General features: G+C 36.4%; 2 protein-coding genes across 2 annotated transcripts; both read right to left on the bottom strand.

Moving 5' to 3' along the window:
- Nucleotides 1-4,117: 4,117 nt before the first annotated feature.
- CCER1 (coiled-coil glutamate rich protein 1) lies at nucleotides 4,118-5,843 on the bottom strand. Its single transcript, XM_019952272.3, has 2 exons — nucleotides 5,780-5,843; nucleotides 4,118-5,650 (listed from the first exon to the last, which is right to left on the bottom strand). Exon 2 carries the CDS (start codon nucleotides 5,402-5,404, stop codon nucleotides 4,310-4,312), a length of 1,095 nt encoding a protein of 364 aa, XP_019807831.1. The 5' UTR covers nucleotides 5,405-5,650; nucleotides 5,780-5,843; the 3' UTR covers nucleotides 4,118-4,309.
- Nucleotides 5,844-12,053: 6,210 nt separating this feature from the next.
- EPYC (epiphycan) lies at nucleotides 12,054-47,678 on the bottom strand. Its single transcript, XM_019952162.3, has 6 exons — nucleotides 47,514-47,678; nucleotides 25,513-25,684; nucleotides 20,115-20,273; nucleotides 19,084-19,286; nucleotides 17,687-17,782; nucleotides 12,054-12,295 (listed from the first exon to the last, which is right to left on the bottom strand). The coding sequence occupies exons 1-6, from the start codon at nucleotides 47,676-47,678 to the stop codon at nucleotides 12,125-12,127; spliced, it is 966 nt and encodes a 321-aa protein (XP_019807721.1). The 3' UTR covers nucleotides 12,054-12,124.
- Nucleotides 47,679-72,089: the final 24,411 nt, after the last annotated feature.

Below are 72,089 nucleotides of genomic sequence, written 5' to 3'. Positions count from 1 at the left end.
TGAGTGGTAATAAGGTAGGACAGCTATGCCTGAGGAAACAGAGACCCAAGACTACCACCACCGCTCTCAGGCAGCAGTGATAACACACAGGTGCCCAAACTCTTCTCTTCCATCAGCTGACCCTGAGGTCGAGCTATGTTCCATTAACTGGCTGAAAGTTAAATAGATGTAGAAAAATGTTAATACTGAAACAGCTAAGATACAGCCACATTCTGATTTTGCTTTAAATACACAGATAATCAAGGGCAAAATGATTCAGAAGCATTAATATTAAGAGTAATTTTCAATTGTGATTAGTTAGTTTGAACCTGTAAAAATACAAACAATTTAGCCACGTATATCATTTTATTATGCTGTTAAAATCGAAATTAAACTGAAGAAGCTATTTTCTCATCCTACTCACTCCCTTGCCCCAAGACCACCTAACGGGTGATATTCATATCATATTCTTCCCAGACTCTGTGGGTTTGGTATAGCTGGGTTATTTAACCTCTTGTGTTTATTTTCATGGAACTAAATATGTTGAAATAACGCTTGTCCTCGTATGCAGATGTTATAAAATTTTATGAAACCATACTCAGAATTCAGAGTTGATCTCTAAATGTCAAGTGTATTTACCATCCTTAGAAGACTAATATTTTCACAGAAAAAAAAATCCCTTTAAGTTACTGTGGAGACAAAGTAATGAAGATAAATCAAGAAACGCTGTCAGTCACTGGAAAGGAAAATACCAGAATCTCTCACGTAAAAACACCTGACAAGAGACAGCAAACCTAGGCCTTGTAAATATATTTATGATTTATTAAGTTATTTTTCTGACAGTTGACAAAGGAAATAGTACTTTCATTCTTTTTTTTTTTTTTTTTTTTTTCGGTACGCGGGCCTCTCACTGTTGTGGCCTCTCCCGTTGCGGAGCACAGGCTCCGGACGCGCAGGCTCAGCAGCCATGGCTCACAGGCCCAGCCGCTCCGCGGCACGTGGGATCCTCCCGGACCAGGGCACGAACCCGCGTCCCCTGCATCGGCAGGCGGACTCCCAACCACTGCGCCACCAGGGAAGCCCAATATACTTTCATTCTTGAAAGACATGGATAAGTGGCACCTCATTAGCATTGTGTCCACTCAAGGTTGAAATGATTTTGAGAATGAGAATTTTTTAAAAATTGTGAATTTTCTTCAAGCATACTTACCTCTAAAACTAAAGACGGGGTTTATTCTGAGCCATAGTAACACTGATACTCCTGAATCATCATCAGGTGGTGTGGAGCATCTCCAGGGAGCTCCAATCATGCTGAGCAGCAATGCCTAGGACCCTGTCATTACATGGTAGTGGGAGGGTAGGTCTCTGAAAAGTGTAATAGGTGTACTGGGATGTCTAACCCTCCCATCCCCCGACTTGATTTAATCACTTCACATCAGCCTCCAGGGTTAGTAAAGGGACCATCACAGTATCTGGCTAATAAAAAGAAATGAGTTCAGGTAGAGAATCATCAGTGACTAATTGTTTTCTCCTTTCATTAATTTTTTGCTGGTGTCTATTCAGAAGATATGGATAGTGTAGAAACGAGCAGGTAATATGGTTTCTGCCTACTGCTGTCACTTCTCATTGGCCACTCCTTCAGGACACTGTTGTCCTTCTGTCCTCAGTTCCTCAAAGGCACCAAGTTCCTCCCAGCTGTCAGCGGCCTTTAGCCTCAAGGCTCCCTCTGTCCACAGTAAACATCCCCAGCTTCACTCTTGGGTTCCCTTGTCATATATACTTCCATAATAGTGTGTTTCCTTTAGAATTCTTGCAGTGACTAATTTGTCCAACTTCATTTAGTGTCTGTCCTTTCAACTAAACTACAAGCAGCATGAGAGTGGGGATTTTGCTTACTCACCACTGTATCCTTATCACTATTCACTGTGCTTGGCCCCTAGTAGTTCCTTAATTATTTGTTACATAATGGTTCCTGAACGAAACTCTCGAGGCACTCCTCATATTTGCATCCCTTCCAATGACTACTGGGTAATGTCTTGCGTATGTGGAGACAGTTAATGTGTGCTGAATTTTGTAATGTAAAAGTGGAATCTTTTATAAGAATAACTTGAGGATTGTCCTGATATGATTGTGAAGCAATTCAGTCCTAAATGAAAGTGTTTCTTTAATGAGAACTTAGAGATTGAGGATCATGGGTAAAGTATTTTGGGACTATGACTTGTAAGGATTTATTGATCAATATCAGCAGCAGGATTCTTCTGTGCATTAGAAATGCATAATGGGTGGTCAGTTTTATACTACTTTTATAGGTCACTCAAAAATTGCATCTTGTAGAAAATAGTGACTTCTTAAGAGTATAATAAATGTTTGGTTATTCACTGCTGTAGCTTGGAGGGTTTGGTGTGATTTAAAAAATCCCACAATGTTTGTGTTAGTTTTTCTTCTTATGTTCATCCTGTTGGCCACTGAAGTATTGCTGAATAAGAGGTCTGATATTTAAAAAAATAAGAAGTGAGATGCAGAGTAGTTTCATTCAACACTTTTCTTATTTATTTTTTAACAGTTTAAGCTTATCACCCCTGAAAGCTGCAATAAGATCAGCATCCAGGCAAGATATCACCCTACAGTCTTCTCTTCACTAAATACTGAATTCTGGTTCAAACTATACTTAGAAGTATAGTTTGTCAAAAGACGTAATTTTTGAGAAGTGGGGCTCAGATTCTTCATCTAAGAAAATATGCTATGGCTAGAACCTTTATTAAGGTATGAGTATTAAGGGTCCAAGAAGAACGGTATTACTTCCTAAAAATGTTTGAATAAAAGCTGTTATTCCGAGTGATGAATTCTCCGTAGGTAATTGTTTACACATTAGAAACTAGCTCACGCAGCCTTGCACTTAAACATATTTGTTTTACTCTCCTTTATAAGGAAGACAACTGGGAAAGAAATTAAAAAAAAAGATACTCCACCCCCAAAAGGCCAATCATCTTTTTTTTTTTTTTTTTTTTTTTGTGGTATGTGGGCCTGTCACTGTTGTGGCTTCTCCTGTTGCGGAGCACAGGCTCCGGACGCGCAGGCTCAGCGGCCATGGCTCACGGGCCCAGCCGCTCCGCGGCATGTGGGATCTTCCTAGACCAGGGCACGAACCCATGTCCCCCACATTGGCAGGCAGACTCTCAACCACTGCGCAACCAGGGAAGCCTGCAATATCTTTTTTTTTTTTTTTTTGCGGTACGCGGGCCTCTCACTGTCGCGGCCTCTCCCGTTGCGGAGCACAGGCTCCGGACGCGCAGGCGCAGCAGCCATGGCTCACGGGCCCAGCCGCTCCGCGGCATGTGGGATCTTCCTAGACCGGGGCACGAACCCGTGTCCCCTGCATCGGCAGGCGGACTCTCAACCAGTGCGCCACCAGGGAAGCCCAAGGCCAATCGTCTTTAAAAAAAAAAAAAAAAAAATCCATTCTGCAAAAACTATTTTTATTATTTCTGTGAACTTATGACAAGGAATGTATCCAGGAACAAGGCTTCAAAATCTAAGCTATGTTCCACTGTTTGCAGTTTGCTTGGATTTTAACTAGGTGTGCAAGTTGACTTCTGACCATGGGGAATCCTCTACATTCATGGATTTATGGATTGTTGAGGCCATGGCAGATACCCAGTTCCACAGAAGCAACTTCATGCTCTTCTGAGGAAGATCCGTAGCACTGTGGAACAAGGAATATAAATGAGCAATGCCACAAGAGACTGCAAATGGGGTTACCAAGATACAACCCTCAAAAATGAACTCTGAAGGTGGAAAAACTACAAGAAAAAAATATTAAAATAGGCGTTTTAAAAAAGTTTCAGCTATCATGTTAAGAGCACTGATGGACATTCAATAGACACGGCACATGCTTCTTAGGCATGGAATGTATAAATCTGTTATAAAAAGAAACATTTTCAGCACTGCCAGAATTTAAAAACAAAAAATGAAAAACTCAAGCATCTAGAGGGGAAAACACCAAATGAAAAGATTCAAACTGTAGTAATGACTATTTGGCCTTTAACTATTTCCAGTTAAATTATATTTGAAAGCTCTCCCTCCCCCAGTCATAGCCATACACAAGCACACCAATTTTTAAACGTTTTATAATGGCCAAAGAAGGGGTTTACATAGATATATTTGTTAATGGAACTCATTTTTTAATTAGTTTTTAATAAGTTGCTAATTCATTTTAGCCTCACATCAGTTCCATCTCATTCCCCAGTCCCTTTCCTGATGTCTAACAGTTAATGTCCTGTACCATGAGGTCAGCTTCCTGTGGCACTTTGGGAATTATCTGTTTGGGGTTTCAATAAGTACAGTTTATAAAGTTCTCTGTCTCTTCTTCAGCCCCCACTAAGGTTGATAAAGGCATTTCCAGAGACAAACGGTTCTCTTCCTCCCTCTGCTCTTCCTCCTCCAGCCCCTCCCCTTCCTCTTCATGCTCCTCCCCCTCCGCCCCCTCCTCCACGGAGTCAGGTTCTTCGGCCTCCTCTTCATCCTCGCCCTCTGCGTCCTCCTCCTCGCTCTCCAACTCCTTGCAGTCACACTCCTCCTCGCCACACTTCTCCTCCTCCTCCTCATTTCTCTCCTCTTCCTCTACCGGCTGTGGGCTTGGAGACTGGTTTTCCTCATCCGGGTCCGGACTGAAGGCTAGAGAGGGATTCTGCCCAAAGCTATACAAAGTTGCCCGCAGCTCCGCGTCTTCCTCGCCACCGCTGGAGGCCGCATCGTTTCCGAAGGAGCCGGCCGCGGATGCGGTGCCGCCCGCCTGGGCCTGCTGCGCCCGCAGTGCCTCCTGCTGCCGCATATCCTCGTAGATCTGGTTCATGATGAACTGGGTGGTGTTCCGCGGTGCCCGCAGGCCGGGTTCCCGCCACCCGCACAGATTGACCGGCCGCAGCAGCGTGCTCAGATCCTCTGAAGGGCTCCTCTGGAAGGAGCGGCGAGGGTCGCGGCGCAGGCCGCGGCCCCGGCGGCCCCAGTGCTTCTTCCGGGCCGGGGGCCTCGCCCAGCCGGGGTTCCAGGGGCTGCGCCAGCAGGAGCAGCAGCAAAGGCAGAATGGGTGCAGGCCGTACACCCGGATCACTTGCACCCGGCCAGGGGGCTTCCAGAATCCCTCCGGAGGTGGGTGCCAGGGTCCTCCCCAGCGCCCCCAATTAGAATACACGGCCCAAGAGGGACGTCTGGGTGGCTGGAACCAAGGTCCTGAGCCGTGCTGTTGCTTCGGCTGTTTCCTTGGGGGCTCATACTCGGCCTTGGGACCATAGCGATGCCACTGCCTGTAAACCGGAGCGCCCCTGAGCCTTCGATGGCAGGAAGACCAGGTGCTTAATGGGGCAGAGGACGCCCCCCCGTGGCCCAGGTTAAGAGGATCCTCTTTTCTATCGAGGGGCTGGGTCATGATTCAGGGAGCTCTGAGAGGTCTAAACGGAAGCGTCCTAGAAGCTGCCGTCAAGTTTGGCCAGATCTGACGGTCTGAAGAGCCTCATGTCTCTCTCTCTGCGCAGCACCACGTGCCTGCTGTTGGGATCACGCCTTTCTCTCCAAAAGGACCCCTCTTCTCTGCTCGCTCGATCGTTCTTCCACGTAATCTCTGCCCCTTGGCACCCGGGTTGTCTCGTCCAGGTGAGTTTGGGTGGGACTGGGGCTGGGTAAGGATGGGGGGGAGGAAGGTGTTGGTGGGCGACGCGCAGTGAGACCCGCTCCCGGGTCCCACACACCCCCGCCTCACAGGAGGCTCGGGCTGGGGACGGGAGGGGCAGGGGTTGCGCGTTACCTTGCGGCTCCTCCTCAATCCAGGTGCTTCACCGCCGCCGTCCTGGCTAGACTGAGGCGGGGTGGGCAGCGGCAGCCTTTAAATACCGGCCAGGGGCCCTGCGCGCCCACCGCATCCTTGGTTGCCCCGGGAGACAGCCAATTGGGGTTGAGGTCGTTGTCCCTGGGCGTGGAGTTGGGGTTCCGCCCAGAACGAGGTTGCCCGTGAACATTCGCAGGGGGCTTGTGACGCAGTTTTTGAGGGCGGTGGCGAGGGGCGGGAGGCTGGATTTGTGCTGCCTACGTTAGGAAACGCTTGAGGCAGTTTATCTGAACCCTTAAACCACCTTGAGGTGCGAGGTTGTAGAAGATGGACCTTCGGCTGAACGCAGAGGTGGGGGCTGGGGAAGAATTTGTGTATCGAAAAACAATATCCTACACCTTTGGGACGGCCCAGGGGGTAAAGAGAAAGCCCTCGGAGTCAGAAAACTGGGCCCCACTCCTTACCTTGTGGTCTGTGCCCACTCTTCTAAATCCTAGGAGCTCTGTGTCAACGTACCTGAAACAAGACGGCAAACGTTTATTGCGTGTGCTTACTGCGCGCAGGTGGGCTCATGGCACATAATCCTCATGCCTACTCAGGCACATAATCCTCATGCCTATCTTATGCAAGATAACAATCTATGCATTGTTACCACATCTCATAGATTAGGAAACGAAATTAATCTACCTAAGGCTGTGGGACTGATGAATTTCAGGGCTAGTAAACCTGAGCCTGTTTGACCTCAGAGTCCAAATTCTCCATAAGATTACTATACTACACTGCCCAGGCACCTTAAATAGGACTCTGGTGATGAGTACAAGGAATCTGTATGGACAAGCAGTTTACTAATTGTAGCATATGCAAAACATATGTCCGTTGATTAAACATTACCAGGATGTATACCATGGGTTTGTACCTAAAAATGCTAGTATGCCAATTACATTTTTCCCTTTGTTAACCAGACAGTGTGGTACCTTGGGAGCTTTTATAGTATTAAGGTTAAGAATATGGGCTTTGATTTAAATAGACAAGAGCCTACCCTGAATGATACTATATGGTGGATACAAGTCATTATACATTTATCCAAATCTGTAGAATGTACAACATCAAGAGTGACCCCTAATGTAAACTATGGACTTTTGGTGATAATGATGTGTCAATGTAGGTTCATTATTAACAAATGTACCACTCTGGTGGAGGATGTTTATAATGGAGGAGGCTATGTATAAGTAGGGGGAGAGAGTGTATGAGGAATCGCTGTACCTTCTCAGTTTTGCTGTGAATCTAAAACTGCTCTAAAACACAAGGTCTATTTAAAAGTAGAGGTGTTTCCACTTCAACTTACCAATTAACCTCTGGAAGCCTCCAGTTCCTTACCCATACCATGAGTATAGTTATAGTGCCTGTTCCAGAGTTATGTTAAGGATTAAGTAAGGTATTGATTAAAGCACTTAGCACAGGTACCCTGTGAGCACTCAGTAACTGTGAACTATCATCAGTACCATATTTACATGCTTTAGGACTTGTAAAGAAATTGATACAGTATACGTAAAGATAACTAACCCTGTGCCTGATGCAAAAATAGACACCCCCATCCTTGGGTCCTTTTCTTGTCCCACTTTTGAGAAACATCAAGAAAGTGCTACCAGCCTTGATCCTACAGAAAACCACTGAGTATATCTCCTTATCACCTTCCTGTGTTGAGTGGAATTGTGCAAAAATGGAACACTGCCCACTGGGAACCTGAGTCCATACAAGCTTCCATTGAATGATAGAGAAGCAAAATTAGGGGAAGCCCTGATGCTTACAAAGGTCATTTATGCCTTCCTGCTTGAAAATTGAGAACAGTACATGGATTCCTGGTTCAGCCCTCCACCCTTTGCTGTGGGACCTATAGATTCCACAGGCATCATTCAAGTTCATTTGCTCTGTGGTTTGCTGAGGAGACAAGCCTGCTTGACTCAAAGTGCAGAATGCTGACATTTTTAGCCTCCAATGTCTCTTTTTGGATGGAGACTCATACACTTGGCCTCAGCCTCTGATCTGCTTAACTTGAAACGGAATGGTGATAATCCAGATTTATTTTTCTAAGAATATACTTGGTATATGATATTGAGTTTTAATTAAGAGCTTTAGAAATTGAACATGTTGCTTAGTGGAATTCCCATCAGTTTCTTCTTTTTTTTTTAAAAAAGATTAACTCACAGGTAATTAAGGACATCATTTTTTTGAACAGTTGATGTGAACTTTATACCAATAATACTGGCTTTATACACTTTTTTCATGGTGAGATGTATATCTTTCATATTCATCCTCCCTATTAAAAAAATTAATGCAGGATTGTTTTGTGCTACTCTTAAGAGAAGCAGCAAATTACAATTTATGATTATTGTTTTTTTCAATAGATTGACATTATAATACACGTACTGGTAAATCACCCAAGAAAATTAGCACAAGAACATGTTAAAAACCACTGTCAGAAATGCAGCTAAGAAATTTTAAAGACTTTTAAAATTGACCCATACTCTTTAAATGCTGCAAAATGAATTATTTTGATTCAACATTAAAATATAACACACCGTGTTTTTATATATTGTATTCATTTATATTGCTACATAAAAAGTTCCCACAAACTTAGTTACTTAAAACAACATACATTTGTTATCTCAGAGTTTCCAAGGATCCTGGAACAGCTTAGTTGTGCCCTCTGCTCAGGGTCTTACCAGGGCTGTGATCAAAGCATTTGGCCATTTGGGTTCTCATCCTGCTGCTCAATTAGGGAAAATCTGCTCCCAAGATTATTCATATTCTTGGCAGAATTTGTTTTCTTTTGTTTTCTGTGGCTGTATAGCTGAGGGCCATACCCTTTAGCTGTATGTTGGCTGAAGGAAGCCTTCAGGTTTCGAGGTAAACTACAGGTCCTCGAGGACAGCAGTGGTTCTAGCGGCTGCCCATAGTTCCTTTCCATGGGCTTCCTCAACATGGCTGGTCACCCCATCAAGCCAGCCAAGAGCATCTCCTTAGTGCTTCCTAGCACAATGAACACACACGGAGACACACACACACACACACACACACACGTATTATAATCATGGAGCTTGACTTTTGTGACATCACTCACCTTTGCCATATCCTATTGGTCAGAAACAAGGCCCAGGTCCTACCAGCACTCAAGGAGAGAGGATTACACAAAGGCATGAACACCAAGAGGCAGGAAATCATTGGGGATCAACTTAGAGTCTGTTTGCCACACGTTTCAAGTCAATGCAGTAAAATATGTCCTTCGTATTAACTAGTTACAACTTTATTTGGGAGATTTTAATGATATTGTTGCATTTTGAAATTCTGATAAGTGCCATGTGACAGCATGGGTTTTGCTATGTTTTATGTTATTCAGAGCATTATGTTGTTAAGTTGAAAACACTGCAGTCTTGGTGTTGATTTTTGTGCATTTGGGTGACTTGAAAAGAATGAATCCTAACACTTGATGGCAGTAGTAACTCGTTCAAAATTCAGTCAGTGAAAGTCCTTATATGAAAGAAACTACGTGAAGTTAGACCCTTTATAAATATATTTGATCATGAATACCTTATTTAAATTACTCCAGGTTGCCAATATTAATTATTATTTATTCTAGTGTGGTGGCATTGGGTATATTTATTAGAGTTTAGTATTTTTTGACAGGCTTTTGGAACTCAAACCTCAGCTAATTAAACTTGTAAATAAAATTCTTTAGAGAAAAGTTGGATATACCTGATACATTTGGTCAGAGAAATGAAATACAACAAGTATTTCAGATTTATCTTTGTAACCAATGCATTGCTATGTTATACGAAAAATAATGTCAATAGAACTCATTTTATGCACTCTCAAAAACGTGCCTTTTTCCACCGTGAATATAATCATGTAATTTGAAACCATCTAGCAGTTCCAGAGACTAAATACAAGGTATTAAGCCTTTCTGACTTTTTGAAAGTGAGAAAAAAGGAATTTAAAATAACTCATTGCTTTGTCTTCATAATTTGGGAAGTTGTGGGGTTAGTTTGCAAATTGGTGAGGCATGTTGTGAATCAGGGAATACCACTTCAGTATTTTCAAAACATTTATGAATTCTCATATTATTTAAGTAAATTAGGAAGGGAAAGTTAACTTTGTAATGAGATAACTACAAAGACAGTGTTGCTACAGATTTAAAGAGAAGTAAGGATGTGAATTTCACACTCATAATAGTACTATGTGTAGGTATTATTTGCTATCGTCCTTTGAAAATATTACTAACCCTATAATAACTCAGGGTTTTCAGACGATTAACACAACACATTTTAGGCCTGTCATCTGAAAAACCTGTGTATTCAGTAAGAATTAATTAGGAATTTTAAATGGAAATGTTTGCTTATAAATAGTTTTAAAGTACACTGTAATACGGGGCAATAAAATGCAGTGTCCTCCCTTTTGGAAAATAACCTGTAATATTTAGAGAAAAGTAAATGTGTGTAGCAAATTCATAAAGAAAAAAACGTTGTCATTAAAAAAAGGATTGTATTTAATCAGGGATCAGTTTTAGAGTTTTGGAGGCTAGGATGTCCAAGATCAAAGTCTCAGCTGATTTGGTTTCTAATGGGAGCTCTCTCTCTGGCTTGCACATGGCTGACTTCTCATTATGTCCTCACATGGCTTTTCCTTAGTGCATGTGCACATACATAAACACGCACGCACACACAAACACACACACAGAGTAATCTCTTTTTCTTTCTCTTCTTATAAGGGCACAAATCCCATCATGAGGACCCTATCTCATGACCTCATCTAACCCTAATTAAACTTCCAAAGGCCCTGTCTCCAAACACCATCACATTGAGGGTCAGAGTTTCAACATATGAATTCTGGGGGTAAACATTCAGTTCATAACAACTTCTCTGTCCAGCCTGTACACCACTTTCTTGTATTATAAAACAGGGAAAAGTTACATTCATAGTATTTGAGGCGGGACAGTTGAGTGGAATAGGATAGACCTTTGGAGTCAGCCCTTAATCCAGGGCAAATTATTTAAGCTCTGTCTCTGATCTGTGACTTGGAATAGTCATTACTATCTCCAGCTCCTAAGATGTTGTGAATTAATACATGCAGAACACCTCAGTAGATGCCTGGTACGTATTTTGTGTCTGAGAATTGGCTCCTATTATAACAATGTATATCCTTGTAATGGGCTGATATGTGTTGTTCAGAATCAGTAGAGCTGTATGTGCCGATATGACAAACATCACCAAGAAATATTTTTAAGTGAAACAAGGAAGGTGCAGAATAGTGATTATCTTTTGTGCTTAAAAATCCATGTTTACATGTACTGATACATACATATTGGTGGTATATATATACATGTAGCAAATGCATACACTTTTCTGTAAAAAAAGGGAAATTATTTATGTGCAAGTTTTTGTTTCTTATGGAAAACTTAATAAAAGTATGCAAGAAACCATTGACTATTTCTAAGGAGTGGAGCTTAGGGTTTGCTGCTGGAAGGAAACTCACATTTCATTGTATACTCTTTTGTTATCTTTCAGTTTTTAAGCAAGTGCCTGTATTATTATCATACATTTCAGAAAGATCAACTTTTTCTAGAAGGTACTCCTCAACTTCTTCCCTACTGTGATTTTCATATCATTGTTTATGTTTTCCATTTTGTATATTTTATTTTTTTCACAGGCACAGAAATATGCCAGTGTCAGTTTAGGAAAGGTCTGAAATGAGTTGGCAGGTCTTTAAGATGATAAAATATTTTTCAAATACTGAAGCTATGTATATTATTATGCTTATTTGCATGTTGTGATTATAATGAATATTTTTCCACAAAGCCATTATAATTTTCAAATATTTTTATTCTTTTCTTCATTTTCTTTCATGAATTTGAAAAAAGAAACATGTTTTAGTGAAAAAAAAGGAGAGAAAAGTTTAATTAAAAACATTTAAATCTTGGCAATATACCTAAAATGTTAATTTTTAATTTTTATTATATGATTAATTTAAAATTATAGAGGATATGAATCCCTAAAACTTGCAGATTACATGTGACATATAAGAATATCTGTGAAATATTTTCTATCTTTTAGTTTTGCACTTTCTGTACATCTTTTAGTTTATTCCTGATTCATCTCGTGTTTTCTTAGATTCCTAAATTGCTATCATATATTATAACTTTTAGCTGTATTTTATGTAATTATCTTTCAGAACACATTTTGAAAGTATCATGCTGAGTTTTCTTTTGTAAGAGAGCAGTAAGAATTGTTCTGTTGTAGCAGGCATCATAACGCTGACCATTATCTGCAATTAGACAAGATTCCCAATAGGCAAACGAGGTAGGCATATGTAGGCTTGAGGAGTTTTGCTGAGATTGATAGGGTTTCCATCCAATCGAATATCCTCTAGTGCCTTACGAATATAAGTCAAATTTTTAACATTGCAGAAGGTATCTTCACGCATCTCCAGAATGTTGTTATTCTAAAAAAGATTAAAATAAATGATTAGACATGATATAACATATTCTTGGTATTGATTAATAATATAGTCCATTTTGCTTCACCCCTGTTTTTACTCTTTCATTCCTTCTCTCATCCAAAAATGCACGTTATGTGATTATTATACATCAAGCACTTTCTAAGCAGTGGGGATAAATCAATTAACATAATACACAAGTACGGAGCTTGTACTTCAGTAATGGGAATATACAATAAGGAGGTGAAAAAACAAATTTAAAGAAAACAAGTTATTTCAAAAAAGGATGTGAACTCAGAAAAAGGATGGTCACTGTGACAAGTTATCTTAAGAGGCAACAGTGGAGCTGAGCATGGAGTGACAAGGAGACATGGGCATGGAAAGAGCTGAGGCAAGAATATCCCAGGCAGAGAGAACACCAAGTTCCAATTCTGAGTAATTAGTATGGAAAGTTTAAGAATGGGAAAAAAAGTCAACATGGCTGAAGTGAAGTGAGGGAGAGAGTGAGCAAATGTCAGGAAGATATAGGTCTGGGCAGGGCCCAGAACTAGATTTTTTTTTTTTTTCTGTACGCGGGCCTCTCACTGTTGTGGCCTCTCCTGTTGCGGAGCACTGGCTCCGGACGCGCAGGCTCAGTGGCCATGGCTCACGGGCCCAGCCGCTCCGCGGCATGTGGGATCTTACCGGACTGGGGCACGAACCCGTGTCCCCTGCGTCGGCAGGCGGACTCTCAACCACTGCGCCACCAGGGAAGCCCTAGATTTTTTTAAATAGCTTTATTGAGTACATTTCACATACCATAAAATTCGCCCATTTTAAGTGTACAGTTCACTGGTTTTCAATATAGTCACAGACTTGTATAAGGATCACAACAGTTTAATTTCAGGGCATTTTAAACATCCTCCAAAGAAACCCCATAGATATTAGAAATAACTCCCCATTTTCCCCAACCTCTAGCCCCTGACAACTTCTAAACTACTTTCTGTTTCTATGGATTTTCCTATTCTAGACATTTCACAAAGGGAATCAAACAATATATCATCTTTTGTGACTGGGTTTTTCCTCTCAGGATTGTATTTTCAAGATTCGCACATGCTGCAGCATGTATCAGTACTTTTTCTTTTATTGCTCAATAATATTCTTCTCTATGGATATGCCACATTTTTGTTTATCCATTTATCAGATAATGGGAATTTGGATTGTTTCCACTTTTTGGCTCTCATGCATAATGCTTCTATGAACATTTGTGTACAAATTTTGTGTGGACATACGTTTTCAGTTCTTTTGCATATGTACGTAGGAGTTGAATTGCTGGGTGATATGATAACTCTGTGTTTAATATTCTGAGGAAGTATTAAATTGCTTTTTAAAATAGCTGCACTCTTTTACACCTCTACCAGTAATGTATGAGGGTTCCATTTTTCTCTGCATCCTAAGCAAAACTTGTAATTGTCTGTCTCTTATTTTAGCCAACCAAGTGGGTGTAAAGTGGTATCCCATTGTGGTTTAGTTCATTGCTAGCATAGAAATACAATTGATATTTTATGTTGATTTTATAACCTTCCACATTGCTGAACTCATTGATTAGTTCAAATAATTTAATAAATTACTTGTGAGTTTCTACTTAAAATATTTGTAGATCAATTTGGGGGGTATTTCCATCTTAATATTAAGACTTCCAAACATGAATATGGGGATATCTTTCCTTTATTTAGCTCTCTTTCCCCCCAGGTTTATTGAGGTACCTTTGACAAATAAAACTGTAGATATTTAAGGTGCACTGCATTATGTTTTGATTTATGTATACATTGTGAAATGGTTACCACAATCAAGCTAATTAACATTTCCATCACCTTACATAGTTACCTTTTGTGTATGTGTCTGGTGAGAACACTAGAGATCTACTCTCAACAAATTTGAAGTATACGGTATAGTGTTATTAACTACAGTCACCATGCTGTATGTTACACCTCCAGAACTTGTTTATTGTGAATAACTAAAACTTTATACCCTTTGACCAATGTCTCCCTATATCTCCCACCCCCCAGTCCCTGGTAACCACCATTCTCTGAGCTTGACTTTTTTAGATTTTACACATGGGAGAGATCATATAATATTTTTCTTTCTATAGCTGACTTATTTCACTTATTTCTCCAGGTTCATCCATGTTATTGCAAATGGCAGGATTTCCTTCTTTTCTCAGGCTTAATAATATTCCATTGTATACATAGACCACAATTTCTTTATCCATTCATCCATTGACAGACATTTAGGTTGTTTCCATATCTTGGCTATTGTGACAAGTGACACCATGAACATGGACGTGCAGATAACTTCAAGATACTTATTTCATTTCCCTTGGACATATACCCAGAAGTGGGATTGTTGAATCATATGGTAGTTCTGTTTTTAATTTTTTTTTGAAGAAATATCATACTGTTTCCCATATCTGTATCACCTTATATTCCCACCAACAGTGTACAAAGGTTACCTTTTCTCCACATCCTTGCCAACACTTAACTTTGGTCTTTTTGATAATAGCCCTTCTAACAGGTGTGAGGTGACATCTCTTTGTGGTTTTGATTTGCATTTCCCTGATGATTAGTCTTGTTGAGCTCCTTTTCACATACTTATTGGCCATTTGTATGTCTTCTTTAGAGAAATGTCTAATCAACTCCTTTGCCAATATTTTAATTAGCTTATTTGTTTTTTTCCTATTGAGTTGTTTGAGTTCTGTATATATTTTGGATATTAACCCCTTCTCAAATGTATGATTTGCAAATATTTTCTCCCATTCCATAGGTTATCTCTTCTCCCTGTTAATTGTTTCCTTTGCTGTGCAGAAGTCTTTCAACAATATGTCGTAGTTTTCAGTATACAAATTTTGCATTCTTTTATTAATATTATTCTTAGGTAATTTATTATTTTGTGACTATTATAAATAAGTTTGTTTTCTTATTTTACATATTTTCTTATTACAAATAAGCTTGTTTTCTTAATTTTATTTTCAGATTTTTCATTTCTAGTATATACATATACATTAGTATTTATGTATTGATTTTGTAAACTGTCATATTGCTGAACTAATTTATTAGATTTCTATTCTGATCCATGGCTTATTAATGAAGGTGTTGTTTAATATCTACATATTTGTGAATTTCCTGTTTTCTTTGTTGTTGATTTTTATTTTAATTTCATTGTAATCAGAAAAATGCTTTGTATGATTTCAATTCTTTTCAGTTTGTTGAGACCTGTTTTGTGGCTTCGTATATTGTATATCCTGGAGATGTTCCTTGTCACTTGAGAAGAATGTATATCTGCTGTTGTTGGGTTGAATGTTATATAGATGACTGTTAGGGCTAGTTGGTGTATAATGTTGCTCAAGTCTTGTGTTTCTTAGTTGATCTTATGGCTAGTTGTTCTATCCACTATTAAAAGTGGAGTATTGAGGAATCCAATTATTATTGTTGAATTGTCTATTTCCCCGTTTAATTCCGATAGTGTAGTCTTTATAAATTCTGAGACTCTGTTGTTAGGTGCATGTGTTTATAAGCATTACATCTTTCTGATGGATTGACTCTCTATGATTACAAAGTGCTCATGAGGAATAATACAGATTTAGTGCCTATGCACTGTACTATTTTCTTTGCTAGGTAATAGATACACATTGTTAATAATTATCATGCCTCCCCTTTAAGTGATACTTCTCATGTATCAGTAAATGCAGTACCCACTTTATAAACTAAAACTGAGACGCAGGGAGGTTTAGATATTTGTCTAATCATTAAATAGTGTCAAGTAGAATTTCAGCCCAGGGAGTCTGATTTTGCCAGAGTTGTCATTCTTAATTATTATACCATATGTTGAAAAACATTTTTCAAATGAATCAAAAAAGGAGATTTTTATATGAGTATTAAAATGAATATAAAATGAAGATAATTTAAATTAAAAACAGCTTTATACTGGATATTGCTGAGGTGATTGTGAAAGAGAAATATTTTAAAAGGTTCACTTAATGCCTTTTTAAACCTTAGAATAGGGACTGTAAAGCCAATTACTTCAAAAAAAAATCTTATATTGTATATACAAGCGCATTCAGTTTAAATATAACATCAGAGACCTGGTTACTCTGTAGAAGTTAATATCAGCAAAGACAATAATAATAAAATTTAATTCAGAATTGGAAAAAAATTCCAAAATTTCCCTGAGGATGCCCTTGAAAATCCTCTTCCAATCCTAAACAAGTCAAGAAATCCTCATATTTATAGAAATTCACCCCCAGAAAAAGAGAGACCAAGAGAGAGCCATAGAGAAACAGGACGAGCACCAGAAAGGGAATACACATTAAGGAAGTTAACACAGCCAGAAAAACTCTCAAAAGTGACAGACTCAGACAAGACTCATAGACAGATATTCACAAAAAGACACCAAAAAGAAGTATGGAAAGATATAACTAGGAATAAAAGAAAGTTCACAGAGGTAAATAATTACAGGGTCCACAGAGAAAAAAAGAATCAAACTTGCTCTCACATAGCAAAATCACTTCTTGTGATGGTCTATACTTTATTTTTTGCTAAAAGATTGTAATATTACACCATGATATCGTGTCTTTGAGCACATAATGGTTGTGTTCCCTACAGATTTATTCCACAGATGAAATTATTACATTGATTACAGCTGTAGAACAAAAGTTACTCATATCTGAAATAATTTATCTTTCTTTGTTTCAACAACCAAAAACATTTGTTTTAATTGATCGTATTTTTAATATATTTAGAAAATATTAGATCATAACATTTTGAAAATGTGTTTTCACTCATTATTTCAGAGATAAAATGTAGCTTAAAGGGATTTAAAATAATGCAAGCTTTCAAATATGTTTGTTTAGAAAAAACTGCATTTTCTTAATCCAGAGAGATGGAAGTCTGTCATCTCTCAGCAGATAGGAATGTCCTAGGATTGAATTTTCCTCAGTACATGGAACCTAAAATCAAGACCTAAAACTGACATTTTTCCCCCCCTGAAAGCTAGAAATCAAATCAGATTTTTCTTTCCCTCTTTTTCTCTTCCATTTCTAATCTTTACACATTTCTTCAGCAGATGAAGCTCTCATTTTTTTAAAAGAAGCTTTGTATGTCAAAAAGATGCATTATGACTTGGCAAAGAATGAAAATAAAGACTAAACTCATCAGAAATAAATCAGTAGAGATAAGAGTCATGAATGTACAATTACCTTGTACTCAGATTGAGAGAATGAATTAAAGACAGGAGAAAAGAAAAGAAAAATTGTCACAGTGTATCAACATGCCATTATAAACAGCTTTTGCATCCCACCTTCACCTGTTTGCTTCTGTTTTCCATGGAGGTGTTGGGGATAACTTACTAGCAGAAGCCTACCTGGAGGTGAAGGGCCCGTAGATTTTCTGGGAGTGGCAGAGGGATGTGTTCCAAGTTGTTATCGGAGAGGTAGAGATGATGGAGATCATACATATCCTGTAAACATTCCAAATGTAGGGTCTTAATAAAAATTAGTGGTGCTACAGTTGTATTTTTAATTCCCTGTCTGTGAAACTATTTGTGAAATAATACATGCCTGTTCAGGTCTTGTTTTGCAAAATTGAGGCAAATTAGTTTTCTGTGTTACTGGACAATTCAAATGAGTTTTGGAAGAATTGATAGCAAGCAAATATCTCTCTATGCAAATGAAACATGTTTCTCAATCTCTAGGCAGAAGCTTTCTTTGCCCACTCTAACTTTCTCTATTTAAGCAAGGCAGCGACTTCCCACAGAAGACACTCTGCAATAGGATTTTGAGGATTTTGGTGAGACATAGCAAGAATTTCCTTCATGTTACAGGAATGGAGAAATGAAAAGTTCTCCCCAACAAAATCTTGCTCCAGCCCAAGTACCAGGTAAAGGGCAGCCTAGCAAGACAGAATAAGTTTAGACAATAACAGGTCTACTCTAGCCAAACATCACAGGACAAACTGTGACTCACTACCACCCATGCCAACAAAATCTGAGTGGAGAGACTAGATTTTGACCTTTGCCAGGCTCTAATGAGGTGCCCTAACTTCCTTGCCCACCAGGGTGGTGTCACAGGAGAGCTAGTGGAGAGACAGGGTTTCCACCATTGCTCAGTGCTAACGGGTCCATGTAACCCCCTGTAGCCTCCATGGAAGTAATGTGATGTCCCTTCAAACAGTAGTTTAAATTTGTTTGTTCAACATATATTTAGAGGAACAGCTTGAATGGAGTAAGAGTGGGTAAGAAAGCCAATCTGGTTACTATTCTCAGATTCTATGCTGTTATTCCAAGCAAGTCACTCTAACCCCAAACTTGTTTCCTTCACTTAAAAAACAAAATGCATAAGATTAACTGAATCCATTCTCCTTACAAAATAATTTAGAAGGTTTCTACCCTCAAAGGCACCACCCACACTCTGTACAAGTAGTTGTCCTTCCAACCACATAAGATACTCTTGTTAAGTGGCATTTTTGGTAAATACAATTCACCCAGCTTACAGCATTTCCAGGTACAATTTATAGAGTGGTGCTCCAGATAGCCACGCACTTCTTATTCCAGCTCTGCTTTCTGTTCTTGGTGATTGAGCAGCCTCAGAATGTACCAGAACACAGTATTTCCCCAAAGCATGATACATAGTGTTGTAAAGTTTATTTTAGGAGTTAAAACTCTCATCAAATTGAATCCCTTTGTGGAAATAAAAAGGCTAGTCATTGATAGCAAAGGGAATGGGAAGATGAAAGTCTTTCATATTCAAACTCAAAACTCACTTTAAATGCTTCTTGCTTTATTCCTTTCCTTCCAAGTCTATTGTTGCTAATATCAATAAATGTTAAAGTGGTTGGCAATTCTGGGAGCTGCCTTATCTTGTTGTCACGCAGGACAAGCTCTCGGAGTCGAGGTAGCTTTCTGAATGCATCTTCATCAATCTCAGATATTAAATTTGAGGTCAGATCAATCTTCCTTAGATCATCTGGAAAAAAATGAGGGAAGTAGTTAAATATTCTTGAATATGTTTTGCTCACATAAAAATAGGAATATAAACTTTCCCATATACAAGCAAATATAAATATGAATTTAATTAGCAATGGACAACTAATGAAACAATTATTTCTAACAACTTCATAAAAATTTAATTGTTTCCCCCAAATACTATTCATATTTATGCTCTTATAAGAAAGTGTAACTTTAGCAAAGAAACTGACTCATTATATTTAACTGGTCTTTTCCCTATATTCTTCATAAACTTTGTCTGGATTTTCTATTTAAAACATTTTTCTCATTGATGGGAGATTATTGTATTTTCTAATAGTAATAGATGCATTAGCATTAAAATACAAAAGCATTAAAAAGAAACTTTCGAATGATTAAAACACTTAATGAAGACAAATACCAAAATTCTTCAAAGTTGACAACAATTATAAAGTCAGAATTTAGGTTTGCATTCATCAGTCATAAAGCAATTGTGCTTTACTGGAAGTCTATTCAAACAAGCCAGATCCTAGTAAATATATGACCATGACTTTCTACTCTTATTGTTACAACATGATAATGAGATTTAACCTATAAAATAGAATTATTTGTGATTTTTCTTTATTTGAAAATAGTTTGAGAGTATCAACAACTATATAGTTTCATAACAACCATTTTTTCTGATCATAAAACAAACCTTCAAAAGTAAAAATAATTGATTTGAGTCATATTTTGATATTCAAGTTTCATTTTCAGTACCAACATTTCACAGTGCAAACATTTTAGGAAAAGTCTGTAAAGAGAAGGGTATTAGTGCCATCATCCTTACTTAGGCTTGCAAAATCATTTCTGTTGATCTTTTTAATTCTGTTAAAGCGGGAATAGAAATAAGCAGTGTTCTTGGGCAGCGGAGGAATAGCATCAAGTTCATGGTCATCACAGTATACAGTGGTACTTATACAAGTACACAGAAGGCAGGTTGGAAAGTCTAAAAGAGGCAAACAATATATGTAAGCAACAAAAGCAACTTCTAACAAATTATGTGATTACGAATATTTATTAAACAAGATTCGCGTCTCAGACTATTCTGGCATATTTAATATTTTCTCATATAGTTTTCTTTAAATGGAATATTAAAGTCAAATATACCAACTAAGGCTACCCCAATAATTAGTATATTCTTTGTAATGCTTTAAAATTTTATTTTAAATTACTGAGTGAATATTGCATGGTTGTTGCTCTTATATTTACTGGAAATTCTATTTTCAGATGTAAATATTAACATTGTGGTTTTTATAAATTTAAAACATCACATATAATATTTTTATTAGGTCTTTCGTTCAATATTTAAACAACCCACTGAAACAAAATCAAGAAAAAGGGCAATGATCATTAATATTAATTCACTCAATGTGCATTTATTAAATCTTTTCTTTGTAAATGGCACTGTGCTAGCTGATGAAACAGTGGTGAGCCAAAGAGACAGTTCTGTTTTGTAATCTGCTATGTAAGATGAATGTTAATCACAAATAAATAAAATGATGACTGTGGTAAATGTCAAGAAATATCATAGGAGCATAAACTACAGGAATTTGATTCAGTCTGAGAGTCATCGTTTTCTGAGGAGGTGATAATTGAGTTGAAATCTGCAGGAAGAACAAGAATTGATTATGCAGGTGACAGGGAAGAGCATGCAGGCAGAGGAAGCAGCAGGTGCCAAGTCCCTTCACTTTGGAGGAACCAAAAGATGGTCCCTGTAGCTACAGTACAGCGAGCATTGCAATGTTTAAGACATAACACACACGGGCCTTATAGGCTGTGTTACAGATTTTGTTCCTTATCTTAAGGATGGGCAGGGGTATTACATGATCAGATTTGCATGTTAAGATGTCACGCTGATTGAAGGTAAGCTGGAAGACTGATGGAGGGCCAGTAGGCAGAGAGGAGATGAGTTATCTAGATAAAAGATGACGGTTGCTTGGCTAGGGTAATGGTGATAGAAAAGACAACAGATCCAAAAGAGTTGTCAGGCTGGATTATATCTCCATTTATTAATCTATTTGTTTCTATCACCCCCGTACATACACACTCCTACCCGTCCTTTGCACTCTGTTTATTGGTCATGTAGAGGACAGTGAGCTTCAAGGGAGATAGAGAAGAAATGGCCAGAAGAAAAGAAGCACAATAGGATGGACGATGTTACGGAGGCCAAGTGGAGAGTTAGTTTGAAAGAATAGGGAATAGAAAATAATCTAAGCCTCCTGAGATGTCAGTTAAGGACTGAAAAATGTCTCTTGGATTAGTTACTGTGGGGATTATAGGAAACTTCAGTAAACACTGTGGAGTGATGAGGTTGGAAGCTGGATTACAGCCACGAAGGAGGAAGTTAGAGGTGAGGAAATAGTTACAGCACATACAAACCATGCTATTGAGATGTTTGACTGTAAAGAAAAAGGAAAGAAAGATGGTGATAACTATAAGAAGACGTATTTGTGGTGTGTATGATGAGGAAATGGACTAAAGTGAGAGAGATTTGAAGAAAAGAATCCAGAGGAAGAGAGACTGAATATAAAAAGGATACTGAGAGGGCAGCAGGAAATGGGACTCAAAACACAATGGGAAGAATGAAGATTTCAGTTTAATTTAAAATCTGTGGTGTGAAGGACGCATCTGTGAAACCAAGGTTCCTAGCTCAATCCCTGTATGTATCATTTAGTTCATTGAGAGAAAGTTTGTTCTATAATTTGTCAGTTTTCCTAGTTGCTTCTGGTCACTAGTCATACCCTGGAAAAATTATGAATTAATGTAATTCTACCACTGTTACTGGAAAAAGAATGCAAAATTCTGATAATCATAGGTGTAGTAGGGGGAAAAAAACACAATCGGAAGAATTTACATCCCACATGTGGGAGGACAGACAGTTCCTCTGTTGTAATAGGAGTAGATGCATGGTTGTAGATGTAGGTAAATTATATGTCTGCAAACAGAAAGACCAAAGAACTGCTGACCAGAAGACTGCATTTTCTTTGTGAAGGAGGCGGCTAAGCTCTCTGATGAGTTTGAGGGGTTTAGGGAGGAGGAGAAAAAAGTTGTGAGACATGAGATTGATGGGGAAAGTGAACTAGCCATGAGAGATAGAAGAAGAAAGTGATGGAAGACTTTCTTGGGATTGCTCAGTGTCAATTCATCCCCATTTAGCTGAGACTTTGCTAGTTTTAGCACTGGAAGCCCCCGGTCTTGGGATCCCTTCACTCCCAGGCAAATCGGGACATTTGGTTGCCTTTGTTGAAGGAGCCATTCGTGGTTTGAGATCAAGAACTGGTAATGCACCTACTAAGGTCTTATTACTGTTGTTAAATAGAAAAATCACGTATAATAACAACTTCAGGAATGAAAACTATTTTAGGAATGTAAATCTAGGAAAAAATTTTAAGGGAGAGCTATGCATTATTTAGTACTTGCTAATTTTTCTAATCACTGTAAATGAGTATTTGCTACTTATCACAGTTTTTAGAAAGTAAAGCATTTTGTTCTATATATTCATGGTCATGCTAGTTTAATAATCACTTAGGGTAATTATATATAGTCACACCAGTTATTATTTAATTCTAGTTTTTTCCACTCATAACTCAAGCCTACTTTATGTGGCTTCAGAATACTATTTCTAGAAATTGATATTCATAGTAACAAATAATATTTTGACTTTTAATGTTTTAAATATTTCCAAACTATTTGCCTTTGATAAATTTATAAGATTTAAATTTAATTTTAAAGTTTAGAATTTCGAGAGATGCTTCCTCTTTGGAAAGTAAAATGTGAATTAAAATTTTAACTTCATTACTTATTCTCAGACTCCTTTAGAGACAAAAAGTTTTTTTAAGTCATAATTTTTCTTATATTGTTCCAAAACTGACATTATTGAGCCATAAGTTTTACTAAAGCTTTTAAAAAGATTGGACATTCTGCTCTTCTGTTGTTCCTGGCTCATTAGGTAATGATGCCAGATCAGTCAACTTTTGAAAGATCTGAAATTACTTAAAAGTAAGTAATGTTCTAGAGATATTTAATTTCCCTATTTTGAGGACTTTCTGCTGGATATATACATTTCCTTCTCACTGTGTGTGTATCTCCCTGGTTCTGTCTGTAGCGTGTTCTGCTACTTCATAGAAAGTTGACTATGTGGAAAGAATATGGTGTCTTCATTAAAGAAAGGGCTTAGTGGCCTCTGTTTTCATGCCAGCGCCCCTACGTACCACTTCCATGACCTTGGACAACTTTTATAGTATTTTGGAATTTTAGTTTTCCTATTTATGAAGCGAAGATAACAGTAACTAGTACTTAGTATTGTTGTATCTCTTCAAAGAGCTGATGTACATAAAACACTTTAGTGGCTGGCGTATAGGCAGCATTTCACAAAAGACAACATTTTTACACTACTTATTGGTGAACAGTTAAAAACTCACAGAAGCAGAGGGTAGATTGGTGGTTACCAGGGACTGGAAGGAGGGGGAAAGAGACAGCTGTTCAACAGGTATAAAGTTTCAGTTATGTAAGATGAATTAAGTTCTAGACATTTGCTTATAACACAGTTCCTATAGTTAACAATGCTGTATTGCACACTGAAAAGTTTGTTGAGAGTAAACAAAAAAGATATACTCTTCGGGCTTCCCTGGTGACGCAGTGGTTGAGAGTCCACCTGCCGATGCAGGGGACACGGGTTCGTGTCCCGGTTCGGGAACATCCCACATGCCGCGGAGCGGCTGGGCCTGTGAGCCATGGCCGCTGAGCCTGTGTGTCCGGAGCCTGTGCTCCACAACGGGAGAGGCCACAACAGTGAGAGGCCCGCATACCGCAAAAAAAAAACAAAAACAAAAGATGTACTCTTCTATCAAGAATAGAGTATTGAGAATAACTAACATTTATGATGTTTACTGTGGGCCAGGCACTAACTTCATTCAGTTAATCCTTATAACGACTCTATGAGGTAAGATCTATTATTTATTATCCCATTTTTTAGATGAGAAAACAAAGGCAAAAAAATACTGACTGCTTTGCTCAAGACTGTATATCTAGCAAAGTCTCAAAGCTGGGATTTGAATGCTCTTTCCTCTCTTCTGTTCTCAGTGTGTTCTGTACAAACTTTTCTTATATTACCTGTAACATATCACTGTCTCTAAGTTGGTTTACATGTCTGTCTCTATGTACTAGACAGAAATATCTGTGAAAACAGTAGTCATTTTAAGACAAGTCTTGTATCTCCAGAATTTCTAGTACAGAGACTCTTGATACTAACCAAACCTTTGCAATGGGAACTCTGTACCCCCTCACAACACCATTCTCCAAGTGTGTAATAGTGTTCTGGTGTGAGTCCACTTGAACAGCCCCCAAGGTTGACACTGGCAAATTCTAACATGAAATACCAACAAATCATAGAATCAGGCTCAACACCAGGAATTCCTTCTCATGACCTAAATAAAAGGCCATGGTTTACATCAACTTCAGGCCCTACTAGATGGAGTCCGATGTTATGAAATACTTTCTTCTCTTTTCCTTTTCCTGCTGCTTCCCAGGACTGAGTGAAAAGAAGCCTGTTTTCCAATAAGTACACAGACAAGAATCAGAACAGGCTTCAAACCCAGTGTGTGAACCTAATAGCTTTGTGATCTCTGGAAAGTTCCTATGCTCTCTGAGCTAGTTTTCTTGGTAATAATGAAAAAAATAATACTAATACCTTCACAAGGAGGTTGCAATAGTCAAACGAGATAATGTGAAGTGCTGAGCATTATGGCCCCCAGAAAGCATGTGCTCAATCAATGTAAAATAATATTACCATCATCACCATCATCATTATCATCATCGTCGTCCATCATCACTTGATCTCCTTGAACTGCTGGGGCCTGATCTCTCAGACACGGACTCTGATCTTGCTGATAGTGTATCGTTTGTTCTAGAAATGCATTCCACCACAAAGCTTTCTGAGTAATGATGCCAGAAAAATATTTTGACCCCAAATCTTTGGTTATTTGATCATTTCCATCATGCCAAAGCAGAAGTATTAAAACAGCTTTATATTTTAATACCAAATACATGTATATCTCCTGCTTCAAACCTAGCCTATAACAAAGTTTACTCCTTGGGTCATGGGGGCTCCCTGCAGAGTTGGAGCTTGGCAGTTTTGAGGAATGTACAAGTGGACTTCATTACAATCCAGCTTTGATGGACCTGACCTTCATTGGTGTGTGGGCCCAGAACCCCAGGGAATTCAGGCTCCTGTGGAGAAGAGCCGTCAATCAGTCTGGGGGTGGACTCCTCTTCCTCTTCCTCTTCAGCATCCTTTGGCTGTAGTGGCGGGGTGAGGAGCTCTCTGTTCCCCGAAGGTATCGCTGTCGCTATTTCAATCTGAAAAAGAAGCAGAATTTCATCAGGCAACCTTCTCAATCACCCTCTGTGGCAGTTACACAAATTTAAAATGTATCCATCTTTGCCGCAAGAGGTCGCTGGTGTTCTGAAGTTGAACAAGGTGGGACGCCTGCTTGCCTGGGAAGGTCCATGCGGTTCCAGTTACTGTTATTGTTTTTAATTAATTTTGTTTCTCAAATCTTAGTAATAGTTTCCAATGCCTTTTTAATTTTGGTCTTACTGCTCTTTACAACATTAAAAATAACCTCGTTTATTGTTTTCTAAATACCTACCATTGCAAGAATATATTATTGTTGTGAAAGATTCAAATTAATCCAGAAGTGTGCAGAGTAAAGTCCAAAATCCCCTTCATCCTGCAGCCCCAGTTCTACTCTTCTTGTAGACAATAACCAATAAGAAATTGATGTGTATTTTCAAGTCCTTTTAATCCTTGGTTTTCTAGATTGAAATATGCTGTTCCTTTACAATGACTTACACTTCCTTCAATTGCATTTTTAGTGAAAAGTATCCTTTGTACTAAAATAAAATATATGGAGACAAGAAAACTACATGATTTGATTATGGAATGCTATTTCTCATATATTTTCACTATTATTTGAATAACAAATATTACCAATAATATTTGGGTATTAAAATTGACCTTTTTGAGAGCTTTGACAATAGGAGGCACTTTTATAAAATTTGAAAAGCTTCTCAAAGGTTTTTTTCATGGCTACTGTTTTAGATTACACTTGCTTTTCTCTTCTTACTTGCATATTTTATGTAGTGAGTTGTTGCCTCTAAGAACACTGTTTGCATTTAAAACAACCCGTTACTCTCAACTTTCTTTCCTTATCTCAGTCTGTTCCTTTGTATCCCTTAGTAAATCCCTACCTCCCTACCCTACATTCCTGCCGACCTTGTAACTTTGGGCAGGAAATCTGTTCAAGACAATTAGTTATCAACATGTAGGAACCACCCTTTGAGGCCTAGTTTTTTCATGGCATCCCAGAAATTCCAAATTCTCGCTTTATCACCTTGATATGGCGTCCTGATTCTTGCCATCCTTTATTTGGTTTCATTAAAAAAGCAAAACAGGGCTTCCCTAGTGGCGCAGTGGTTGAGAGTCCGCCTGCTGATGCAGGAGACACGGGTTCGTGCCCCAGTCCGGGAAGATCCCACATGCCGCACAGCGGCTGGGCCCGTGAGCCATGGCCGCTGAGCCTGCACGTCCAGAGCCTGTGCTCTGCAACAGGAGAGGCCCGCGTACCGAAAAAAAAAAAAAAAAAAAAGCAAAACACACAAATTGCTTTCTAACTTATTTAATGTCAAAATGATATGCAAGCTATTACTTTCATGTGTAAGATAAGTACATAATTAGGCTAGATATTTTCTGAATATTTTAGATAGATGTTTCCATTAACCATAAAATTTTAAGATAGACTTATGATTTAATGTCACTTTTATACACTTGAATACATTCCTTCACAAATGAAAATTATCCTTTTAAGGAATGCTAAACTTTTTTTGTCAGTTTACTTTTCTGGATGTGTCTCCTTCTATGCTTCTGTAGTTTCTCCATTTCAGCCCTTCCTACATTGTATGGGATTGATTCCATCAGGTTTCCGCCAACCCAAGCCTACTTGATGGTACGCTTTGAGTTATGTCTTTTATCTTTGTACCTCAAGGCTGTAGCATAGTAGGTGATCAACAAGTACTTACTGAAAATAATAAAAAAATTTTGCTTGTCCAAAATAAATCTAATTCACAGCTCTATGCTTAATTTTAGAGATTTTGCTGAGAAAAAATCAACGAATGTATTAATGCGTTGAAAGCAAACCAAAAGCACATTACAGTGTATTTGGTGCATTAGGAAGCCATACATGAAGATATTATAAAACGTGTCCAGAAATCTCTGCTTGAGAAGATTAGGCACACTTCCCTAAACAGAGAAACATACGGTTTCCATCTGCAGGGTCGGAAGGAGGCAGATTCAGAAGGAATGGATTTGCAGAGAGACCAAAAGGAGGCTCTGGGAAGAGCGGAAATTGAGACAGATCTTTCATGGAATGGAGGCAGCCTAAAGGGAGAAACACATTCCAGACACGTTGCCTTGAATCTTTAGCTTTGTAGAAAAATGTTTGCACATACTTTTTACAGATAATTATTTTTCCACCGATTTGACGTGAAGCTGTAAGGTCTCACTTGTCATTCAATATAATGAGGCAAAATAACTTTTGTGTTTATCAAAAGCTGTTTTGTTCATGCTTACTTGCTAATAAAATGTGAATGTTGAATAAATTTTAAGACCAAAGGAAAGGGATTTTTTTTCAGTTCAGCAAAATTACAGAACTGTAACCTCAAAGTACTGTGTCTGGAGAGCCTTTTGTATTGCAGACACCATTTATTCTCACATTGAATAGAAGTGATTTAGGCTTCTGTCGTCTTTTCCTCTTTAACAATTTTCATACCATGATGTGAAGCTGTGAGGCAATGCACGCAGAGAAATGAGGCCAAGGAAACGTGACCACCTGGCTCTCCGTGTGGCAGACTTTTATGCTTATGCTGCAGAAACCTAAATTGGGGAATAAACACAAATGGCCAGAAAATATCCCTGCCCCCCTTTCTCAGGCTACAATTGGAAACACTCAAATGCAAACATATCTGAGCCTCTGATACAAGTATTCATTCTTTTGGAGTTATTCTCCACTCTTTTTCGTTTTGCCGCCTTATTTTACTCAGACTTGCTCCCTACTGAATTGACTTTTTGATCTAATCATTATATTTCCCTAAAGTTTAAAAACACAATACAGGGTCACTCCCACATGTGACCTTGAGCTTAGCTATCACTGCACTTGCTTATCTTCTTGACCCAGTACCAGCAGGGTACATCTTTGAGTTGATTGTGGTCTCATTCTATTCTCTTGTTTACTGTCCTTTAGATGACTGATGCCATGCGGACTGTGTTTAGAAGCACTTTCCGTGTCCACGAGAGAGGTGTATCTCTACCAGGGATGACAAATGCATAGCGCATAGACAGTGACCTGGGTAGAGTGACGTCTCAGCAGACGTCAGGCTGGAGAGATCATAGTGCCAAGAGGAGTCCTCCACCCTGCCTCAGCCTCCACACCCAGCACAGACTTGACTCCACAGAAGCAACCCAGCACCTCAGTGCAATCTCAGGAAAATCAGGGCTGAAATGACCCCGAGGTGTCTTAGATGAAGTTTCTGCTCCTGGAGAAATAAGGAATCTCAGTAGAAAGTGAGTCAGTTACAGTTTTTTGTACCAGATGATGTGTACTCAGACTTTTACTGGCAATATTTATATTGTCTTAGATGAAGTTTCTAAGGTGTCTGGAGACACAGTGTCTTAGATGAAGTTTCTGCTCCTGGAGAAATAAGGAATCTCAATAGAAAGTGAGTGTCTTAGATGAAGTTTCTGCTCCTGGAGAAATAAGGAATCTCAATAGAAAGTGAGTCAGTTACAGTTTTTTGTACCAGATGATGTGTACTCAGACTTTTACTGGCAATATTTATATTGTTATTAATAATACTGCAAAAGATTTGAGACTTTTATTCTCCAATAGTCAGCAAAGTTGCCCATAGAAGAATCTTCCTATAAAAGTGCTCAGCAACATTTTAAGTGACAATAACATAAGGGGGAGAGTGGATAAATTGGGAGATTGGGATTGACATATACACACTATATATAACAGATAACTAATAAGGACCTACTGTATAGCACAGGGAACTCTACTCAATACTCTGTAATGACCTATATGGGAAAAGAATCTAAAAAAGAGTAGATATATGTATATGTATAACTGATTCACTTTGCTGGACACCTGAAACTAACACAACATTGTAAATCAACTATGCTCCAATAAAAATTAACTTAAAAAAACAAAAAACAAATTTCAATCAAATCTCCATTTGTCCCTTAGCAAAAAGCACATATAAGTGATCCATACATCCATATTAACCATATTACTACCGTTAAGCCTCTTATTTATCTTAATTTCAGAGTAAAAATATGAAAAATTAGTATGTTCAGAAACAGCAGGCACACTTCTTCCTAACTGGTTCATTCACCACTGATTCCTTCCGTAGAGACCTCTTGTTGAGCATGCGGCTCACACGTGTTCAGAGCAGTCACAAACCATTTGTGCTGTTAAGCATTGTGTTTGAATTAATAAAAACGAATGTATTTTGTTTTTTGATATTTTAATATTTTTTCATCTCTGCGTTTAATCTGCACTGTTTCCAATGAGGAACTCAATGAAAATGTAATATACGTGTGATGGAAAGAATGCTATGAAAGAATTTGTTACTCAGATTTGATTCCTATCTTTATGAATGAGTGAAAGGATCACTAAATGAATAAGTGAATTTGTAAATGATGGAAGGTTCACCAGTCTTTATAATTGTCTAATCAACCAGACTGAATGTCTGTGCCAAACATTACACTTAAGTGATGATCAACTGTCCATTTTACCCATCATTAATATTTTCTAAACATCTATAAACACCATTGTTTTTTCTCCCTATTACCATCACCATAATCTAAGTTACTTTGTTCTCTTGCTTGAAATACAGTCATAGTCTACTTACAGGAAGTTGGGACCTCCTCTACTATATATTCAACCTTCAGTGAGAATAAACTCTTAAAAATTGATCATGTCCACCCCTGTTTGAAAGCCTTCAGTGGCTTTTTATTGCTCTTGATAACCAACAGAACAATGGCCTTGAAGAAGCACTGCAACGTATTAATTATGAGGAAGGATCCAGACTAGATGAGTTTGAATCTAGCCTTGCTGTTTAGGCAGTTACTTTACCTCCCTGAACTTCAGTTTCTTTATTTGTAAAATCCTGATATAAATATTACAGCGGTGTTAGGATGAAATCGTTAATACACATAAAACACTTAGAATAATGTCAGACACATAGTAAGTGCCATGGAAAGGTTTGCTATTATTATTAAAATAAATTTAAAACTCTTTGATTCACAGAGTCCTGCATGGTTTGCCCTTCAAGTGTCCTCTGCCTTCAACTCCTGCCAATTGTTTTCTTTTGCTACACTGGCCATCTTTTGTTTCTTATACTCTCCATGTTCCTTCTTCTATAGGACATTTGAATGCACTAGTCATCTGCTTGGAACTCCCTCCACTCCCCAGCTTTTTTTCCCTTATTTTATTTTTAACAGCTTTATTGAAAGTATAATTGCTATACAAAGAACTTCACATATTTAATGTGTACAGTGTGATGAGTTTGGATATATGCAAACATCTGTGATGCCGTCATCACAATCAAGATATTAGATAATATCCACCACCTCCCAAAGTTGCCTTGTAATCGCTTATTTGCCCCTCATATCTAGTTCAGGTCTTACTTCCTCAAGGAAACATCTCATGATCTTTGTGACTTAGACAAACATGTTTGATGAGTGGCTCTCAGAGCTTTGTGTACTTCTTTTGGCACATCCACCATTGATTTCATGGTAGGTTTGTGTGGTTTTTTTGGATTGTTGCAATTATTCCTTTTCTAAGATCCTTTGCAACATGACTTTTCAACTCCTGCAATCAAGAAGTAGAGGGTCATTTCTCATCCCTTGAATTTTGAATTTAGACTGGCCTTCTGATTTGCTTCAGTCAACAGAATATATTGTTGTGTCAGTTTTGAGGGTAGTTCTCCAGAAATATTTCATGTTTTCATTTGATCTCTAGGAACCCTGCCCAGTCATCATATGAATGAGCTGGCTCCAGCCTGTTGGAAAATGACAGAGCATATGGAGTACAGGAAAGCCATGTAAGCTGAGGCCCACCTAGTCCATCCATCCCTGAACCAACCCAACAGCTGGTTGGGGATATATGAGTGAGCCCAGTGCAAACTAGAAGCATAGCACAGCCCAAATTGCTGAACTGCAGAATTGTGAGCTAAATAAATGGTTGTTTTAAGCCACCAAATATAATGATGAAAAAACAACAATAAGGTATATAACATTAACCCTCATGGGGAAATAGATATTAGTTAAATAGCCACATATACAGCACAAAAATCTGTACCAATAATTGTGCACATTTAATAGATTTGTAAACTGAGGATGGAAGGAGGGAGGGTTAAATAAACTGCCTGAGGTCACATAGCTTCTATGTAGTAAGGCCAGGATGTGAACTTGATTATCGTTGCCACAGAACTGCACAACGCCCTTAACATTTACTGACTCTGTACTCAGCCAAAAAAAAAAAAAAAAAATCATGCTGAATAATCTAACTTCTTAAATATCTTCATTCTGAGGAAGAGGAGCTCTGGATAGGAACAGTGAGCATTGTCATCGCTGGGAATGACTTCACATTATAAATTCATAAATGGACTTCCTTGTACATATTTTAAGCCTCACGTGATTTTTTTTTTCTTGGTGTCATTTATCAACCTACCATCAGCTCTGATGGTGACTGATCATGTTAGTCAGTTGCTGACCCTGAAGGCTGAACACCCTACCAAGGCCATGTTGCCCGGTGGTAGCACTTGGCAGCCAGTCAGTCCCTGAAATTGACAAGTATAAAAAGAAATCACATAACAGGGCTGTAGGTAGAGTGTAAAATTCCAGCCGCATTTATTATAATTTTCTCTCACTTTTGTGAGAAATAAGTATTACGTAGAATGAAACTCTAGTCTGATTAAGCATGATGGCTAAGACAATTTCATATATTCACCAAATCATCTCGTTTTCCTCCTGGGTATTCAGTTAAAATAAATTTTCCAATTTATTTGACTCTAGCTTGGGTCATTTGGCTAGTTCTAGCCAACTGACGGGCAGAGAAGGTCATGTGCAGCATCTGGTCAAATTCAGTGAAGAATAAGCATACTTTCTTCATATTCTTTCTCTTCCCTTAATCTGTCAACAGAAGATCCACTGTGACAAAGGTGAGGATGGTGACGTTCTAGCATGAAAGATGTTCAAATCCCTGAATAACTACTTGGAAGACAGTAAACTCATTGACCTGCATTGGGTAGTCATGTCAGCAAGATATAAATTTTTATTGTGTTAAGCCATTGGGATTTTGAATTGCTTGTTACAGCTGCTAATGTAACTTGCCCTAATATAGACCTTTTCAATTTTTGTTTTCTTATGTGTTTCCTAATTAAACTGATGGAACAGTTTCTAATATTTTGGGGGTTGAGCTATCTAGCACATATCATTGACATTAGAAAAAATAAATGCACATTTTTTTGTCTCTCTATCCTCCCTGATTTCTCTTTTACAAACAACTGTTCTTTGATCTTGGTTATTTGGTATAGTACTTACTGAAATATTATATCACTTTTTTAGTGAATTCACCACTGTTTCAATTTATTTTTAAATCTCAGTATTTTATTAAGTCAAAATTAATAAATCTATATAATGAATAAATATCTGCAAGTCAAAATCAAAATTAGTTAATGGCTTTTTGTTTAATCAAAATAGCATATAATAATCATAACATTTGATATTGACTTGCTAAGGTATGTATGTATTGACAAAAACATGTAAATGCTTCCTTTTCTTTTAATCTATCCTAACGTATGGTTACTCTTCATAAATAACTCTAAATGGTAATGCTTCTTTGTATTCAGTGCAATGTTTAAGTGAAAAATTTAATGCAAAAGAAACAAAAGCTGATGATTTAAAGTTTCCGTTTAATCATACCCTCCCTAATCTGTGTCTCTTCTGGGACCTCAGCATGTTTTTCTTTGTTCACATGTTTATTTTCTCATTTCCTTTCCTTGTTGTCAGAACATGGCAATATTTCATTTTTACTTGCCAGAAAGATTTTTTACTTCAGTTTTATCCCAGTTTATTCAGGACTCTGTTCACCATCATCCCCTTAGACTCCAGAAACTTAATAGGTTTCCAACATCTTAGTTCTCACAAAATGTATCATCTAGTTCTAATTGAATGTCTCCAAATAATATTGGTAGGGAACTTTGGCAAAGGCTGTAGAAACACTATTTAATAGCAAAGTCAGTTCATGTTCCCTTTCCCCTTACTGCCCTTGTTCCCCAAGTAAGGATGCCAGGACAATTTAGTGTAGGCTGAAATCAGTAATCTCATGAGGATGGGGGTAGGGAGAGACAGTCAATCACAGTAATTGAAAACAAAGAAGTTGGACTGAAAACCAAGATATTTAGAACCTTTCAAATGCTAGCTCTTTTATTTTATGGTGAAGTAATTTAGTATTTTTTTTAAGTTTCAATCTTTCCCATCCTAACACAAAGCAAATTGTTCCTTCTAACACAGACTTTATTGAGGCACAAACTGTAACAAGCTGTGCCTTTTAATATGTAGAACTTCTCTGCATACAACTGCTATTCATTGATGATGATGTTGATGATGTATTTATCAGACGTAATTATAGACATTTTGAATAAGAAAACGTGCATTTTGGAGGATGTCCCAGGGAGGAGCAGCTAGTAGCCAATTGCCTTCAAAATAGATAGTTATTACATTATTTTTTTTCCTCATGTACAGTCTCAGTGGTAAAGGCTTGAAAAATTTTACAAATTTAGAAAGCTTACTTTATCTCTCAGGGGGAAGAATTACTTTAAACAAATTCCAAAGACTGTACTAAACCAGGATGCTAACCTGAACCCTGTTATTGCCACCAATATGTTCTCTGTAGTCTCTGTAGCTTCACTTGGGGGCCTGATTATAATCAGAAGTTTGTAGGAGCAGAACCTGGGTATATCAGCTCTATAATAGCATAATGTAAAGGAAGGGCTGTCTTTCAAGGGTTCGAAATCCTTAGATTTGCTGACTATCGTTAAGTTTCTGCAGTCTAACATGATAGATATCCTCCTGCCAATAGGAGAAGGCTGCTGAATAACAGTTAATTGGCTTTGGCAATATTTCACTCTGTGATCTTCCTTTTTCTTTTTTTTTTTTGCTGTACGTGGGCCTCTCACTGTTGTGGCCTCTCCCGTTGTGGAGCACAGGCTCCGGACGCACAGGCTCAGCGGCCATGGCTCACGGGCCCAGACGCTCCGCGGCATGTGGGATCCTCCCAGACCGGGGCACGAACCTGTGTCCCCTGCATTGGCAGGCCGACTCTCAACCACTGCGCCACCAGGGAAGCCCTGATCTTCCTTTTTAATCTCAGTACAAAAATGTACGGATCCCCTTCAATTTCCATTCTATATATGTTATAGATTCAATATAGTTATTGTGAAGGATTTTTATCTTAAATGTTCTGTATTTGATTTCTTTCATGTTTATGTCTTTGATCAGAGTTTTGATATCATAACTCCAGAGAAAACACACTTAAAAAAGAGTTGATCAATCCTCAATATCTTTTAGATATATTTTATTTGCTTTTCTCCTTATATGAATTAAGAAATGGAGTGTTTAATATATTTGCATATATACCATTTACCTCTTTAAAGCCCGTATTGAATGTTAACAAAGATATTGATATGCTGTCACTGTGATTATCCTTTGGGGCCCGCCAATCTGCATCTTATGTGGAGTACACTGACATCACAAGCCAATAATTGTACAACCTGATGGATGACAACATTGCCAAGTAGTAATTCTTGAATTATTTCAGTGCGTGTGTGTGCGTGTACCTTAACAGTGGAAGCCTCTCTGTTCCTAGCAAACTCAAGACAAGGTTTACCATAACTTGGCCTAGGAGTGTTAGAATGAGAAATTTGTGGAATTAGGGAGGGTCTAATGAAAATTAGGCATTTAAGAAAAAGGCTATGTAGGGCAATAAGAGGTCAGGTCCCATCTGGGGTTAGAAATTAGTATGGTAGGAGAACATGTCCAGGATAGGATTATCCAACTCAGAAATGTGAAGATTTCCAAAGATTTTTTGAACAATGTTATTTACTTTTGGCAGATTTGTAATTTACTGATTTTTTAATGTCTCTGTGGAAGATGCCACAAGACAAAATCTGGAGGACTATGTCAGTAAAACAAAAATCTGGACCAGAGAGAAAAGAGAAAAAGGCTCTCATTTAGCACACAGTACTAGAGAAGTAAAGGGACCAAATTGAAAAGCATATTAAACTGGTTAAAAAAATAGTACCTGACACACTAAAAGAATAGCTGAGGGACATCAAATACCCCACCTGGGTCCTATCCCCAGAGATTCTGATTTTAATAGTCTAGGGTGTGGTCTAGGCATTGAAATGTTTTAAAACTCTAGAGGTGATTCAAACATATGGCCGAGGTCAAGAACCACTACACTAGAGGGGAAATTAATTCCGCAGAATAGGACGTGGGAGACAGAAATGCTAATTAAGTCCTGGAACTTTGAAATGTTGAGTAAGGTCTTGATGAGAATATGGTAGAAGGATTGTTTTTTACTAGCCTCCCAAGGACCACAGGCATCAGAAACATCAACAGCAGTTTCAGTTCAGGAATCTGCTGAGGTTGATTCTCCAGCTGAAAAACAAAACAAAACAAAACAAAAACATGGGGAAGAAGTGGAAACGCTCTGGGAGGCGGATTTCTTGAATTCCACAGCCTGAAGCAATAGTAAAAGCCCCTGCCCTGGGGCACACAGCTTCCAGACTAGAGAAACCCCTGGCTGAGAATCCTTGCTTACAACAGAATCTGTCACTTGACAGAACACATACTCAATGCAACACCAGGTACCAGAATACCAGGGCTTAGCAGGAAAGTGGGAATTCAAAGGCAGTATGCAGAAAAAAAGAGAAGCCTAAAATGGACCTGGTAATTGGGCCTGCCGTCAATCACCTGTGCTAGATAACAGGATGTATAAAAACTGTGCTAAGAAACAGGAATATCTCCAATAATACTCTGAGAGAAGAGCTTGTGTTTGGGGATGTTGTGCTGCTCATACCGTAGGTGCATCAGAATGACATGGAGAGTTTGTTAGATCATTGATCACTGGGCCCCCCTCTCGAGTTTCTGATTCGTTAGGTTTGGAGTGGGACCTGAGAATTAGCATTCCTGACCAGCTCCCAGGAGATGCTGACGCTTTGAGAACAGCTGCTCTAATAATGGTAAAACAGTGCCATAATTTAACTCCTGGTGGGAGATTTCTCCCAATTGTACTTGAGCTCTAACTATGCAGACTAGAGACAATGAACATATGCTGACCAACATCTGGATGAGGTCAAACCAAGATTTCTTCCATGTTCCAACTTCTCAGGTACCATCAACTCTCTTCTTGGTCTCTGGACAGTATGTACTGGTTTGGGGAATATACTCTTGCCTAGAATAACTATTTTAGGGACTCAGGATTATCTGGTTTTTAAAAATTTGATGGGGGTTAAGGTCAATAATGTGATAATATTGTATGTGCAATTAATGCTTCATTCCCTTTAAATATCAAGGCCATGGGAGACTTGGTAATGAACAAATAGTAATTTATGTGCCTCTGAAGAACTACATCTGAATCTAGTAGAGGCTACTCAGGTTGTAGTTACTGAAAGAAGCCGGCTTGACCCAAGCAAAAAGAATTCATCTAGCTGGGATGAAGCAAAAGAAATTGAGAAAGGGGAGTTTGGGACTGCATATTCTTTGGACTTTTAAATCACAAGGCAACTAATTCTGACTTCGTACAGCAATATCTTTGGATTTAAACAAGTTTAGACTTTAATATGTAAGAGACATTAATGTGCAGTTTTTAATTTTTCCTCAAAAACTTTATAGAGGTAGGAGAGCTATATGCTAATCTGTGTCCTGTTTCTGGAATTGTCTTATTGGAGTGTATTTACTTAGCATTTCATTTCATTGCAGAAACTCTCATAAACTCTGATATTAGATAATGTGGCTTGATATAATTTGAGGTAGAACGTAGAACTGAGAGTGAAATTTCAATCTTAGGTGCAGAGAGGCCTTTGAGATAAATTCACTGATGTTCTTGGATCCACTTCAGAGTTTTCTGGGGTCAAAATCTACAGACTTCCAGAGGACATCTAAGAGTGCCAGCTGGCATGAGGGCAGGCCTCATGAAGGTAGCAGTGACTGTCCTAAGAAATGGGCTGCTTTTCTCTCTCGACATGGAAAGCTAAACTGAACCTAATGGGCAAGGCTGATGGCTTGAGAGGCCACCGTGTTGGGGAGTGGGTGTATCCTCTGTGGCCCCTTTACTCACTCCTCCTATGAGAGGAAGAAAGACAAGGGTAATTGGTGAGTGAGAGAAGGAGCTTGGCCTGAGTGGTTCATCTTCTTCTTTAGGGGAGTCGCCTGCCTGTCAGGAGCATAAGTTCTGGTTTGCCCCTCTGTGCATGCACGAAGGTTTACTGTACTCTGAGGCCTGTGGTTGGCCAGCATTGCCTGTGACTGATGACCTAGTCTATTTCTGAGGTTTTGTATTAAGAAGCCCATAGTTGCTTCACACCTAAGTCATATATTACAACCTAGCCTTTATCAGTAATAAAGGGGATATTTTGAATGTTATTTGTCTGAGTCCCATTTGTCCCTCAGTTGATTCTAAAGTTAGGTAGGGCATAGCAGAAGCACATATGAGGTTCCTTAAAACCTAACACTATTGCCCAGAAAACTTCAATATTATAAGTCTCTATATGTATCATAATACAAAATGGTATGCATTTTCAAATATGTACTTGGCCCCTGGCTTCATATTATTTTCTCAACTATTATTTTTTCTTTGCCTCACTCTCCTAATTTATATTTTTATACTATAATGTAATATAACACATAATTAATAATATACAATATAAGATGTGATATGGAGAATATAATATACTCTATATTATATATATATATTATAAACCATTTTATGAGATAATATTGTATGTAGCTTATATTTAATATTTTATCTATATTTATATTTATTATATATATTTATATATCTATTTCTGTATTATAGCTTTTATTCATGTAAGTAGACTTACATACTGTTCAAAAAAGGTGGTAGATAAACATATAAGTAAAATAATGGCAGGTTTGGAGACATAATTTCTCAGCATATGTATATATTTTGTGACTGAACTCATAGAAACCTTATGTCCCAATAACTACTGATCTTGTTTATTCTTATTTTTTCACTTCCTTTATTGTGTTGAAATTGTGTGTTTATAAGATAACTAGACTGAGGGATACTGAGGGACAGGGAAGGACTTGGTCTGATTTACCTGCTTCTGTTCCTGGCTCTCAGCAAGAGATTGGGAAGTGGATGCAAGGTGAACCCATGCCCAGTAGAGTTAGTCTTCATTATAGCGCAAATCCCATCCCTTCCCTGACGGCTTCTCTGATCACCAGTGCATAAGCTTCCGTGGCTGTTGATTCAATGACTGATTCCATGGTAAAAGTAACATTTATTGAATATTTGCTATGTGCCAGGTTCTAAGTTAAACCGTTAAGTTTTTAATTTAATTCTCACAAGTTATCTTATAAATAGGAAGTTGTATGACTGTCCAAGGCCACACAGTTGGTGTGACGGACTTGGGACTCACACATGAGGAGACTGACTCCATAGCCCATGTCACTCAACACTGTGAAAAACTGGCTCTCAAGGATGAATGGGGTGTGCACATGAGCAACACCCAAAGCTAGTGGTTTCTCCCACCATTCTTTGTAGTGTGTGTGGTAATGATTTAAGTGCCCAGGCAAAGCCAGAGTGAGAAGCAAAAGTCCTCATCTGTTTATTTGCTTAGTTTAGGGTCGCCACCCTGCCAGTCTATACCTAACCAATAAGCTCAGTTCCTCAGCACATAATATTTAAATTATAGGCCCATCTCCCTTTTTGTTAGTCTTCGAAATCCAGAATGCTATTTGGATTTTTACTCTAACACTAAGTAAGATATTTGTAAAACAAAACAATTTTAAATTTATCTTTCTCCCAAATTATCCCACCACTTGCTACTCAGTCTTGAAAGTGTTCTATGTTGTTATCATTATATCAGAAATTGGTTTCTGAACATGTTAAAAGGCCCTGGGCCATTCGGCCTGAGTTACTAAAGAATATTCTTGTGGGTTCCACATGCTGGCGTGTAGGTATGCTAAGTGCAGTGAAATTGTGCTCTAAGCATAAGTCTGGTACTCAAACTGATTTAAATGATTCATGTTAATTATCTAAAAGAATGTGACCATGAACATTGGCAGTGAAAGCTGTATCTTATTTTCTACTTTATCTTGAAAATGAATGAGGAAGAAATGTGTTTGGCAAAGATTGCTCAGTCCCCATATTTTTGACAAAGCTGCTTTCAGTTCAGAAGGATCATCTGTCCTGTCTCTCCCTTAAATACTTTGACAGCTAAGAGAGATGCTTAGATAGTGTGTTAATTGCAATCACTTGAAAATTTTTTTCTGATTCCTAATAATCAAATTACTTAATTTCAGAGAAAATAAACCTCAATATTGGACACAGCTAAAAGAAGTATAGATGAAAGAGAAGGAACAGGAAAATAATGGAGGTTTTAGTGCCAGGGTCTCTCTAGTTTGACGTTAAAAGAACCTGGTTTAAATTTTACTCTGAAACTTACTAGTTGAATAACCTTGGGCAACATTCTGATCCTTAGTTGTTTTTAATAATAATGATAATAGTAATAACAAGTCTTATTTCAAGGGACAGTTATGATAATTAACTTATATTTGTGGTCTCATAAATAATGTATAATACAGATACAAACACAAACAAATCACTGGCAAATACTATGAATAATTTTCTTTTCCTGTGAGCCTGCATGATTGTACATTTTGGTTGCTTCATTTTTTTAAGGTTTTCAAATAGCTTACCATAAGAATCAAATGGTTTAATGCTGCTTTTGAAAGAAGCTTATGGAAAGTCAGTCAGACAACAGTATTAAAAGATCATCAGCAAAATTCTTTCCTCTCATCCTCCAGAGCATCTTCAGTGAAAAGGGAGGGTAAAGAGAAAGGTTAACTTTTATTTTTTGCCATATCCTGAAAAGAATATTTACTTCAGGCTGACTGACACTTTAACAAGTTACTTCTTCCAGTAAGAGGTATTTTATATGCCAACCATATATTTGAAACTTTAACTCATATTGTATAAATTGGCCAAAGTGAGACATAATTCCAAATATAAAAATAAAAGTATTGCAAGCCTTTTTCACCAGAGGACATAAATTGTAGAAATATCTGTAATTTAATTACTTTTTGCTCAGAAAATGTAAAGATGACTTTTGAGACAAACTATCCTCTAGCATTAGCAAAGTTCTATACCAATTTATTATACTTAGATAACCTAATTTTAAGATCCTTCTTATATATCATTATCTAAAGTGGATGTTGATTTCTATAAGTAGCCCTAAATTAGTTTGATTCTACTTAAGTAATTTCAGGTGTTACAGACCATCAATATGTATTCTAAAAGAATAATAACATGTGTTGCATAACACCCTGTTATGACAAGAGAAAAGAAATCATTGCTCCATTGTTACTTGATACAACTGCCTTCACTGAGTTCTCTCCCAGTCCTATAACTTCACTAAATTTAATTTTCATCCCTTTGATGAGCTTATAGCTTCTTCATCCATAAATGCTATTTTTGAAGCTGAATGTGTTTATTTCAATGGGAGTTTTCTTTATAGGGTTAATTTTAAACAATCTAGCCACTTGTTCTTTCTGTGAAAGAGAAAAAATGGCCTTCATTTTAAGATCAATGGAGAGTAATAGCAAGAAAAGCATTCCTCATTCAAGAAATTTCCTATTGGCCAATTGTTACTGATGTGGTTTTTTTAAATTAGTTGTTAATGTTATTTACTTATGAATGCATACCTTATCTCATTCCAGAAAGTATATAAGGCAGTTTTTTTTTAACATCTTTATTGGAGTATAATTGCTTTACAATGGTGTGTTAGTTTCTGCTTTACAACAAAATGAATCAGTTATATATATACATATGTTCCCATATCTCTTCCCTCTTGCGTCTCTCTCCCTCCCACCCTCCCTATCCCACCCCTCCAGGCAGTCACAAAGCACCAAGCTGATCTCCCTGTGCTATGCGGCTGCTTCCCACTAGCTATCTACCTTATGTTTGGTAGTGTATATATGTCCATGCCTCTCTCTCGCTTTGTCACAGCTTACCCTTCCCCCTCCCCATATCCTCAAGTCCATTCTCTAGTAGGTCTGGGTCTTTATTCCTGTCTTACCCCTAGGCTCTTCTTTTTTTTTTTTTTCTTAAATTCCATATATATGTGTTAGCATACGGTATTTGTCTCTCTCTTTCTGACTTACTTCACTCTGTATGACAGACTCTAGGTCTATCCACCTCATTACAAATAGTTCAATTTCGTTTCTTTTTATGGCTGAGTAATATTCCATTGTATATATGTGCCACATCTTCTTTATCCATTCATCCGATGATGGACACTTGGGTTGTTTCCATCTCCGGGCTATTGTAAATAGAGCTGCAATGAACATTTTGGTACATGACTCTTTTTGAATTATGGTTTTCTCAGGGTATATGCCCAGTAGTGGGATTGCTAGGTCATATGGTAGTTCTATTTGTAGTTTTTTAAGGAACCTCCATACTGTTCTCCACAGTGGCTGTATCAATTTACATTCCCACCAACAGTTTTTAAAGCATGTATGGTAATACTTCAAAAAAAATCTCCATGAGGAGATTAGGATGATAGGAAAATAAAGGTGTGGGAAATAATATGACACCAGGGAAGAATGAGGCAACAATTAAGAGCCATTTTTCTGAGCAAAATGATCAGCACACTTAGTTACAAGGTGTATGGCCCAGAAAATAAACAAATTCCTTAAAACTTGCAACCTGTTCCTCCACATTCTCATGAAAGAGCATTGTGTGGCGTTGAAAATGCCCTCACGCCACCCTACAGCAAATACAATCAAGTGCTTCATGGGACCACAGGGTATAACATTCCTGGTATTTATTGAAGATGCAGGAACAGTGCAGGCTCACTTAAGTAGAGGTAATTATGTAAGACTAAATAATGTGATATAGGTGAGGAGAAGTCTAATTATCTGATTGGAGCCAAGGAGAATTTCCTGGAGGAATGGAAGTTCATATCTTTCAGCAGAACTTCCATAAATATTAATATAGTCACTGAGTACTTTTCTGGGCAAAATAAATTACTCATGGTCAGGACCAATGTTTTTTTAGACCTAAGAGGAATGGAAAATCAATAACCCAAAAACTATAGCATGAAAATGGAAACAAATACCTGCCTTGGTCAAAAACGCAGTCGCAACTTAAGCCACTCAAAGAATACAGAATTTTGAACTATTTAGTTTTTTGGTGAACGTTTTAAGGAAAATAGGGAAATGTTTCCCTGGATCCTAGACTCCCAAATATATCTATATATGTATATATATGTGTATATATGCATATATTCAGGTTATTACTCATAACTTAGATATATGTTGGCAAATACATATTCACAATTATTCTTTCAAGTATAGACTAAGTAGTTAGTCTAAGCCATTTTTTTCTTACAGTAATTAGATAACAGTCAGTTGTCTATAAACGTTACTTCTAGTTCACATTATTCACCCATAGAAGAATGCTTTTCTTTCTAAGAGTGCAGTATAGAATGCACCTGGCATTCAGCTCAACCAAAACCAGTTCAAGTTAAAAGGACAATTAGAAAGTGGTATAAAATGGAGGGAGGATAATATAATCTTTCATTAGTCTGTTGGAAATTATTTTCTGATATGAGAACATCACTATGATTATACATTATGAATAACTGTAATCTTAGTCAAGTTACTTAACTGCTCTTTGTCTCAATATCCTTCCTCATCTATATTCAATGGGAATAATAATGACACTTCATTATTTTTGGGGGAGGAATAAATGAGATAATACACGTGATATTCCTAGAACACTACTGACACATAAGAAGTGCTCAGGGTTAGCTAGTATTCATCAGTAAGCAAAACGTCTGCATTTTGGTCTTATGGCTTATAACCAGTTCCTATCCATATCATTAAAGTAAAATGAAAGCTCAGTAAAAATTGCAACAACTTTATGTTATGCCAGCAAAGTTATCCACTGGCTAATATAGAACATTATGATGGAATTGTTGGACCTAAGATCTTTTTCTAACATAGTATCCAGTGGATCCTGGATATTCTAGATCATCAGAAATCACATAAGTCATGAGTCTGAAATACTATTGCTGCATATAATTTTCAAAACAGAAATACTTTCAATTACCCTTTTCCAGCCACTGAGGAGATAATGAATATACTACCACCAACAGAAATCAATAAAGCTGTATTGAAATTCTAACCCTGGGAATCAGGGGTGGTTTGGTTCACTGACTAGATAAATTGTTGGACTCATAAATGGAAGCCTTGCAGCCTTATAGTAATTCAAATTTGGCTTTCAGAAAAAAAAGTTTAAATCATTACATTGTAGTAGTTTTCTGTTGCTGCATTGAAAATTGCTATAAACTTCGCAGTTTAAAACTATACCCATTTTTAAACGGATAGTTTCTGTGGATCAGAAGTCCAAGGATGGCTTGACTGGGTTCTCTGCTTAGAGTCTCACAAGGCCAAAATAAAGTGATGGCCAGGGCTGTAACCTCATGTAGTACTTGAAGTACTTGAAGTTTCTTGTATCTTTAGGACTGAGTTTCTTGTATCCTTATATGCTTGCTGACTGTCAGCTTCTTCTCAGCATCTAGAGAATTCCTGCATTCTTGTTATGAACATAGACCCATCTATTGATATCTTTAAAGCCAGAAACAGTTTCCCTTACATTGAATTTCTCTCATGCTTCAAATTTTGTCCCTAACCTCAAGACACTGATTTAAGGGGCTCATGACTTTAGGTCAGGCAGACCAAGATAATCTCCCTTTTTAAATTTCAACTGTGTCATATAACATAACCTATTACAGGAGTGATATCCCAATATATTCATGATGGTAACAATTACAAAGATCATGGACACATCAGGGGATGGGCCACTTAGGGCACATCTTAGAATTCTACCTACCACATATATCAAAGGCCTTAAGTATTAATCATTCCAAGTTTAGACGAAAGGGTCTACTCTATTGGCATAAGATGCCAAGTCTTCGACTTTAAAAGAAAGAAATTGGCATTTAGAAGCAGTTATCCTATAAATTTACAACTTTAGAATATAAAGTTGTCTTTTGTACAGTTGAAATAAATTCTAGGCTAAATTATGCAGAATCATACTCTTGGCATCAAGGACAAAAAACTGAAGAATCTGATCCCATCATTCCCTATGTCTATCATTTACTATGAACCTTTTCATCAACTGGACCTTATATGGGTGTGTTATCAGTGTTCACTCAGAAAGTGTCACATAAGATCAAGAACATGTGCAACCACTGCCTTTAATTTATAAAAACGAGATAAATAAGTTTATTTGACCTTCCAGAATCTGAACTTACAAGACTGCATTCAAGAAATTCATGCCATGTTAACCAAATTCTAGAATCCATTCACATGACTGGAAGTATTGACTTTATTTCATATTTTCCCATAGGGAATTATATGCTAGTTGTTTGTTTGTAAGGAATTTATAGTAATAAGTTGTTGAGATCTGAGTTAAATTTCTGAATTTTTTTCCTTAGGTCATCTTATTTTCTTTATCATATTGATTTTGTTTGTTTTGGGATTTTTTTCCAATAGGTGGTGGGTGAGTACGTTGGTTGATTGATTTTTGCTGTTGGAACAACTTTGTAAATATCTTTAAAAAATTATGTATATTTGATGTTTTCAAATGTGTTATAGTTTTATTATAGCACATGTATATATCTATAGCTATATCTGTATCCATATCTATCATCTACCTAAAACCAGTTTGCTGCTGATGACTTCACCACAAAGGATTGTTAAATCAGGGCTGACTTGTATATTTCAGTCAACTACAAGGGATTATCAGTGGCTTTCTGGAACCCTCAGTTGTTAGGGTTTCTGAGTCTGGCTTAGCCAGTAAGAAAATTAGAAATGTTTGCATGAAGTAAGGGCTAGGGTGTGTAAGGATACAATGCCACATATTCAGTACCTTACAGGAAGGTTGTTATTCCAGAATAAGCAAATACTGAGGAAAGGTTGTATAATAAATCATCTTTTTATATATATATATATATATATATATACACACACACACACACACACACACACACACACACACATATATATACATATATATGTAAATAAAATTAAGCTAATATATAATATATATAATTATATATTATATATATAATTAAGCTAATATGTATATATACATTAGCTTAATTTTCCTTGATGGCAGGAAGAACTTCAGACTCTCATGAGAATGTCTAGGGCCTCCTGGGCAACAGAAAGGATCCTGACAGCAAGGAATAGCTTAAAAGCAGTCTGCAGATAAAATTCACTTCCTTCACAGTTTTGCCTAGGGTAGGCTTGGTCTCAAATGGTAGTCCCTCTATTATGCATTTGGTCTTCTGAAGTGAATAAATAAACCCTTGAATCCAAATTCCCCAGCCCTACTTAAAATAAAGAATTCACTATGGTACTCACCAATCCAATGAAATATTTTTTGGAAGAATGACAAATAAGTTTAAATTAAAATATTTAATTTGGTAGATAACTGCAGATATGCACTGAGTTTTTTTTTTTTAATATTTCTGCAAAATGGAAAAAGGAACAGGGCAGATGAGTTAAGCACTGAAAAACTTTCTTCTTATACTCTACATTGATGCATTAGATTAGAGATACAGAGATCACATATAGCAAGATTGGTATTAATGACTATAAATTCTCAACAGAAAATCCCCTTCACATAATAGAAGCCACACAGTGAAATGAATCAAGCACTGAATGTTGATAAAGACTTAAAAACAGAGTCGTAACTAAATGTTCAGAAGAAAAGTGGCCTGCTGTCAAGCCTGAAACTTTACTAAAAAGTGGGGAAGAGAAAGATAGAGAGAGACAGATGGCAAAAGAGAGAAAAACAGGAAAAGAATAGTGCAGGGGGAGAATATGTAAAAACTACTGTACTGTGAAAATCTAATTCTTGTATTTTAGAAGGCAACATAAACAATAATGAGAATGTTTACTATTTTAATAAAGATGTATCTAAGTCCCATGCAATTTAAATACATGCTTTTGTCTAAATATTTCATTTTCCTAGTTGTCAAAAGTAGTTATTCTAAGAAAATTTACACTTGAATGACTGCCCCAAATATGTTCTGATCTTGTAAAGGTGATGTAATTTCCCTTTCGGTTTATTTGTACTTAATTAGTTTTTGTCAATGTTGTACATTCATTAGACTCCAGCATTTCAAGATCTGCTTGTTTTCTGATTCAGAAAAATTAGTCTGTATCCTTTAGTTATGTAAAAAGCCTACCATTTAATTAGGAACATGTCATATCAGATTTAGGTAACGGTCTGTAACCTTGCCAATGCCTACATTACTGCTGAGGGTAATCAGTCATTTAGGGAAGCGTATTTGCGCTTGGAATACAGTAAAGTTTCAAATCATTGTCCTTTTTCTGCATTCTTCTAGTTTTCTTCTATTACATTTTAATCTCATGTCTTTTTTCTTTACTTCAAACTTCTCAAACTTCCTTATCATTTTATATGTACTATTTGAATTCACCTTTTCCTCATTGATTGCCTCTTCCCCTAATTTTCTCTGTTCTAACTTGATAGAAACTTTTATTTTTCAATTTTATGAGGAAATATAAAGAAAACAAAGTGAAGTATAAAGAAAGCAAAAGAGTTTCCCAATGTTAACCTCCATCACATTGAACATGTTCTGGAGAAAAAGTTAATATGAAATTATTGATGGAACATCTCCACTTATAAGTAAACAAAAATCTATTTAAAGAGAAGAAACCCTAATAATTCCTCATACAATGCTTTAAAAAGTCTCAGGAGTGGGAGGAATCAGTTACCTCAGCTTGACCCATTGGTATGTTTTCATAGTTGTATAGATTATCCAGGTCTTCTAAGGTGGCATCATAGGTTTCTGAGTCATAGTTGATGGATTCTAGAGTTGGGGCGGTCACAGCAGCATCCAAGATGACAAGTCCCAGAACAAGTCTTGCTAATGTTTTCATTTTTCAAACTTTCCTAATCATAAAATATTAAAACACATACATATTTAATTGATAATAACTTATGAATAGTTTTCACTAAATAGGAATGATAAATCACTGTCAATACTGAGAAACTCAAGCTGGTAGCTTTCTTTCCATGGATAATTTATAAACATAGCACATGAAGTTGTGTGGCTTCCGAGGACTATTGATGCCAGATGCTCAAAAGAATTCACAAACCTATCCACATTTTTACAGTAGATAGTGGAATTATGGTGAAATTGATTTTATTTTATAGAGAAACATGGAGAAAATGGTATGCAGAAAGACTGTGGTATACTTATTCACAAAAGCCTTCACATTATCTAAGTTTTACCACTTACTAAGCATTAAGATTCTTTCATCAACTCTGGGATGTAGGGATGATGAGGATGATGATGCTGATCACTATAACTGTCACACCACTTTACAAATGAGGAAACCAAGACAGAGTTGGCTAGTAATACAGCTAGGACTGTTTCTTGTACATTTAAGTCTAGGGCTTTTTCCAGACAAAATAATGAAGGTTTGTTTTTTCTTTCTTTTACTTCTTTGTTGCCTCTGGGTGTCTTTAATGCATACATAATTTAATATTTACACACATAAAATTAATGTTTCATGCAATGTTTTCAAAGCTTGTCTTAACTAAATGGAGCAGACAAGAAAATTATTTTTTTCCTTAGTCCTTTTCCTTTTTAGTCCTTAGTGTTTTATTTCAATCCTTAGTGGCTATCTAAAGTTTAAACTTAGAATCAATAGGAATACATGTCTGAAAGTCACCATTTAGCAAGATTTCCTTAGAGGAGGATTTGCACACACATGGGATTAGAGCAATCTTTTGTTTTGTAATTCTTTAATAAATGCTATTCTTAGTTTCCATGGTAACATCATGCTTTGGGGAGAATCAGTCAAGATCTTATAATTTTAATTATTTTAATTCTGTATGTACTCCTTTGCATACATTTTAGTTTAGAAAAAAACTCTTATGTTTAATTTAAACATTTAAATTAGGCCTATGAAAAGTGTTACCTAGTGATCATTCATTGAGGAAGCAAAGTATTTGTAAAATTTTGATCAAGCATATCTAATTTTAAAGGTTTTGTATTTTGGATACACTTCTTGGGTTTACTTTAAGAACAGTACATGTGGTGTTTGTACCTATGCACACATACAAAAAGGAATTCATGATAAATATTACTTTCAAACTTGAATGCACTGGCAGACAAATTGACCTTCAGTTACTTGAAAGAAAGTCTTTATGAAGCAGGTTTAGGCAGAAGGATGTGAAATTCCTCTGAGAATAGGAAGTAGTACAAGGAGCTCCTTTTTATCCTTTCCTATGCTTTCTTCAAATAAGTTTTTTATTCATACTGGATAAACTAAGCCTCTATTTTACTTGCCTTTGCAGAGGTCTTTGCAGGATCTCAGATTTGGAACAGTTTTATGCAATTATCAACAAAGTCCTACTTAATAAAACAGTGTGATTTGCAAATCCTTCAGAAACCATTCTCCCATATTCAGATGGGAAGCATTAACAGTGGCCACCACTAACCTAAAAAGTATATAGATTTCCTTGTACAGTTCTGGCAACATTGATTGTTCAAAAAACTTATGCACTTGCTTATTCTTTTTCTCACTTCATACTCTATGTTTGATTATATATATCTGCATATTAGAGTTTACTTACATTTGACATATCCCCTAAAGCTATCATCAATAAGGCAGTCTGTGAACCTTAGAAATATGAAGAACACATATCCATGTATAGTTTAAAAAAGCATGTTCCTTCCTTCGAATACTTACATTGGTATTTAATGTAATGTCTTTGTTGAAACTTTAAACATAATGTCCTCTCTATACCATTTAATGACATTTTAATAGCTTATACTTATATAAAAATTTTAAATATATAGCTTAAAAAGACATTGTAAATGGAAAATTGTAATATAATCAGTATATTTTAAACACCTGAAATCTTATCATTTTCTTCTTTTGCATAATATTTCAATCAATAACAATCAATAGTGCCTGTCAATACTGGCAAAGAACGTGTTCCATGTCAGGGCACCTGACTTAAGGAATATATTGGAAACTACTATAATTTTATTGGCATCTAATTTTATTCTCCTGGCTCTTAAGATCAACTATTTTTCTGTATGTTATGAATTCCTAAGCTAATTCAGAATTTTGGATTTTCCAAGAATAATATAAATATAAAAAGAGCAAAAGTAAACCCAGCTGATTGAATCAAAGTTCACCACAAAATATTAAAGCAAGTTGAATTATTTTTTTAAAGGTTATTATAGTAGGGAAGAAAGTGTATAACCTGAGAAGAAAGCAAGTGTAAAAACTTACCTTTGGCTCCTACTTGGTGAAATGGCACACAGTGACTGAGGACGCAGAGCCAGTGGTGTTTGCCCCTGACCAATAGTTGTGAATTCTGGTCTGTGGGAGGTGGAATTTATAATACTCAATTTTCTGTTTGGAAAAGCTAACCTTGGGAAATGCTTCTCAGTCTCTAAAAACTCCAAATTATTTTATAATCACTCAAATTAAGCAGTAGAATTCAAACTACAGAGTATATGAAGCTTTTGAAGTTATGTTAAAGGAGGTATAATTGCAAATATGTCACCTTAAAAATTTTAAATGGTAAAAGTTGGTTTTAACATATCTCATCTATAACCAATTCACCAATTAAGACATTAATGTAAACAGTGATACTGTAGATGGATATTTCAGAAATGTTCTAATAAGAAGTAATTTTCCCAAACCTTGCATATCTTGAATTGTTTTCTTCAATTTTCACTAATGTTAACTGAAGTTTAGTAAATGTTGCAAAAACCTTACCTGTATAATGTTGGGTAAGTAAAAGCAAAAACCAAAACAGAACCAAAAAAATATTTTGATTGCTTGGAAAGCTTCGAGAGCAATCAAACCATGAACCTCTTGCATGAATATTTATGAAAAATTATGCCCAGAAATAATGCATAAATATGATCTGAGTGTTTTGAAAAGAAGGCTCCTTTTCTTCTCTTTTATCTATCAGAGCCAAACAAATCAAATTACATTAAAAAAAATTTTCTCCCAGAGTACAAGATTTGTTTTAGGCTTTTGGTACCTGACATGGTTTGTGAAACTGAGATTTATTATAGGTATGGAGAGAAAATATATTTGTATTAAATCTCCGTTCTTCATTTCCACTCACACTGCAGAAGTTCTAGAGAAAGATAAAACTTGCATTTTGTATTCTGGTATGTGTTATGTAAATCTAGCTCTCACCTGTGCATCAGGAATCTTTCCTCATGACCAGAGGTGAATAGCTTTATGTACTAGACTTCAGAAACAGGTTTGGTCCTGGACAAACTGACGGAGGAGATGGCATGTCTTCAGAACTCTCTTCCCCTTTCTTCTTCCCTCCCATCTTTCCTCCCTCAGACTGCTTTGTCCGTGTCTTCAGGGCACTCTCAGTCATTACTCTCATCATCTATACCTGCTTCCAAATAATTTGTTCTCAGTGTGAGTTATTTTTCTTGGGACCAGCTTTACTTGTAATGGAAGCAGTGATACAAGGTAAAGTATGAAATCTACCAAGACCTCTCAAGCAGTAGAGAGGCCATCTTGGAGGCAGCGATTTCCTCCTGGCAGTCCTGCATGCTGGCAGTCTTACCACATCATGTAGAGGCTGCTTTCCGAAGCATTTCTGGAAAGAGGCCTGAATCTGAATTCCTACACTGGCTCTGTTAAGCAGCAATGTCCACACTGTGTGTTAGATGATTTTATATGTTGTTAATTCTTTTAACACATTCTCAATCAGAGTGATCATCACTCTTTACAGAGGTTAAATTATCCAGTGTCACATGTGACACAAAGAGAAAATCGATTGGGACAAGTTCCCAGATGTTACTGGGCCCATCTAAGGGATATCGGTGAACGTCAAAAGGCAGATATCTCTCAGTTACTTAGATTCGAAAGCTGCTTACCTGTCACTAGTGTTTCAGATCTTTCAAATGCTTTAGAATAAAAATAGATGAATAAAATATCCATGGAAATATCTAATATTTCTTCCTCTTCCTGCATTATTTAGTCTAGTACTCTGCACACATTGTCAGGTGACGGTGAGGTGGGATCTACCTAGTTCCTTGCTTTCTGGAAGGCTCTGGCTGACTTTGTAAGACTATTTCCGGAAATATATAGTCTTATATATACATATATATGTCTTATATATAGAAGTAATACTATATACAGAATTAACATTATATTAAGACAAGTACAAGTCTTAATATAGAATTGAAAGCAGAAATGATCATTTGTCAGTATTCTCTTCTTCCAAATTCTCTTTCCTTATAAAAATGGAGATTGTCATACTGAGTGAAGAAAGTCAGACACAGAAAGACAAATATCATATGATATCGCTTATATGTGGAATCTAAAAAAACAAAAAGGGTACAAATAAACTTATTTACAAAACAGAAGTAGAGTCACAGATGTAGAAAACAAACTTACGGTTAGCAGGGGTTAAGGGGGAAGGGGAGGGATAAATTGAGAGATCGGGACCGACATATACACACTACTATATATAAAATAGATAACTGATAGGAACTTGCTGTATAGCACAGGGAACGCTACTCATTACTCTGCAATGGCCTATATGGGAAAAGAATCTAAAAAAAAAAAAAAGTTTGGATATATGTGTAGGTATAACTGATTCACTTTGTTGTACACCTGAAACTAACACAACTTTGTAAATCAACTGTACTCCAATAAAATTTTTTTTTAAATGGACAATTTAAAAAATAATTTATCTTATTCTTATTTGAACTCTCTCCAATATTTCAAAATCTGTTTTGAACTGTGGGAGCTCAAATTTGTAACCGCCTCATGAGGCTCTAATCTCCATTGAACGGTGAGGGAGGATTAATTACCAGTTCTAGCCTTTCATATCCCTGGTAAATATCTTCTAGTTTCATGATAATTTTCTTAATAGAGCCTGAACTTTGTTATCAGACACCCTTGGGAGATCAGTTATTATGACAAGTTGTATTACCTAGTAACAGAGGCCTTATGCCTTTATCCCTTTAAGTCCCCAAACATTTTACAAATCCTTTTGGCTACAGCTCTCTACAAAATTAATTAAATACCATCCTACTTGCTGAGACAGAATTCGTTTTAAACAGAATGGTCTTCTGTTAATGATTGCATTCTCTCTGTTCTGTAACAGTGGTGAGCAGAGAGGAGCAGTCGCTCTGAGGACAGTCCACTGCTCTCTGTCCTTGTCCCCAGCCCCCAAAGGCCACATCAGTAAGACCTGCAGGACGGTATAGATATCCCACTCCACTGATTATAAGGAATAAAACCATTGCCTGAAATGATTAGCTACCCCACTATGAAGAATTCCCTTGTTGCCTCAGATACCTAATTATCAGCAGAATTCCAAAGCTCCAGGTCTTCCAGCATCACCATAAACTCATATACAATGTGCTGCTTGTATTCCCTAATCTTACCCAGTCTCCTCTTCCAGAAACTTTCAAGCCTGATCCGCAACCCAAAAACTCTCCTTTGTCCTCGTGGGCTTCTCACTGCTGTGGCCTCTTCCGTTGCGGAGCACAGGCTCCGGACGCGCAGGCTCAGCGGCCATGGCTCACGGGCCCAGCCGCTCCGTGGAATGTGGGATCTTCCCGGACCGGGGCACGAACCCGTGTCCCCTGCATCGGCAGGCGGACTCTCAACCACTGCGCCACCAGGGAAGCCCTCCCTTTGCTTTTCTTAATCTTAAAAGTATCTGGCTATCTCCTGACAAAGGTTTTGCACTGCAGTCCTTTAAGATAGTGGCTGTGTTTTCTTCTTCACTCACATAACTCAAAGAACACACTACTGTTCCTTGCTCTACTTTTTCTCTTCCAAACAATTTCTTCTTTTTACTCTTTCAAAAAACTCCATCCATTCTGAAACTCATGACATCTGGTTTAATTATCTACAACCTCTTCCCCGTCCCCAGCTGCTGGACCTCCTAGTCGAGCCTCTCCTTGTCAATGACTTTTGCTCCTGCCTCACTCATACTCTCTACCGATGCCTGGTCATCATGTCCGGTGACGTGCTTCCATGTGCATAATCCACGTACCGTGGTGGCCTAGGCGTTGCCTTATCTCCTCATGTGTAGTAAAGTTACCCACAATTATTGTCATACCCTCCAGCTTATTACCACCGGGCATTATATAACCCTACTACTGGGGTATTGTTAACCATTTTTCCTTTCACCTCATGAGAACTTCATTCCACAGACTCCATCTCTTTTTCACTATTTATTAAATCTCCTATCTTCAAATCCTTCCTTAACTTTAGTTTTGATGGACCATTATCATAATTACTCCCTTTCAAGCACTTTCTGCTTTCCTTCTTTTTTTCCTTTTATCATACTCATTTATGAAGACTTAAATTTCGGTTGAACACAACACCCAACTCTCTTCTCTCCTGCATCTGAGCAGCTGTATATTCCTAGTAAAAATCATGTACAACAATTGGTGTTACTTTAAATTCTCAAAGATAAGCATCAACCCTAGCCAGCAGATCTGCTGTGTTTCTGATGTTGATTCCCTTTCCAACACTCTAAGATGACTACATTAGAAGATTTTCCTTGTCCTTAAAGTCTTATATTCCTTTTCTCCTCACGGAACATCCACAGAGTGATGGTAGAAGTCATCAGAGAAGTGTTCAATTAACTTTCCACTATAAAATCCACCTGCACTTGTATGTGTCTTCTTTGTTTTCCCTTCTGTGACAGTGCAAGAATTTAGAAGTAAATTCCCCAAATGATGCCCAGGATCTAATTCCCTTTCCTCCTCTCAAGGCCTACACTTCTTTAATTATCTCCTCCCCCTCAGAATCTCCCCTCCCTACTAGGTCAATTCTATGTACATACATGGTCTGTGCACAGTCAGGCAGGCATTCTACGTAACACAAGCGAACTGAATGAAAATACAAAATACAATGGGTACAGTAGTAGCCGTGAGAACACATGCCATTTCTAAAATAAAATTCAAAATCAAATTATTTTAAAACACTCCAGAGTCTAAAAATGTATCTACAGACTTGAGTCATCCTATAAATTCTTCAATGATAACTTCAGATATTATGTCTTATCTTTAAAAAATAATGGCTCTTAGACTCCACATTTTCCTCCTCCTACTATCCCCTCCTCCTCCTATCCCATTTTATGACCCCTTTTACAGAAAAAATTCTCAAAAAATATGGTATGCATTTGCTATTTCTTCTTGCTCTGTTCCCATTCACTCTTCATTGTACTGCAGTTTGGGGTTCTGTACGGGTAATTTCCTGGCTTTGCCTTTACTGCTGTCCCGGCAGCCCACCTTGGTTTCCATACCTCATTGGCTATACCTTCTCAATTCCTTTCTCAGCCATCTCTTTCTCTACCGGGCCGATAAATGTTGGAGTACCTCAGGTTCTAGTCTTTGGGTGACTTCGTCTGTTTCCACTCTAAAATTACAACAAAAACAAAAGTAATTTTAATAATAACTACCATTTTGAATGCTCACTGTGAGCCTGGCATTTTTTATCATCCTCACTTATCGGAGAGGTAACCAAGGTCCAGGGAGATTAAGTGACTTCAGCTAGTAAGAGGCAGAGCCAAAATCAGAGCTGAAGCCATCTGGCAGCAAAGCCCAAGTTCTTAACCACAACAGTGAACCACCGCCTTATGTTTAAGTTTCCCAGCATTACATCTCCAGTCTGCACAGTTCACTCTGAGCTGCTGACTCTTTTATGCCATTGACTACTTAGAACTTGACGTCTTCACTTGGATGTCTAATTGGAAAATCATAATATGCCTGAAATAATGGCCTTTGGACCCCCCCTAAACTGTGTTCCTCTACTCTGCATCTTATTAAATGATATCACATCTCTCTAGTTGACTCCAGCCCAAAGCTTACAATTATTGTAGATTTCTCCCATTTCCTTAATGTGTCTCTTCCATCCAATATATCGAAGAGATCAGTTCTACTTAAAATATATCTTATTCCACCATCCTCTCTCCCATGGACTACCAAAAAAGCAGACTTCTGGATCTCCTTGCTTCCTCTTTTGTGCTTCTATCATTTACTCTCCAAAGACCAGCAAGAGGTCATTTAAAATGTAAATATATAAAGCTCCATGTTTTTTCATTGAATATATTCAGTAGCTTTATATTTCTCTTTGAACAAAAATCTAAACTCCTGAGCCATGTCCTGGAAAGCTCCCCATCAGCTGGGGCCTACCTACTTCTCTAAGCTTAGATCAAACACCTCTCCCTCAGTCACTCTGCTGCAGTCATATGGCTGACCTTTCTGTTCTTGAATCACGCCCAATCACTGTTTCCTCCAAGTATTGCACTTAATATCATTGCCCCTCATTTTAGAATGAGTGGCTCACTTTTTAAATAGTTTACATTTCTGCATAAATGTCACTTCAAAGGGCCTTTCCCTGTCCCCCTCACCATCAGAGCAGACCCACTTCCTTCATGGGAAAAGAAGGTGATGCCTCACCACAGTTGTTTTTCATAGCACTTGCTACAACCTGTTATTATATTTTTCTGTTCTTATATATGTCTCTGTCAGGTGAATACAAACTCCACAGTGCATTATCTTTACTGGTCATATTCACAGTTCCATCCTTAATGTCTAAAGTAGTCCTTGGCCCATAATTTTTGCCCAGTGTTTTTTGAATGAATCAATCAATTAATGATTGACTGTATGAATCAAATGCAAAGTAATTCAAAATAATAAACAATCACTTAATAAACTGTAATGATGTCCTTGGGCTATTCTAAGATATATAGGATTACTTCCACTTATGATAACTGGTTCTTGGTTAACATGCTAAATTTATTTCTTTCTCTTTTTTTTTTTTTTTTTAATTGCATTTTTCTGTTCTACCTAACTGTCAATCTGTCTGGTTGGGGACACTTTTCAAGCCATTGCTCATGGGCCTCATGCAGCAAGCCTTTATGTTTATTTGCTAAAGACTTTCTTGTGTTACATACGAAGATATATAGTACAGACTTTTGATGAGAATCTGAGAGAGTTCCATACCACTTAGGACTGCTGGATAGAAGTATAGACAACTCCAAATCAAACTGACTTAGAAAAAAGGTAATTGGGGACTTCCATGGTGGCACAGTGGTTAAGAATCCTCCTGCCAGTGCAGGGAACATGGTTCAAGCGCTGGTCTGGGAAGATCGCACATGCCACGGAGCAACTAAGCCTGCGTGCCACAACTACTGAAGCCTGTGCATCTAGAGCTGTGCTCTGCAACAGGAGAAGCCACCGCAATGAGAAGCCCACGCACCACAGCACAGAGTAGCCCCTGCTCGCCTCAACTAGAGAAAGCCTGCGAGCAGCAATGAAGTCAGAACACAGCCAAAAATAAATAAATAAATTTATTATAAAAAGGAAAAGAAAAAAGGTAATTGACCCAAGTAACTGAAAAGTACAAGTTCCTCTCTTTCCAGAGAACTTCCTTTTGGTTGATGTCATAATTGGTGGTCTTCCACATGGAGGTGTTGGCTACATCTGCTCCATATCTTATATATTTTTAGGTTAAAATCAAATGAGAAAGTGGCAATTTTTTATTCTCATAACCCAAGAAAATATTTCCATTTGTGCTATTGATTCTGATCAAATCATAGGTTCATCACTCAAGAAACAAACACCAAAAAAATAACAATAGATTTGGGAGAATTTGGTGTCTATTTGGTTGAATCTGTACCTAATTTGAGGCTCTGCTTAAATGTTACCTTTCAGTTACTCCTTTCCTGACCACTCCATATAAAAGAGCACCAAATTCTTCATAACGCTTATAACTATATGACAATGCATAAATAATTAGTTTATTTATTTTCTCCACCAGAATGTTATCTCCACAAAACATGGTTTATCTGTTATGTTTATTGCTGTACTTCTAGTACATTGCGCTTATTAGGCATTCAATAAATATTTGTTGAATAAATTAATGAGCTGACTTAGACCTTTGGCCAAGTGCTTGAGCTTGCAACAGACTGAAAAGGGAGTGAAGAGTAGTTCCCAGAAAATACTAGTGAAAGAAGGGTGAATTAGTCATGCATCGCAAGTTCTTTTAATTTTTGTGCGTGGACTTTCTGAAAACTATTTTGGCTGTTTCTTTTGCTAAATTTCTGATTCTTATCTGTCTTGCAAATGAATTGGATGTAAGATATATACAAATCATTGATGAGCAATATGTTATGGTAGTATCATTAAATCTCTGCTTCATGCATAGTTTATGGTATACTATATTTTCCTTGTCATTTTCACATTACTCATGCTTAATCAGTAAAAATTAAAATAACAATTTTAGATACTGTTAATTCTTATTTTATCATAATTGAGACTCTGAATTGTTACATTTTACTTGTCTTTTTTATGTTGAATTTTTATAAAAAGCTTATTATTTTGGTAGAAATTATACATATTCATCATTATGAAAATTCAAGGACTATAATTAAGTTTTGAGAAAAAGGCAAAATAATCATCCACATGCTTACCACCCAAAATATTATTATCTCTGCATATTTACAGATAAAAAGGGATGAAAGATGTAGGTGTAAATAATATTACAAGATATAATACTGTGATATATTTTATTTAAAATATTTAACTTTACTTATATTTAATATGAGAAAAATTTACTGAACTTTAAGGAATTGGTAAAAGTTTGATAGACATTTTTTCCAGAAAATATCCAAAATTATCCATTTAAAGATTAAAAATTATGAAAGTTATTGAGTTAAATCTTTTAAAAGTATCTCTAGTTTATATGCACTCATTTACATTTGCACTTTTCACTTTCCAATTTTGTTATATCTTACTTATCAGAGATTGATAATTTTTCTTTTTGTCTGAATACACGTTTGCTTCCTTTAGCTAACATATTTTGAGGGGTTCTAATGTCTCCTTCACTTTTATTTACATATTATAACACATTTAATCTTCACAATGGCCTCCTGAAATCTTTCTTATTATTAATTTGCCCAAGATTATACACCTAAAATGCATCAGAGTTGAAACTATAAGAATCTGGACCCAGACCAATTATTTGTCCCATTATACAATTATGTGTCTTATGTTTGACCTTAGATATATACACAATAGTATTTAATACCAATGACCTATTCTTTTTTTTTCACATCTGCTTCAGTTTTGAATGTACAATTTTGATACAACTCTTTTTAAGCTATATTCCTTTCCATCCCTTATGTGCTATGTTCCCTGAGTCCTTGCATTTTTAAAAATGTCTGTGAACTTTTTACTCTAAGGACAAATAGTTTGGTGGGGTATTCTTAGGTAACATTTTTCTTAGAACATTGAGACATTGCTTCATTGTCTTCTTGCACTAAAGGTTGCAGTGGAAAAGTCTGAAACCAGCCTAATTATTTTCCACTTTTTAGGTCACTTACGTTTCCTCTCTGGAGGCTCACAAGATGTTTTCTAGATTTTGAACCTTGATAACATCACAAATGATGGTTTGCCCTTTACAGTTTCATATCAATCTTTCCGGAAGAAGAAGGTCCATTTTTCACTTGCAGGTTAATTACTATTGTTAATTTCAGGACAAATCTCTTCTAGCATACCTTTGAATTTTTATTTCTGTTTAATTAACTGTAATCATTTTTCTGGAATAATAATTATGTTGTATTGAAACTCATTTTGCTTTGTTCCATCACCATCATTTTTCACTCAGTCAATTTGTTTATTATTTCACTCTTTTTCTTAACTCTGCCACTATTATGCCACTCTTTTTCTTAACTCTGCCACTATTCTACAGATTTTAGTAAATATTTCAAAGTATGCCCAAAGGAAACTTATCAACGCCCTCCGTAGGAAGGTACTCTACCCTACCTGACTTGAGAAAGGGGCAATCAAACAAATCCAGGCCCTGCTAGACTTGTCTCTCATAAAGAATGAGAATAAAAGGCTAAGGAATGTTCTGAAGATCACATCCCAGGGACTATTAAAAATCTGATATTTAATTATAAGAATATAGAATTCTTACCCTTCCCAGCACCTTACTGCCACACCAACAGGGTATCAATATAAAAACAGATTACAAGTGAGAGTCACAGACTCTATTTAGGAAGTTCCAAGGGAAATCCAAAGGCAACAGGAGGAAAACAGTCTGACAAGGAAACTAGAATCTTCTGGCACCTACATTTATGTCAAACTTTAAACACAACCCAACTCTTAGCCAGATAACATAAAGCCTCACACTAAAAGCTTAATTACCTTAGTGCCTATTAACCCCATCATGTCCAGCTTTCAACAAAAAATTACAAGGCATTCTAAAGACAAAACAAACAAACAGTCTGAAGAGACAAAGCAAACAAAGTAACAACACAACTAAGATATGGCATGAATTTTGAAATTATCAGATAGAGAATTTAAAACAATTGTGTTTAAGATGTTAAAGACTCTATAGGAAAAAGTAGACAACTTTCAAGAACAGATGGGTAATGTAAGCAGAGGAATAGAAACCCCAAGAAAGAGTCAAAAGGAAATTCTAGAAATCACAGACACTGTAATAGAAATGAAGAATGCTTTTGATGGCCTCATCAGTAGACTAAACATGGGAAAGGAAATAATAAGTGAACCTGAAGATATGCCAATAGAAACTGCCAAAAGTGAAATGCAAAAAGTAAAAAAAAAAGAAAAAAAATAAATGGAATATCCAAGAAATGTGGGAAAATGACAAAACATGTACCATATGTATAATAGAAACATGAGAAAGAAAAGAAGGACAGGAAGGAGCAGAAGAAATATTTGAAGCACTAATAATAGAATTTTCCAAAATTATTTATAGACACCAAAGTACAGATTCAGAAAACTTAGAGAACAACAAGCAGGATAAATACCAAAAAAAACGACACCTAGGCATATCATGTGCAAACACCAGAAAACCAAAGACAAAGAGGAAATCTTGAAGAAGTTATTATATGGTAGGGGAAACTTATCTTTAGAGGAATAAGAATAAGAATTACATTGGATTTCTAGTCAGAAACCATGCAAGCAAGAAGAGAATGGAGTGAAATGTTTAAAGTGTGGAGGGGAAAAAACCCCAAATCCTAATGTATTATGTATTCGTTTAACATACTTTCAAAAGTGAAGGAGAAATACTCTTAGACAAATGTAAACTGAGGAAATCTGTTGCCAGCAGATCTTCCTTGCAAGAAATGTTAAAAGAAGTCTAGAGAGAAGAATGATATAGGTCAGGAACTTAGATCTACATAAAGAAAGGAAGAGCATAAGGGAAGGAATAAATGATAAAATAAAACCTTTTCTCTTATTCTTAATTTAATAAATAATTGTTTAAATAATCATAGCAATAATGTTTTAGGTGATTATAGCATATGGACAAATAAATAACAGCAATGTTATAAAGGATGGAAGGAAGAGGTTGGGAATACTCTGTTTATGGCAGTTTTATTTATGATCACCAAAAACTGGAAGGAATCAAGGTATCCTTCAAAGGTGAATGAATATACAGTGGTATGTCCACACAATGGAGCATTCCTAAAACAATTTTTTAAAATGAGCTATCAAACCATAAAACAACTTGTAAGAAATTTGAATACATGTTACTAAGTGAAAGAAGCCAATCTTAAAACTCTACATATTGTATGATTCCAACCATATGACATTCTGGAAAAGGGAAACTATGGAGACAGTAAAAAGATCTGTGGTTGCCAGGGGTGTAGAGGGAGTGAGTAGGGATTAAGAGGTGAGGAAGAGTGAATTATTAGGGCAGGGAAACTAATCTGTATGATACTGTAATGGTAGATACCTGACATTATGCATTTGCCAAAACCTATAGCACTGTACATCACAAGTGGCAAACCTTAATATAAACTATGGAATTTAGTTAATAATTATTAATATTGGTTCATTTATTATAACAAATGTTCCACGTTAATGCAAGATATTAATAATAGAGGAAATGTGTGCAGGGGGTGGGAGAGAGTAACATGAAAATCTCTGTACCGTCTGTTCAATTTTTCTGTAAATCCAAAACTGTTCTAAAAAAGTTAAATATCCAGTCTTTTCATTTCAGACCAATAAAAAGATTATATATTAATGTACTCCCTAATTTGCCTCATTTTTTATGTGCCTATTATATATCAGGCGCAGTACTTGGGGTATATGGCTTTACAGAATTCTCCTAATGTAGAAAGAACCTAGACTAAATATACGTATTATACCAGATTAAAGATTGACCACGTTTCATAATGAGGTGAATATTATTATGGGTACTACCTCTCCCACTGTTACTACTTTAATTATGGATGTGTTCCTACATTAATCTTCAGGGATAACCCACATACTGTGTACATTATATACCTATTTGAGAAATTTTGTCTCCTTTAGCAAATATTTGCTAAAGGAAAACATTTGAAATCAAAAGAGGCTTTTATCAGAGCAGGAAACCGTATCACACAGTACATTTATGATGTTCTTACTAGAAAATGTTTTCTGACGTCTGACTTTTAAGGTCTGCGCAGACATATAAATGCCAGCAGTCTTAACACTTCATTCCCAAGTTTTCCAAGTCTGATGTTTGTTGGCTCTTGTTACAATTAATATCTAGTCTTCTCTTGGCTGAAGTTACTTTGTGTTGTCTAACTTGGTTAAATCACTTGTTCTGGATTGAATAAGTTAATTCATGTACTTGTTTACAAGATATTATGTTTTTCATCTTGGCCTTCACAGTGGGTGTAGGTGAATAGGCTTTTTGCTTCAAGCTTGATTCTGATCCCAAAATATCATCCAATTTTCACTCTTTCTGTTTCAAATGTTGATTTTACTCTGGTGTTTGCTGCTTCAGATAGCATTCAGTACAGGTTTTATAAGTTGCTACTAAGATTTTCTCTCCTATTCTCACAGGTTCCCCAGTTATAATCATTGTTTAGACTTTGTTTTTTAATTATTTAATACCAAAACCATTAACAAAAAGATAGATAATAAAAAAGAAAACAAATATACCTAAGACAGAGAGCTAGAATGGGGTTTTAGGAAGTTTATTAATAAGTGAAGAAAAATCTTAAAAGCAACTGTATAGTATACTAGGTGGTATGGACACCAAACCTAAAGATTTAATTCTACTTAGTCATTTTTATTATGATTTAAAATACCAAGTAAGTGCCTCAAAGAATCATAAATGCTTCTCCTTACAAGAGAAAGTATAGACAAACTGTTTACAACAACTAAGGAACTTTTCCGTTTGAAGGACTACTAAATTTATATTTCTAATTAATGCATTGGTCTGAGTTTCTTTAAATTGTCTACAGTGCATCGTTTTACACCGGAATTACTAAGATAACCCTCTGATAATACGGTTGATATCCAAAATGAAGCAATGACTCTTTCTTATGCTTAGAATTAAATAGAAAAACACAAATATAGCTGAAATATGTTTTCTGATATGGTCTAGTGCCTTTCCAACTCGATCTTATCCTGCTGTGTTCCTTGCTCATCAAAGATTCAGCCACATCAGTCCTCTTTGCCTCCAGTACACCAAGTTCATTCCCATTTCAAGTGCTTTTTCTTCTCCATAACATCCTGCTTTATTTTACCATATTTCTTATCAAATATTTTGTGTTTACGTACTATCAAATTTAGCTTCCACAAAACTGAAATGAGGTAAATATTGTTATGGGTACTACCTCTCCCACTGTTACTTCTTTAATGGGGGCAAAAATTATGTTTTATTTTCCCACCTTTGGATACCCATTATCTAGCTCTTTCTCTGGAACAAAGGAGGGCTCCAATCAATGTTTATTGAATAAATAATATATAATTTCAAAATTTAAATTGTAAGGCTCTTCAGGCCATTCCACTTTATTGAGTCAAGTTAGTATAGAAATACAATACTAATACAAATTAGTACAGAAATACATAGGATCCAAGTAAAGACCACCTGGATCACTGTTTCCTCATATGGTCAAAGTGTCTATTTTGGAAACAGTACTTGGTACTGGTGATTATTCAGTACATCTTGTGTCAGTCCTTGAGCTGACACTTGGTTGAAAGATGCAGCATTCTAGCCACTCAGTGGGTAATTACTGTTGAGTTTTCCTAACTTTTCTTCTACTCACCGTTTCATAAGAGCCCTTTTTCATTCAAAAAGTCTTTATCAGTCATGATATGCCAGTCACCCAAAAGTCATAGGGAATAAAAATTAATAAACATGATAAACTTTAGAGCTGGAGAGGTTGGCAGGAGGCAGTAGAGAGACTATGATACCAATTCTTCACTCTGCCTGTGCACATCTAGACCACGTTCTATGTAAATATACATACACACAGGCACACACACACACACACACACACACACACACACACACACACACAAAGACGGGAGGGAAATATACCAAGTTATAGATGTTTGTCTATATGGTTTAAAATTACAGACAATACCATTTTTATTTTATCTTTTTTACAACTTTCATTTTTCAAAATTATCATTTAAGTTGAAGAAGTGTTATCTGTCGTTAACCTCCATCAGCTCTGAGCAAAATGTCAATTGAACTATGCTACCTGGAAAAGTCAAAGCTCTTTAATCAGTTTTTATGATTATAATTTGTTATAGTATTCTTATGAAAATTAAAGTAAAATCTCTGGCAATTATTAATTATTTTGCCAATATTACTGATTATTATATCAATAGCAAATGTTACGTTTTACTCTCCTGTTTGGTTAACTCTGTAATTATATCTCAACTGCTAGTGAGTGTTGCCAGATCTAGGAAATAAAAATACAACAAACACAGTGAAATTTGAACTTCAAGTGAGTGACATGTTTTAAAGGTATGTCTTGTTCAATATTTGAGACATATTTATACTAAAAAAGTCATTTATTATTTACTTAAAATTTAAATTAACTGAGTGCCCTGTATTTTATGGTCAACTCTAATTAGTTCAGAACTTGAGTGAGAAAAAGTAAGAGTGGATCTCTTCAAACCCAGCAAGTCATTGCAAAGATCCCACATAGAACCTCAAAATCTCTAAAATGACAGGGAATTTCAAGGTCTTCTAGGACTGTAAAATGTACAATATGTAAATGCCTTTCCTGGGGTATTCAAATGTTTCATTGAAGGCAATCAAGAAGAATTTGGGAGCAAGTGTGTGGAGCCTGGGGGCAGTGGGAATGGGCCAAGGGAGGTTTATTTATCGTTTGAAATCTAAGGTGATATCCTTGAAGTTGCCTGAAATCTTAAAGTCATGTATAGTTTCAAAGCAGCGTGTAGGATTTCTGAAAGTATGCATGGAAAAATGCCTTTGATTTATAATGGCCAGCATGAGTCAGCATGTAACATAAGATGATGCCATTTATGGGTTCTGTTATAACAGTCTAATTTAAGCAGGTTTTTAACCAACACCTTTCCTTGTCAGCGATGTACATGATGCAAGTTAGCGTAGGTGCAAATGCCCTCTATATCTGTCAAGATTCTCCAGAGAAGCAGAACCAATAGAATCTATGTATATTCTATAGAGATTCATTTTAAGGGATTAGCGGAAACAATTGTGAGGGCTTGGCAAGCCCAGAGTTCCTAGGGCAGGCCAGCAAGCCGGAAATTCAGGCGGCAGTTGAGGTAGCCTTGAATCTCAAATTTATAGGGGAGAATGAAAGTTGAAATCTGAGGCAGGATTTCTATATTACAATCTTGAAGCCGAATTTCTTCTTCCCCTCAAAACCTTAGTTTTTCCTCTACGGGCCTTCAACTGATTGGGGAGCCCGTCCACATAATCAAGGGTAATCTCTTTGACTTAAGGTCAACTGACTATCGATCTTAATCACATCTACAAAATACCTTCACAGCAACATCTAGACTAGTGTTTGACCAAACAACTGGGCACATTGGCCTAGACAAGTTGACACACAAAATTAACTATCACACTACCTTATAACTGATATTTATTTACAGGTTTCAGAGCATTTTATTTGTAATACAAGGTAAGGAACATTGGCTCTGGAGTTAGATGGCCTGGTAATGTCATGCTTAAATATATGAATCAATACGGTATTTTCCAAACTTCCCTTATTCTCAGACTACTCAAATGAATTTTGTCATATCCCTATGAACCCATTAAGTTTTAAATATAAAAACTTAATAGTTTTTCAAATCAAATGCAACTTGATTTCTTTAAAAGTTTAGCCTCATACTATCTCATGATTTCTGTGAAATCATGTTTTTGTTATTGTTGTGTGCATATCACATAAAAATAAATTAACTCCCTATGTAAACTGCCAATATATGTATCTCATAAACCACTTGGAAGTGTATCATGCTTTGGGGAAAAATTAGTTTTATGTAGGTAAAAATATAGCTTTTGAAAAGATATTTATGTTTGGGATTGACATGTACACACTGCTATATTTAAAATGGATAACCAATGAGGACCTACTATACAGCACAGGGAACGAGGACCTACTGTGTAGCATAGGGGACTCTGCTCAATATTATGTAACAACCTAAACGGGAAAATGTATAATTGAATCACTTTGCTGTATACCTTAAACTATCTCAATGTTGTTAATCAACTGTACTCCAATATAAAATAAAAACTTGGAAAAAAAGATGTTCCTGGATTCCTATTGCTTCAACAAATATTTATGAATTATGATGTCAGGAGTTGTTCTATGCACTGCAGATACAGAAACAATCTAGGCAGTCAAAACTGCTGCTTTTGTTGAGTCTACTGTCAAGTGGAGGTGACAAACAAATAAAAAGAAAAATAAATTTTAAATACTGATATGTGTTACAAAGGAAATAAAACAGGTTAAAAGAGGAAAGTTCCTGGGAAGGTGAAACTTTTATTTTAATATGGACAAGTATAATCAACATCCCCCCTCTTCTTCTTGGCAATCATCCAGAGGCAACGAGGAGGATAAGAAATATAAACATGAAGTCCATTGGAAACTAAATAAAAATATATGAATAAAATCTCAGATGTATCAACAAGCAACACTGAATTCCTAAATAGGAGAGAGGACTGTCCAAACCATGAAGACCAACAGGGTTATACAGAGAGGATCCTTGTGGTTGCAGAACTCAATGAAAAAGCCATAAACATGTTTATTCTTAAGTAGGTGGTACAGCTTGAGATTCAAAAGCAACAGTTTCTTGTTTGCAAAAATGGCAACAGCGTGCCTGAAACACGTGGGGAGCTTCCTTGGAACTGGCTCTGTTTTGAGGAAAAGAAGATGGAAAAGGATGAGTGTGAAATCACACAGACAACCTACATTGCAGGTCAGTCCAAGGAGAGATGAGAGGCACTTCACATCATTGTGAGTTGCCTGCCAGTTGCTAACCGTAATATTTTTGGATCAGTAAAAGCTAATAAACTTCTCATGCGCGCCAACCTAGAGCATAAAAACATTTCTCACCAGCCTGGAATATAATACTGGCCCATTCTTCAGGAAAACCTCCTTCAGGTAATCAGGCTAGAAAAAATCATTTTATTCAAACATGAGTTATCAGAATGGAACCAGCAATAATATAAAATCTGAATAGACTAAGAACATTCCAGGATGAATATTCTAATCCTAAAGTAATTCTAAAAATATAACAAAAAGGGATATATACAACTGAAAAGTAAATATATAAGTTAAATTCAAAAACATACTCAAATAATCAAAAAAAGAAGAAAAAGGGAATAGAGGATCAAAAAACAAAGAGAGTATAAACAGAAAACAAATAGTAAGATAATAGACCCAAAACTATAGTATCAATAATTCCATTAAAGGTTAGTAAACTGAACAAATAAAAGCAAAGGCAAATGTTATCAAAATAGGTAAAATACAAAAGAATACTACATAGTAATTACAAGGAATGGACTTTTAATTAACACACAATGTAAAGGAATTTCAAAAACATTACTATGAGTGAAAGAAGATTTATACAAAGTGTACGTACACTTTAGTATCAAATTCGAAAACAGGCAAATGAATCTATAATGGAAAAAAATTAGAACAGTTGCCACTTCAGAATTTTAAAATAAAATATTGGATACATGAAGGAATCACCCAACATTTTATGTATTTACTCATCAGAGTTGAGTACTGTTCTGGCCTTTGGATACAACAAATTCTTCAAATCAAGACTCTTTGCCTTTAACACATCATTGAAGTTACAAAAACTCAAAGATTTTTACAAATTATAACAACAGGACAGGACAGAGTTAGAATATTGGAGCTCAAGGTATAAAACCTACCCCCTACCCACCCACCATCAGCATTTATACTGATCTTTCAGTCCTAATTAAAATAAAATCTATGGTCCTTATTTGTGCACTGTTAAATCATTAATGCAATATAAGTTGTCTGGTAAATGTGTTTGCTCTTTCATGGAGGGAATTTTTTTTTCATTTAGAACAAATTCACCTCTTTAGTAAAAGTCACTGTTTGCAATACATTTCTTTGAAAACTGTTGATGGTTTTTGATTAAAAAACAAAAAAGCTAATAATCCAAGAATTCAGCAGCTTAAAATATCAGCTGTTTATTCCCGTGGATCTGAGTTTGCCTGAGGTAAGAGATTGCTGTAAGTGCAATTGTTCTGCTCTACCTGGGACCAGTAGGTTAACTGGGGTCTGTTCATCTAAAGAATGGATATTGGTTGGGTAACTAACACTACCATAGGGGTTAAGTTTATAATTGAATTTAGCAACAAGTATGACCCCGGTGACACTGGTAAAAAACTGCTTCAGTGGATCAGGAGACAAATTAGAGTTACTGGAGGTAAAGAGAAATGAAAAAGTAGGAAAAGAATGCGAGGACGAAATTTTCATGAAATTTGACTCAAAAAAAAACAATAGCTAAAGAAAGACAGTATTGGGTGAGCTTTAAACACTACACAATTGTATCAACGTGCAATGCTTTATTTTTATTAAATTTCTTTAGGTTTACAAAATTTTGAATTAAATTTTATATCAAATTCTTAAAATATATTTACATATATATTCTCAAGTATGAAAATGAATATAAATGTTTATATGTATAGACATTCATGACTCAAGTTGTAAGATCTCATATTTCTTAACTTGCACAATTAGAGGAAGAGTCTCATAAAATGATATGAATAGAAGATCATGGTTTAATTGAAAACCAATTTACCACAAATATTACATTGGAGAACTCCAATTCCACAGTGGTCACTGGCCTACCTGTGGAGGAACGTGGTGCATCCTGGAATCGCTTTTTATTTCTCATTTGTGGAAGCCTAGTTCAGTACTTTGCAAATATTATACCCAAGAAACCAAATGATGAATTTGGCACTACTGCTGTTGCTTTAAAAGACTTGTATTGGATACAGCAAAGGTAAAAATCACTGTGAGGAAAGTTTGTAGTGACAGATTTGTCTGTTGCTATTTCTCAAAGAAGGTAAGGGTTGTGGAATATTTCAGACATGTGGAGTTGGGAAGTAGGGTGAACTTGTTTTCAACTTTATGGAAAAATTGTATTTATACAGGTGTTTATGATAGGTGAGTAGATAAGTAAAATCATATCTCTTCCTGTGAGGAATGCAGGAGGAATTTTTAGTCGAGGAAAGAGAATTTCCTTTTAATTTCATTGAGAAAGCTTTAGAATTATTGAATACCAAATTTAGAATTTGCATTTCAAAGTTAAGCCTTTTCCTAGGTTGAGAGATGAAAAGGAAAGGAACATTGATTCTCTTTTGTGTTTTGTTTTCTGAATGAAATATTACTTTTTATTCAGTTTGGTATTCAAATTGTGTATGCTCCAATTGTTTTACTGAAAATACTTAAAGATATGAAACATATTTGAGCCCAGTTGGTATCCTACTTTATATTAAAACCAGACAATTTTATAAGGTGATTTGTCTCCTTCTTTAATTTTTCTATACATTATTTTCTAGACACAGTGTGCTTTGAATACTAAACCATTAAGTTATGAGAACATTCAGAATTTAAGCACATACTGGAGTTTAGTACAAATAATAACATAGACATCATTCTGTATGAAATTTGTTCTACCCCTTTCCATGTCTAAATGTTCATTTTTGCATAAACATTATCTTTGGCTTCAATAAAGATTTATAACCCCTGGAATTGTTTAACTTTATGAAATGAACCACAGTCAAACCAGGGCTTCAAACAGTTCCTTTGTAAGAGACAATTTTCTGGTTATAACTCTATTCTTGCCTCTCTAGTCAACCTAAATATTAAACTTAATAAAATTGGTATATGCCAGTATATCTACAAAAATGTCGGGATTTTATAATATTTGTCATTTAATAAGAGTTAGGGCATAGATTTATAGGCATATTAGATGGAAATTATGAGAGAATAATAATGAATCTTGGTGTTTTTAAGAGTAATGTAACCAACTGACTTCCTTCATCTGAAATAATAGCTAAATGACGAATGCGATGTCTTCCAAGCCCACAAACACTTCTAAGGTAAAACAATTCCACTCAGAGCTTTTATCACAGGATTGCTCTGTACACCTAGTTTTGTACCGTGTGATACTACTCAAAAGCACCTCTGACTAGACAATGACTGAATCCAAGAAGTGTATCCATGCCAGACTATGAGAGTGGCCAGTGGAAAATGCTCTGAATGGCAACATAATCATTGTCAGAAATCTGAACTAGGAACTATTTAGTATGCTAGCTTTCTTTGCGTTTATACCCAATAATTCTTTTCATATTTCTTCTAGGAATATAATAATTTTACCTATTAGAAATTTACTGGGTGTGGTTTGGGAGGGGCTGGCATTCTCCCTGCTTCTACTGCCATAGGTATGAAACAAAGATTGGTTCAGAGATGGGCACATAATATGTTATGTTAATTAGAGTCAATCAGAATACTCCTTGTGGATATTATGTTAAAGCTGTTGGAATACACACTCTCTTTCAACCAGGTCACTAAGAAGATATGATGTAACTCTAGGACTGGTAATGTCAATATGGCCACCATATGGAGCAATCTGGTCTAATATATATGTATATATCTTTATCTGTATTTATCTATCTATCTATCTACCTACCTATCTAGAGAGAGAGAGAGAGAGAGAGAGAGAGAGAGAGATTGAGAGAGAGAAATATTATTCAGTCCCTGTATCAACCATTCCTGAATGCAATGGTAAACCTTTACTTATCTGTTATATACAACAATAAATTGTTTTACATTAATGGTAATTTGCTTTGCATTTTTATTAAGTGCAATTGAAAGTATCCCAATTAATACAGAGAAAATTTATGCATAGGCAAAGAAATCTGAGGCTAAAAAGAAACAGAGATAAAGGTCACCCATAAGGCAGAGAAAAGGAATCATAAAAAAATCAAAGTTATGAGGAAGCAAAAGCTATAAAGAAATAGATTGGTTTGGGGAAAAGAATGAAAAGCAGATGTTTGTAAAAATTCATTAAAGGTTAGTCACTACTGCATTACTTAGAGCTGCTTAGAATCCAGTTTCAGCCTTTGTGATACCAGGCACTGCTATGTTTTCCATTATACCTCAGATCTGATTGCATACCTGAGTGTCATACTTCGTTATATCCACTTGTATCCTTACAGTAAGCCTCCCATTATTTGGTGATAACTTGAATAATTCTGTTTTAATTGCATTCACAAGGGACTAAATAAAGTAAATTATTTTAAACTTTTTAATGAAATAGTGGAAATTTTCACACTCCTCTTGTACGACCACAGATTGATGCCAGTTATGGGACCATTTGAAATTGAAATGAGGAAATTGTCATTTTCATCTGGAAGATTTTATATGATGGCAATATATAAATAAGGTGAATTTTTAATGTAAAAAATTCTGGATCTTGACAATTTAATTCATATCAATATTTACTAAATTCTTACTCTTTAGTCAAGATGCTTTCAGATAAAAAAATCTGAATCAAATTTATGATATTATAAATTTATGATATTATAAGGTAATATTGCATAATCAACAACTCAAAATCCAGAGGCAAAGTAAGCACCACACTCTATGGTATATCACTCAATAATATAACTAAGAAACCTGGGATCTCTGCCAATAAATCTCACAAAACTATATGAAATAAACAAGTACTTACAAAAGACAAATTATTAAAGATGACCAAAAGAGAGAGAGAGAGCAAAGAAAAAAAAAAATCTGATGTGTCCAATAGCTATTTTAAAAATGTAAACTATTACTAAAAACCTTCCTATAAATTCTTATCCCCATAATGGTAGAGTAGATGGTACATTACTAATCCTAATTCAGATAAAAATTATAAACACTGGGTAAAATATTTGAAGAAATAGTGAACAAAGTAGACAGAAACTGGAAGGAGTTGACCCATGAAAGAAGGAAACTACACTAGCTTTTCTCTTGACGGG

This window comes from Tursiops truncatus, chromosome 11 (genome assembly GCF_011762595.2).
Source record: "Tursiops truncatus isolate mTurTru1 chromosome 11, mTurTru1.mat.Y, whole genome shotgun sequence".
In the NCBI taxonomy this organism is placed as follows: domain Eukaryota; kingdom Metazoa; phylum Chordata; class Mammalia; order Artiodactyla; family Delphinidae; genus Tursiops; species Tursiops truncatus.
Note: the sequence above shows the minus strand (reverse complement) of the source record. Positions and strands in the feature narration are given on the sequence as shown.

Excerpts from the sequence above, each read along its gene's own strand:
- CCER1 (XM_019952272.3), bottom strand. The coding sequence starts at position 5,404 with ATGACCCAGCCCCTCGATAGAAAAGAGGATCCTCTTAACCTGGGCCAC.
- EPYC (XM_019952162.3), bottom strand. The coding sequence starts at position 47,678 with ATGAAAACATTAGCAAGACTTGTTCTGGGACTTGTCATCTTGGATGCT. Across the intron at positions 19,287-20,114 it reads AAATGATTTTGCAAGCCTAA|ATGATCTAAGGAAGATTGAT; the intron begins GTAAGGATGATG and ends ATTTTTTTCCAG. Across the intron at positions 12,296-17,686 it reads TACGGGCCCTTCACCTCCAG|AATAACAACATTCTGGAGAT; the intron begins GTAGGCTTCTGC and ends AATCTTTTTTAG.